The sequence below is a fragment of the Maniola jurtina genome, chromosome 7 (assembly GCF_905333055.1).
Source record: "Maniola jurtina chromosome 7, ilManJurt1.1, whole genome shotgun sequence".
NCBI classification, from domain to species: domain Eukaryota; kingdom Metazoa; phylum Arthropoda; class Insecta; order Lepidoptera; family Nymphalidae; genus Maniola; species Maniola jurtina.
The window spans coordinates 6,097,548-6,158,495 of NC_060035.1; the positions used below are offsets into that span (position 1 = coordinate 6,097,548).

The window sequence follows — 60,948 nt, forward strand, 5'->3', positions numbered from 1 at the left end:
TATAATATTATTCGCACTGTTTTGTTAAATCATGCACGTGGTGAATAAAGGTTGTAGGTTGTTAAGGGTTGGCTTTGTTTCAATTTTTGAAACAACTTTAAAGTTATCTTAAGAGCGTGCATACTAAAAACCGCTAGATAAACTTTGTTATAGGTACATACCTGTTCAAAATGACAGAATTTTTGTGTCGAATCGAAGCGCCCCACCGAGGGTACTGGGAATTAAAATTAACACTTTGTGTCAAATGATGGTCAAATGGTGTTCGTGTGATGACAGTTTTCTCCGCATGGTCGAAGGTTCGTGTTGACAAATGCTTCATCAGTATCATAGTTCCGATGCTCATTTATGCACTGGTATGGTGATATTCAAATGGCTTCAAAAACAGGTCGGCGTATAGGAAGAGTTCAGTGGTTCAACTCATAAGTCATGGAATTATGATACTTGAGACGGGCCGCATAAAGACATTACAATTTAGTTGAACCGTGTCTGTGTCATCTTCAATTTTCAGCTTATTGCTCATATTCATAGAGCCATTCATAATTATTCGTAATCTATGCTTAACAGGGCTCTCTCCGTCACTCGCTTCATACAATCGTAGTTCCAATTTCATTTGAATATTAAGCAACCAAAGTCCATGAAATTTTGCAGACATATTCTAGAAACTAATATCTGTGTATGTGGTGTTTTAGATTTTTCTAAAAATATGTAGTTTTAAAATTACAGGAACTCAAAGATTTGTATGTACATTTTTAAGACCGCGTATCTTTGAAACCGAATATTTTAACAGGAATCTGGAAAACCACAGACATAGATATTAGTTTCTAGAATATGTCTGCAAAATGAGTGGTTTGGTAATAGTTCACTTTCTGTTTTGAATGGGGCTCAGCACACTACGTAACACAACAAAAGAGGGGTAAAAAAAGTAATGCTTCTATTACGAGTGTATGGCGTCTGCAACGCGTCTTAATCGATACAAAATTAATAGTATTGGCGGGGATATAAACTCGGTTATTATTTACTTATTGTTAGTAGACACGGAGGCATGGAGGTTTCCTCATGATGTTTTCCTTTACCTTTAAAGTAAGTCGTACTTAAATTGCTTACAATGCCCCTTCGAACTTCGGACCCCCCGCGTAAGAGCCTGACGTCTTAACCACAAGGCTACTACCGCTTGATTATAGTATACTAGAGGATACCCGCGACTTCGTCCGCGTGGATTTAGATTTTTATTGATCCAGTGGGAACTGTTTGATTTTCCAGGATAAAAAGTTGCCTATTTCGATTACAGGGACGCAAGCTACTTCGGCACCAAACGTACAAATCGGTTAAGTGGATGGGTCTTTAGGAATCCCGCGGGAACTCTTTGATTTTCCGGGATAAAAAGTAGCCTATGTCCGTCCCCGGGATATAAGCAAACCATGTCCCAAACGTCAGAATCGGTTACACTATTATGCCGTGAAAAGGTAGCAGGTAGACAGACAGGCAGACACACTTTCGCATTTATACTATTAGTAAGTATGGATTCACTATAATATACAACATAACTATAGGCCACACCCCATCCCTCATAGCTGGTTGTCTACAGACTTGAGCTAAAGCTGAATACACACATTTAACTTCAAAAGTGCGCAGTGCAACGAATTCGTTTTTCCTTTGGTGCCGACATTAGTCTGCTCGGCAAATATGATACAGATTGCCGCTGTTTACAAACCTTTTAGCGAAAGTTCCTTCTCAATCCGATTAGTGGCTTTTATGAGAGCGAAAAGCTGCAAATAAACAAAACTAACTTTTCTCTTTCGTAATATGGGTTGATAGAGTCTAATCCCCTTCATTAAAAATTTTGTTATGTCGTCTTAGTATTATAAGACTACCTATTAGTAATGCTATTTTTGCTTAGAAGTGCGTTAAGATTTCCAATGTAACTTAATTTATTATTACTTTGTAACTACGATTTTGGTACATGAAAAGTAAAAATAAATAAATAAGACGTGTGGCGTCATACGTTTTGGGTTTCAAAAAGAAAACCTGTTATGTATTCCTTAAAATCCAGATTATAATATGTATTATAAATGTGAAAGTGTGTCTGTCTGTCTGTTACCTTTTCACAACCCATTCGTTTAATCGATTTTGACGTGGTGCACAGATAGGTTGCATCCAGAAGTAGGCCATCAGTTACCATCAGAATATCAGAGAGTTTTCCATGGCATTTAAAAAAAACCTACATCCATGCAAACGACGACGTCGCGGGTAGATATAATTATAATCTACTACTTAGCCATATTATAATATAAATGGAAGTGTTTGTTTGTTTGTTTGTCTTTCAATAATGTCGCAAAGGGGGAACTGATTGACGGGATTTAAGTATTGCATTGCCATATAGACTAACATAGGCTACTCATTATCCCAGACAATCAAAGAACATCAGTTAGTAAATAATATACAACATTGAACGGAACATCTCTTATTTTCTTCTTTGTCAAAACATAACAAGTTATGTACCTACATTAGTATGCATAGCTTGTTACTCCAGTTAGCATAGTTAAGCTTACAAATAAGGGTAAGCTGAAAATCAGCGTGCTGTGCAACATGGCAGCATGGCTAACTTAGTATCTCTAAGCCACTTTTTATGTAAAAAATAGTTATGATTTTGAATTAAGGTTATCGTATAGACAAGTGTAAATTAAAAATTTATAACAGCCCCGAAAAGTGAAAGTTACAGTTACTAGAAAAGTGCTGATAACTTTCAAAGGGCTGAACCGATTTTCTTGGATTATAGCTAAGAACACTCTCGATTAAGCCACCTTTCAAACAAAAAAAAATTAAATTAAAATCGGTTCATTAGCTTAGGAGCTACGATGCCACAGACAGATACACACGTCAAACTTATAACACCCCTCGTTTTGGGTCGGGGGTTAAAAAAGTAGCCTATGTCAGTCTTAAAAAAATCGCGTCCATGCGATTGATGCGCCGTTGTTTCATAGAAGAAGAACAAACCCCACTTTCGCGGATTTTTTCCGTACAAGTTCTATACTTTTGGTACTGGTTCCTGTTGCATTTTGGAATTTTGAATATTTCCATTACTATTCTTACAATTAACAAGTGCCTTTAAAAAATTTCCATGCCTAAAAATAATATTAAAACTGCTTATGTAGCAAAAACATATTTCAGTAGGTACACAAATTAATTCCTGCACGTTCTCAAGCAAACATTAACGTTTCTTTTTTAATTTTTGCAAACCTCGGCTCTGAAAAAGAAAAAGCGCGGCGTGTAACGTAAGGAAATAACCACGAGGTCGGCATTAATTGATTACTTCAATTACCTATGCGTATTCTTTGTTTTTTTTGTATCTACTAATAAAATAATAATATGATGTAAAAGAATAGTAACAGGGTCTTGAACTGTAGTAATAAAATGATGTGGTGTTTTGTATAGCGGTGTATATGGGGCTAGAATTTATTATTAAAGAAAATAATATAGAAAAATAGATTTTTTGCAAATTTTAACATAATTAATTATTATTAACGTCACACTGTACAGAATGCGATCAATGACGTCATAATGCGATAAACGACAATTATTTTTAATTAATAATGAAAACTTAAACACATTTTCATTTTTTTTAAATGATGTAACCATAAATTCGCGGTTTCCAGATTTATTCCTGTACTTGTGCTATAAGACTTACCTACCTGAAAAATTTCATGATTCTAGATCAACGGGAAGTACCCTATAGGTTTCTTGATAGACACGACGGAGGGACGGATGGACGGACGGATGGACAGACAAAGAGACAGACAGATAGACAACAAAGTGATTCTATAAGGGTTCCGTTTTTCCTTTTGAGGTACGGAACCCTAAAAACATAAATAAATCCAAGTAGATGAAGTCGCGAATGTAAGCCAGTTGTAACTTGTAAATAAATGCGTGACACAGAAACACTACTCACAAAAACGAATTCCATGATTAGATATCTTTGAATGTTGAATAAGTAATGTGACGGAAGGACGGATAGACGACGGCGCAAAATGCGGACAGGCGATGTTGATAAAGGATGTTTGCTAAGATAGTAAGCTCTTTGTCTAACAGAGCTTTACTTAAGCCCGGAGTGAAGACTTCGACAACTCTAATCTCATTCTTTGTAAAACTAAGATGGCTGTGATTAAAAGTTGGAAAGTAAATATGCCCAGACCATTACTAATCCCCTTTCTTATAACAAAAACAGTCCTAGTTATTGATCTCAATGCCCTTCGCTCTTTATTTTATTAACCCCCGACCCAAAAAGAGGGGTGTTATAAGTTTGACGTGTGTATCTGTGTATCTGTCTGTGGCATCGTAGCTCCTAAACTAATGAACCTATTTTAATTTAGTTTTTTTTGTAATATTTTATAATATTATAGTAACACTGACCTATTGGGATTTTTTTAATTTACCCTTATTAGAGATTTCTTGTAGCAAAACATATCTGTCTGGACTCATATTTTTTACTTTTTTCATCGTTTGTCCGTCTTTTAAATTGCTAATATCTGAGGTTTTTCAATATCAGTATGCAGAACCAAGTATTTTCACAATATTTAAAAATAAATTGCTTGAAGCTTACATAAATTGTTGTTAAGTGTGTAACCCGCTATTTAACACAAGCAAGGGGGCGATAGCAAGGCTTTGTACATCCTGTTTGCACAACTTCTTTACAAATAGGACACCTACTTTCACCAACTTGGACGTTTACTTTATTAAATAGCTGCTCCATTCCTCACTAAAGTTTCCCCGACCTATTTACAAAATGAGCCCAAGAAATGAATGTCACTTCTATTACTTTGTCCGCAATTTCACTACCTATAACAGGGCTCTCTCCGTCACTCGCTTCATACAATCGTATTTCCAATTTCATTTGAATATTAAGCAACCAAAGTCCATGAAATTTTGCAGACATATTCTAGAAACTAATATCTGTGTCTGTGGTGTTTTAGATTTTTCTAAAAATAAGTATGTAGTTTTAAAATTACAGGGGCTCAAAGATTTGTATGAAATTTTTTAAGACCGCGTAACTTTGAAACCGAATATTTTAACAGAAATCTGGAAAACCACAGGCATAGATATTAGTTTCTAGAATATGTCTGCAAAATTTCGTGGACTTTGGTTGCTTAATATTCAAATGAAATTGGAACTACGTTTGTATGAAGCGAGTGACGGAGAGACTCCTCTTAACAGAGGTTGAGCAAGTTATCAGCGGACATTAAGAGGGTACCGCCGTATCTTTAAAAGTAAAGTTGACGAGTTTATTCAAAAAAAAAAAAAAATGAGAAGTTTTTGGCACAGATAGCGAAGTTCATTATTTTTGTGATACCACAGCAATCGTTTGCTGATTGCTTAGTAACGCAGTTGTTTGCATGTTAATAAACATTTATCCCAGCAAATTCATATGTTTTTAACCCCCGCCCGACCCAAAAAGAGAGGTGTTATAAGTTTGATGCGTGTATCTGTGTACCTGTGTATCTGTCTGTGGCATTGTAGCTCCTAAACTAATGAACCAATTTTACTTTAGTTTTTTTGTTTGAAAGGTGGCTTGATCGAAAGTGTTCTTAGCTATCTAAGAAAATCGGTTCAGCCGTTTGAAAGTTATCAGCTCTTTTCTAGATACTGTAACCTTCACTTATCGGGGGTGTTATAAATTTTTAATTTACACTTGTATCATGCCTTTATAATATTAGTGTGATTATTATGTATTTATTAATATCGCTCTGCTAACGAGATGAGATACCGCGAGTAGTTCTCAAGGACACTCTCTAGAGAAATACCGGCTAATGGGTATTTCTAACTTTATTGGAGGGAGATAAAAACAAATAGCGAACAATATTTTACGATTGGAGAAAAAATATTTAGTTCGTTTTGTTTAATAACTATTGGTTTGCTTGGTTTTATTAATAGTTTGATTGGAAGTCTAATCGTCATCACTGAAATGGACTTATACAAGTGTGTATAAATAATTATAATAATTATAATAATTTTGACGATGTAAATAGAACCATATCGCAGGTTACTCATTGGTTTACTGTTAATAATTTGCTTTTAAATGCAAAGAAAACTAAGTGTGTCGAATTCGCATTGCCCAATACTAAGACGGCAAATGATTTTAATTTAATGGTAAATAATGATATGTTGAAAGTAGAAGAAACTACCGTGTTCCTGGGGATAACTTTAGATGCAAAGCTTCAATGGAACGCCCATATAACAACACTTGCTGGTAAACTCAGCTCTGCTGCTTACGCTGTTAGAAAGATTCGACAGATAACTGATGTGGAAACTGCAAAAATTGTATATTTTGCCTATTTTCACAGTATTATGTCTTACGGAATCTTGCTATGGGGTAAAGCGGCAGATATTGGAAAAATTTTCGTTTTACAAAAAAGGGCAATACGCGCAATCTATAATTTAAAACCGCGCGATTCCCTACGAGAGAAATTTAAGGAAATAGGTATTCTTACAGTAGCTTCTCAATATATTTACGCTAACATAATTTTTGTACGACAAAACATTCATAGTTACAAAAAAATCGGTGATTTCCACGACCGGCAAACTAGAAACCGTGATAGGCTCGCATATCCTACGCTCCGCCTCAGGAAAGTTGGAAAATCGTTTGTGGGAATGAGTGTAATATTTTATAATAAAATTCCACAATCAATTTTAGACTTGCCTTTACACAAGTTTAAAAAATCTATTAAAAGTATGCTCCTGAAAAAAGCTTATTATACAATCGAAGATTATGTAAATGACAAAAAAGCTTGGATTTGATGCGCTCCAGCAATACACGGCGCTGCAATTGCTTGTATACAGTATGGCATATTATTGTAAATTGTACATTTGAAAAGAGCAACCGCCGAGTTTCTTGCTGGTTCTTCTCGGTAGGAACAGCATTCCGAACCAGTGGTAGATTATTTTGACGATTCAAAAGCACTTGTAAAAGTTTAATTGAATAAAAAATAATTTGAGTTTGAGTTTGAGTTTGAGTTTGTACGCTGTATTATACGTATGTGTGCTATTATACAAAATGAAAGTTATTTATGTGCCGATACAAAGCACCTTACTGAGTGTACTTACATTATACATATTTGATCCTCTAAAATAATAACCGTCCATGTTTTAATGAGCACTTTTTAATATAAATGGTTTTTTTTACGATGTAACTAATTAATTATTATTTTTAAAATCTTAGGTTAGGTTAGATTAAAACATTAATATTCATGGGTACTTAGGTTCTATTGGGGAAAAATATATAATAAAAAAATTTCATAATAAGAATCTCAATCATTGAAAAAGATGATCATGAATTATTTAACAAGATGGCCGTTTTGCAATGCCTTTTCTTATTCAGTAAAGATAAAAGACACTTGAACCTATGGTTTGGATCTAAGCCAATATAGAAAAGTCTTAAATATACGAGTCCAAATCAATAAACGAACAAAAATGGTAAAGTTTCAGCAACTCCTCTTAAAAATGTTCTGTATCTAATCTTAAACACTAGGGGTACCTAGTTCACTTGCACCCTGTTGAACGAGTAAATAGAGCCTGATTCCTCTGCGCTGATTCTATTATGGTTTAACACAACAAAGGGAAGAAAGAGATCTTCATGGAACACGATAGTTTTGTAGATTTCAAGAAGGGGCGATTTTATTTCTGCACAATTTTTTTATTTGTAGGTAGATAATTTCTATTGTTTAAGATAGAGATAAACTTTTATGCCACAAAAATTCTTTGTCCATATGTTATTAACATTATTCTTAATGACCAGCGTGGGGCCAATTTAGATAATACTAGCTGATGCCCGCGGCTTCGTCCACGTGCATTTATATTTTTTTTTGATCCCACGGGAACTCCTTGATTTTCCAGGATAAAAAGTAGCTTATGTCATTCTCCAGGTCTTTCTATCTCTATTCCCTCACACTCATAGCCTGATGGGACGGAAATCTTACACGACCGGAGACAGATCAGGCACAGGACTGTTAGCTTTACGCGCTCTCCGAGGCACGGAGGTGACATACAACTAACTTCCTAACTCCGGGCTGGTACTGAGAATTTCCAAATGAAACCCCAATACCTAGTTGTGCTAGGCAATGCTGAGTGGAGTCCATTTTGGTACCACACACCACGCATCTCATTTTATTTATTTTATATTATGTATGTAGATAAATATGTTTGTGGCAACAAATAAACAGTTTCTCTTTTCTTTCTTTCTTTCTTTTTTGGCCCAACTCGGGAATCGAACCCTGAACCTCGTCATCCGCAGTCGAACATGCTAACCACTGGATCAAAGAGGCAGTTACGGCTACGGCTGAAAGGCGACAGAGAAAGTTCAGCCACCCCTATCTTATGCCCCAGTTGAGTCACAATCATTTGATATTATACGCAAGTAGAGCGTACCCTCATTATACTATGGCGTAATAAATAACTTTTGATAAGCACTTGTGAGGACAAGAGGCAAATCAAGACAAATAGATCTCAGTTTTTTTTCATTGAGTTACCCAACGACATCGTTTCTCCTCTTTACGTTGTTCATTTATAACCTTTAACTAGGCATTTATTATTAAAAAACCAGCCAAGTGCGGGTTAGACTCCCGCACCGAGGATTCCGTACCTACTCGGGTATTTTTCCGAAAAGCACGATAAATAAAAACCATTATACATCAAAATAAATAATAATCTGCTTTAAGTATACTTAAATTAGAAACTGGACGCTGGACAAATGCACTCGCATGTATAGAAACACGATGCCATAAGATTTTCTATAGGTACACAACTACACATATACATAATATAGTAGGTATATATGTAGTAGGCACGCGTGATTCTATACGGTAGCATCAGGTGACAACAGAAGCGCCTCTGTGTTTATCCACAATAGGTAAAATATGAAAGCACTTTTGGATCCTTCATAATAAGTACATTATTATAAACCTTTTATACCTATAAAATTCGTTTCTGTAAGGCAGATAGGCGACTGTTTGAATTGTTAATGAGAGGAGCTTTTCAATCTAATCATAGGTACTTACTACAGGCTTCTTACTATTACTCTTTTTGACCAACCCTGGTAACGAGTCGTCATTTTTTTAAAGCACGCTCGTAGGTGCCAAAAGGTACGTACTTACGTTTAAACTCCAGCCCGCGCCAATATCTACGTGCATGTAGCCTGTGCCACTATGCGTATGTACCATGCACAGAAACGTACGAATTTGTCGTTATTTTTCAAAATACAATTGTATGAGCTTTAGGTAAGTGATTTCAAAACAAGGTCTAACTGGATCTGGTTACGAGTCCCGATTAAAGATAAAACAGTGGCAAAAACTTAGAACCCCTTCCACCAATAAGAGGTAAGGATTATCAACAGATTACGACCAGGATCGACGGATTAACGGCTAACATTCTGATCTGTTGGAAAAAAATATTAAGTAAAAGGGATAAGTAATTTACTTGACATTATCATGTCAGTCAGTTTTATACGTAGGTAAGTACCTACCGTCTTCTTCTTCCTGTCCCTATACCACGCTATATGGGGTCGGCACAGCATCTCTTCTTTCACTCGCTTCTGTCATTCGTCAACGCCTTATCCACCCTTTTACACGCAAATCCTCTTTCGCACAAACCATCCATCTTTTCTTTGGTCTTCCTGTCCTCTTTTATCCTACTTATGTAAGTACCTAAGTACTCAGTAAACATACCTGCTCGTACAGTCGTGAGTTAGGTATCTTATTTATAAAATTTTGAAAATTGAAATCAGAGATGAAATAAAGCAAGCTGGCAATATGGCCTACCTGTAGGTACTCATGTGGATTGTGAATCTCTAGTGGATAATATTTTACCTGAAAGAAATACGAAATATTGAGATATTCATGACATCCAAAGATCGTTATCGATATTTATTGCTCGCAATGTCGTGCGACTTTGTTCGCTCAGGACGGCAACGAATATTTTTACTTATCTTTAGTAAGTACTAAGTAGGTATTATCTAAAGCCGGTACTTTTTGCATGAAATATGAATAGATGGGAACCGCTGTAATATAATGATGCCGTGAACCTTTTTTCTTCGTTTAGCGTAGAGTTTTATGATCTAATTGACTTCGACGTCTGGTTTAAGTTTAAATTACACGGTTTGAATATTGATACGCATTACCTAAGTACTTATCAAACTTATCTACGGGTTCCGTACCATCGTACAAAAAACAATACTTACTTTTCAATTTTTTTTATGAAGTGACCATAAATTTACAGTTTTCGGATTTATCCCTTTACTTGTGCTATATAAGACATTGCTACCTGCCTTTCATGACTCTACGTTAATGGGAAGTACCCTAACATAGACCCTATAGGTTTTGATTCCATTGACGGGTCTTGACAGACACGATAGACACGACATATTACGGACAGACAACGAAGTGATCCTTTTTTAAAATTTAAAAAGAAAACAGCATTATTCGTGCATTTGAGTTGCATGATATTTTTGTTCCGTAAAAATACTTCTGCGCCATCCATCTCGTTCCGCGGTGACACTAGAATCGAATAGATATCTCGTTAGAGGAAGTATCCTCTTACAAGCTTTGTCCGCGGTGCGGTACAGCGATGCACCGGCATTGTACGGGGCACCTCGCCCGGAACCTCTCCAGCCTTTAAATAACTATGCCTGCAGGAGCGCCGACAGTCTCTCGACTAACGTACAGGTTGTACTAGTGATGTGCTGTGTGCTGATTTATATTTTGTAAGTTACACGAATGTTTGTTTTTATTTAGTTTGTATTTAGAAAACTTCGCGCAATAGGGTAAATCTTACGAACCCGTGATCCTGTGTCGAATAGGTGTCGCCTATAGTTATTGACATTCGCGCGATGCCATCTACCAGGAATAAGAACAAGTATTTACCTATTTTTATTTAATAGATGACCTAAAAATCCCGTTGGAACTCTTTGACTTTCCGGGATAAAAAGTATTCTATGTCCTCCCCGGGATGTTAGCTATCTTTGTACCAAACGTCAAAATCGGTTAGACGGATGGGCCGTGAAAAGCTAGCAGACAGACAGACACACTTTCGCATTTACAATATTAAGTTACAATGTTATGTTGATCACATTAAGCCAACAAATACGATGGTACCATCTTAACTTCTTCTTACCATGATTTGACATCGTACCTGATTGTATGATCACCTAAATGACGAAGCGGTATAAGATGAAAGCGCGCTAAAAATATCTATGAAAAAGAATAGCTTGTATAGTAATAATTTAATTTGACTTTATACTAGGTATTATAAACTGCATATTTTTTATTCACAAAATAAAAACGCCTTTACCTATCTACCTCGCTGATAAGCATTATGATCAATAACAATCGTAGATGGTTTCATTTAACAAAATATAGCGGCATGAAAACTGTTGTAAAGTAGATTCTTTGAGCATTCATAGATGTAGATTAGATACAAGAACGCGATTCAAGCCATTCTGAACAGATTCCAATAAATGTAGCGAATTGTGATACCGTTTCCAATGTACCGACTAACGTGAATGTTTTCTTGAATGTTTTTTTCTTATTTCTCGCTAGTTAGGTAGCTAAGTCGCTAGTTTTTGTTACTTATAAAAAATTGTTATATCCAAGTAGGAACATGAATATTATTCCGTTTCATATAATATCTCTACTTATTATAAATGCGAAAGTGTCTGTATGTCTGTCGGTCTGCTAGATTTCACGGTCCACCGGTTTAACAGATTTTGCCGAAATTTAGTACAGAGATAGCATGCATCCCGGGGACGGACATAGACTATTTTTTATCCCAGAAAATCAAAGAATATCAATTGGATTTTTTAAAAAGTAATTTTATGTGGATGAAGTCGTGAAGATCTTCTTTGGTACAGACTACAGAGAGACTTGCATTTCCAGTACACTTAGGCTACTTTATTCCTTAAAATGAAATAGTTCCCAAGGGCTTTCTAAATCCATGCGGTCGAAGTCGCAGGCGCTAGTTCCGTATATTCCCCTTTACTCTCCAATTTAGCGTAAAGCCTCCGAATACATAATAGAGCTTGTGATAGATTCGCTACTTCTACGGTAGGGTAGGTAGGTATTAGGGAGTAGATATCACAATAGACGGGTGGTTAACCTACGGCCTTTCTGATTAAATTTTAGACCACATCCTAAACTAAATTCATAATCTATAGTATTGATGTTTCATATTAAGTGGTAGGTACGTATCCTCTCTTGTCTCGCAAGTACTTAGCTATCAATCCCTGCTGTTATCACTTACCTACCCTCGTCTATATTTAAATATAAGTGATCAGGGTCCTCTTAATTCTGTCAGGTAGTACCTACCTACGGCCTACACGTATGTTCAAAGCTGATAAATAAATTAAACCAACGAACTCGGAGTACCTAAACCTTAGCTTATCCTCTTAACAAATCTGTCACCATCTGTCATCTCCATGTAAAAGGAGACTAAGGGCTGATTTCCACAACGTGAAATAAGTCTTATCTGAGAGTAAATTAGATATTTTGGCAGGTTCTCAAAACAAAAACTGTCATTACACACAATTTATTCCTCGGTTAAACGTCACTCGATGTTGGTGAAATCGGCACTAAGAATTATTGTGCTAGTTCACTACCATAACTGTAAAATCCCATAGGAATGATAGGTCATGACGGTATGTCAGGCGCAAATTATACGTGTTTTATATTATGAACACTAGTGTGTCGTAGCGCTCTGGCGCACTGATACTTGAGTGTGAGATTATACAAGTTTAATTTGTAAGTGAAAAATCACTTGAAAAGTCCTTACTTTGAGTAAGTAGCCCGTGAAAAATCTCGGAGCAGAATCTCACAAAGTTTGAAAATTATTACGTTTAATCCTTGTTTTATTGTTAAAATGAACCCGGTACCTCCCACTTATAACACCACTGCTTACTGCGCAGGGGGGGGGGGGGGGGAGCTTCAGCTTCAAAAACACAGAATAGAACCCCGTGTCGGATTTTATCTAAATACCCAGGCCCACGAGGGCATGGACGCGCTTGACCCTTTATCCATCTACGGATTAGTTGCATGGCAGCAATGTGAATGGAGTGTTTAAGGCCGATGACACAACATGTCTACTGGTATTTGTAACATGTCTGTTGGAGGACTTGGACCCTTTAGAAAGAGGCCTTTTTTAAGTTTTTATAATGGAACTCGTGAATAGGTAGGTATATTTAATAAGATACCTAGCGCAACGTCTTTATCTATTATGTAGGTATATAGAAACATTAAAGGATCCTTTTGCACTTAACAATTTCAAAGCCAATTTGATATGTCCCAGCGCGTGGTCCCTTGCAAAGAACGGGTAGGTAGGTACTTCAGGGCCAGTCCTACAAATTGCCCGGGTTTCGTGTTCCCTTAAGTACTTACCTAATAAACTTCGAATAAAGTTGAACATACCACGTAGCTACTGAAACTACTTAGGTACCTAAGACCGTACTGAAAATGCGTGTTACACGAATAGGTATTGGTTGCATTTTGCGCTTTGAAAAATGCTAATGGCGTCGACAGACGTGGCGCTGACATGACCATTCTCTCGCAGTTTTACGCCGCTCAAGATGCTGCTGACGTCACTCGCGTTTATAGTACCTACTGAAAAATACGGCTCTTGCATAGGAATTCTTGCGTGTCCAAGTATAGCAAAAGGCATTTTCGATCGACAGGATGATTTCCATATCACCTGTTCAAATGCTAATTGCTAACATGCGTTTATTGAACATAGCTTCACTCACAAATTTGGTAGGAAGGTGAATAATATTGGTAGCATAATGAATGAAGGTACTCGTAACATGAGGTGCAGTTTAACCGAGCCTGTTAGTATTTCAATAGGACAAAAATTAAATTATAAGTCGGTATCTACGAGTATGTGCATATTAATCGTCATAATCGGTTGATGTATGGCTTCTATAGTTTAATGCTTACCTACTTATACATTGGTATGTAATCTGATTAGCTATAAAATTATAATAATTATGTACGTATATTCATAAATTCTGTCGGTATGAACCCCTAACTGTGCGAAAACTGTGGGTATCAAAGGTCAGAATATTTATACAGATAGAGGATTAGCATACCTAAGTGAAACAAAATCCTAATCCGTATTTGCCTATGTTATTCGCTTATAGGTTAATAATAAAATTATTATTAGTGGATTTCAATGCGGTTTTTATCATTACCAATATTTCACGACAAAAATACAGAATATAGGTAGGATAGGTACATAGTTACACGGTAGATTCATTCGCAAGTTACGGATAGCTGCTAGCACCTTGTGGCTCAGACTTCGGAGTTCGATTCACTTAGTATTAGGTGGCATACTTACGTCTGCTTTACCAGACAGACAATTCACATAATACAATTAAGTATTAGGTAACTTTACAGACACATAAGCCGGCGATAAATAAATACAAGTTAAGGCAGTTCACTCACTTAATAAGCCCTTTTAATTGAGTTATAGGCATAACTCACATAACATGACGTTTAGACATGATCGATTGTAATGGCTGGCGTACATTCATCTCAGCGGGACGCCGCCGCCGCTACGGCGAGCTACGCTGCGTAGTCAGTAGGTCTGTAGCTACGGGCCTACTACGAAAAAGATTTTCACCAACTTTGATAGAATTCGACGACGATACACAATAACATCAGAGTAAATAAAAACTAGGCCAAGTGCAAGTCGGACTCGCACACAAAGAGTTCCGTCGAAAAAAAAAATACACGTTTTGTATCCTACCTCTGTCTGTGTTTTTGTTATTTTTCGTTTTGTGGTACGTACAAATAAAGTGTGTAATAATAATAAATGAATCACACTTTTTTTGTGTGATGTAACTACAAATTCACGGTTTTCGGATTTTTCTCTTTACTTGTAGCACATTATGTCTTTACATTGTAACCTGCCAAATTTCATGATTCTAGGTCAACAGGAAGTACCCTATAGATTTTGGCAGATACACAGACAGACATAGAATTAATCCTATTAGGCTCCCTTTTTTCCTTGTGAGCTACAAAGATTCTTGATTTGAAATTCTTGATCTTGATTGATTGATGATGATTTGATTGACGTAATCGCGACATTATACTAGGTGACCCTGTATATTATAGCAACTTACCTTATTGGTACCTTCGTTCGTGGATGGTTCTACAGTACAGATTTGTGCGAATATGAACGCTTTCGAAATACATGAACTATCAAATTCACCGTATGCATCCCTGTCATAAATGTTCCTCATTCTGCGACCGGCCTTACGAATGTTCGTAACAAAAGCCATATACAGGTGTAATTTTGTTATGCAATGTAAAGGCAATGTACGATTTGGACCACCAGAACGGGCGTGATCGTTAATTGTCCGTCGGTCTGTAGCATTTAACATTACATAAACGGTCGCGACGCGAACGTTTGCCTAGGTTACAGAGGTTACAGAGGTTATCGATACTGAAGGCTGAAACTATATTGAAAAAAACCGGCCAAGTGCAAGTAACTGGCCGGGAAGTACCCTATAGGTTTCTTGACAGACACGACGGACAGACAGACACACAGACAACAAAGTGATCCTATAAGGGTTCCGTTTTTCCTTTTGAGGTACGGAACCTTAACTAAGGAAAATCGCGCACTAGTAGTTCAAGACTACTGTTCGCATTAGACCAGATGTTCTGTGAAACTATTCATTCTATCGCGCACTTGGTCGCGATTAAAAAAATTGTTTTTTTTTGTTTCCCTTTAGGTAGAAATAGGGTTCAGTAGATGCCCTGAAATTAAAATTTAAATAGGTGTGTATCAAAATTAGTTCATTTTGTTTCTGTTTACTTGTAATAATATAATTTATTTTACTTTAATTAAAATTTTACTTTTTTGTTGTAAAAATGAAGATTACCCATGTTAATCATGACTAATATTCTCCTTTCCCCTCCAGCTAAGGGTAAAACTTGTGCTAGAAGTTCAACAATTATAGTGCAACGGGTGGGATTTGAACTGTTCAGTCTAAAATAATAATCAATTAAGTACTTACATAATATGTACATTGTGATATTTGATAGAGGGTTTCATTTAAATAGATAGGTACTACTTATAAAGAAACCCTTATTTGTAGAGATATCCAACATCATTTAGGTACGAACATGAATATTTATCATTGCTACACAATGTGAAACAATCACCGATGAATTTGCGTGTATGGACTGTACCTACAAATATACATATATCTAAATCACGACCTGTTTGTTTGTGTAGTGTAGTCACCACGCCTTTGAGTGATGCGAATTGTGAAGGTCGTCTGTAGTTCGTGCGGTAAACGCATTAGATCCAGTGTAGTACCTAGAGGATAATCTATCATACAACACGAATGTCATTTTGCACTGTCTTTGAGCTAATTACGGATCTTAGATTGCAGAGTATTAGACGTAGGTACCTATAAGTTATAACTATATATTATTGTATGAAGAAGAGTTTCGACCTAGTTAGCGCAGAGCACATCAAACGATTGTTTGGCTAACTACTAACTTTAGCTAAAGTCTGATAAGTCTAGCTACCTACCTAGGCTAACTTACTACTGTGTAGTACCTGTGTCGTACAATTATTAGGTAGGTATTACAATTTTAATTGAAAAGTATTGGGTTAGCTAATTAGGTACGTAGATAAGTAGGTAGGTAGGAGATATAATAAGCGATTTCGTCCATCTTTTTTGCAAAATTTGGTGTTTACTACGAATAAACTAGTACCTACTACTAATTTACCTACTACGTATTATTTTTATCTCGGAAAATTAATGTTTTCGCGGGATTTTTAAAAACCTAAATCAACGCGGATGAAGTCGCGGGCATCAGCTAGTTTATAATAATATTTTCGTATCAAAGCAACACGTTATTATTATACTTATTCCATAAGGCAACAAGTGTAATTTAAAAATTTATAACACCCCCGACAAGTCAAAGTTACAGTAACTAGAAAAGAGCTGATAACTTTCAAACGGCTGAACCGATTTTCTTGAATTATAGCGAAGAACACTCTCGATCAAGCCACTTTTCAAACAAAAAAAACTAAATTAAAATCGGTTCATTAGTTTGGGAGCTACGATGCCACAGACAGATACACACGTCAAACTTATAACACCCCTCTTTTTGGGTCGGGGGTTAAAACATCGTTTCGTATTCACAAGTTATTAAACGTGTAAGGGTTGAATAGGAAATGTGTTCTCACTTATAGTCGACTAGAACTCGGAGAGGAAATCGACGACACAGGATCGTATTTACCTGACGTTGAATGGATATTGGCTTCAGCCTCAGGTCGACGAGCCCTAGTAAATACACCCATTACTTGTGTAATATTTTATCTACCACTGCCTATAATATAAATGCCAAAGTGTGTTGGTTTGTTGGTCTGTCCTTCCATCACGTCGCAACGGAGCAACGGATTGACATGATTTCATCAGATGATTGACACAATTTCATGATCAGAATTCGTTAATAGATACACTCATTTAAAAACTAATGTTAGTAGGTATACTTAGTACTTAGTTATTACTATATTTGTGCCAAAAAGAATTTTATTTATTTTTTACATTATTATGTACAACAACTAGCCACAATCGGAAAACATAGACAAAACATCTATTCTACAAGTAACTGAACAATTAAGTATTGTTAATCTATTTTTATTTAACCTTTAAAGGTACATCTATTCTTGTAAAAAATCTTTAAATAGAATTGGTGATAGAACACGCTCATTGTATACTGCTAACTGTAGATATAGTCGCTGGAAAGCTTAATTTGTTGTATTATTTAGCTGAACCGCTCGCTAGGGGAGGCGCGAGCCGATCGATACGTGGACAGGTTATATGACTCTCAGCGTAAATAATAAAAGCGCTACTAGTTCTCCTGCCGCCTTAATCTTTATATAGCATTAAAGTTGTGATAATCACATTAGCGCAATAGTTTCCATTCCATCAGCCTGTATGCGTTCACTGCTGGACATAGGCATTTTCAAGAGCGCGCCACCAAACACGGTCCTCCAAACACGGTCCTCCGCCTTCCTCATCCACCCGCTCCCCGCCACCTTCTACAGGTCATCTGTCCAGAGGGCTGGATTTTCCCTATACTGCGCTTACCGGTACGCGGTCTCCACTCCAGAACACGTCAGCCCCATCGCCCGGCGGTTCTACGATAGACATGACCTGCCCATTGCCATGTCAGCTTGCTAATAATTTGAGTTATGTCGGTCACTTTTTTTCTTCTGCGAATTTCCTCGTAACGTAATTTACCGCAATAGTAAAGCGGTCAAAATATGGTGGCAAGCCGTCTGATATCCGTAATTCCGTATCATGACTCTCACTGGTTTCCTTCCGCCCTAAGTGACCACAATGGTCGCTTGGGTTACTTTTCTCCGGCGTATCTCCTGGTGGTATTTTAGGGTCCCTCCGACCTAAGGTCATCTTTAGGCCGAATTTTCTCTGGTGTAGGTATCGCCTGGCATTGTGGTCGCTTGGACTGCGAATGATCGCTTTCAACCTCGTATTCCTCACGTTGAAGGGCGCCACCCCTTTCCAATAATCTCATAACGGTAGATAATAATTGCATGTGATAAGAGTAAGGTTTGTGATGTCCTTTGACCGACCTCCCAAAAAAAACAATTCCTCCTGTTTTTCCTTGATATTGTGGCATGTACCAAATGCATTAAATTCACTTGAAATAAAACCTGTATTCCAAAGCTTCCCATTCAACACTTCACTGTCCGAAATATGAACTAGACCGCACATCCCTCTTTGTTATGAAGCCAAATATCCTTCTGATTTATTCCATGTAAGGAAAAAATATTACGTAAGCAATAAAAATGCGTTACGTAAGTCTTTGAGCAAAGGCGGATCAACCCGATGGAAGGCGACATCGCAAAATACACGTGCAAGTAATAGTAATTTCTGCTACGAGATCCCGAGGGGCAGGCGCGGCAGCGCGGCGTACCTATCGGAAAAATAGGTAGATATAGTTCACTATACAATGCATCATCAGCACGGGTCTCCTCTCAGAAATGAGAATGGTATAAGCCATAGTCTGCCACGCCGTGCTGGCCCAGTGCGGATTGGCAGACTGCACACACCTTTGAGAAATGGGAAATTTTCTCACGATATTTTTCTTCGCCGTTACAGTAAGTGATATTTTATTGCTTGAAACGCACATAACTCTGAAAAGTTCACGTGCGTGCCCGGGTTCGAAACCCCGACCTTCCGAATAGGCCGACTTCTTTAACTACTAGGCTTACATAATATGAGCGGTGATAGCCTACAATACATATTTAAAGGTATAATAACATATCAACAACATATTTTTAGAGGGTTTGCGAGAGGCTGATGTGGGGATTTGGCCAGCGACCCTACAAAGATCATAGCTGTGCGTACATGCAAGATGCATGAAGCCAGGGGAGTACATACTCCAAGATACTGGATGGATGATGGCCACTGAGGGAGGAAGAAAAAGATAGGGTGTCTTATGATATCAACCCGTCCCCGTCAACATAAAAATACATTTTTTATTCATCAGTCTGTTTCAACACATATCTACACATGTGCTCTGCGGGTGAAAATGGCCGATTGACCGATCCCAGCCTGATAGCACACTCGTGTGCTGATAAGCTCGTCGATCTACGCGTAAAGTCGACCTAGTTGCGCAACGGTCAGAGTAGGTCTGTGACTAAAGGGTGTTGGTGCACTAGGACTATAAAATACAATAGAGAGGATCTATCCTTTTTTACTGTTAGGTTTAACTAACTAGTAACTGTTCTTTCTATTTCTAGTTTTCTTTATATTATAATAAAAAGTACGTAAATGTAAGTAATTTACGTTACATTTATAAAAGTACCTTCTCTAGTTCCCCTTTGAGACGTAAGTATTGATTGTAATATTATTGTATTCTTGTAATATAATACATTATTTTTGTTTTATTGACTACCTTCAATTATTTTTTTATAGCTCAACCGGTAAAGGAGCGGACTGAAAACCGAAAAGGTCGACGGTTCAAACCCCGCCCGTTGCACTATTGTCGTACCTACTCCTAGCACAAGCCTGACGCTTAGTTGGAGAGGAAAGGGGAATATTAGTCATTTAACATGGCTAATATTCTTTTATAAAAAATTAAAAAAAAAAAAAATTATCAATCTACTTACCTGTTGCCATACATGTGTTAGCAAAATAAGTAGGGTACCGTAGTTACCTGTTAGATAGGTCCTACCAAAACGTATGATAAAAATTACTTTTAGAAATTAGATACCTCCTACAATACCTCCTACCTGTCTACAATTGCGGCACAGAGTAGTTAAGGTTGCGGGCAAAACTTACAAGTGTAATCCGAATTAGAAACTATGTCGAAATGTGTACGAACAGATTCACGAAGAACGAAATGAGATAGCTTCACGTAACTAAACTTACATAAGATTTTACTAATGAGGCGTATTAATTCAGCTATTTTGCGCAGAGTTCAAGTGATGAGCGATTCATTCAATTAACTTCTACTTAGGTACTTGTTAGATAGGTACGTAAACTGTAAAGTAGGACAAAAAATATGTGTAATAAGTAGTCGTACCTAAGTCAAATAGTATCTACAAATAATATATTATTTTTGTGTGTGGTTATAGAACATCTTATTTGATAAAATATACAGGTAGGTATTTTAAATAACATTATTTCCTATAACCACACATGTATACTACACCTACTATAATTTAGGCATTGCATTGATGCCTAGGCTAGGCTATCATATTATGAAATCATAATATGATAGATACTTACCTAATACATTGACGTACCTACTTATGAATTATTGAAATTATTGTCCTAGTTTACATAATATTACTATAATAGGCTCTGATTAGAAATAAAAAATTAAATATGTTTTGTTTCTAATTATTTTTTTCATATGTATTTTTGATATTATGTACTTATTTAAAAATTCCCTTGACATGAAGCTAAAACACTATCATAAAAATGACAAACATTTTATTTGTTCCAGATTCTTGAACATCAGAGGCTGCTTGGCGATTTAATACATTAAAAATTTATTAAAATTGCTTTAACTCCATGTTATATAATTTTGTAGTGAAAATTGTTGTTGTTTCGTTTCAGTAGTTTCTATAGTCTATGTCAACGTCAAGTCTACGTAATACCTAGCTACTTAGTAGGTACCTACTTAATAATTCTATGATCGAATGTATTCCTTGATAAATTACTTAACAAAGCTGTTATTCAACAAAAAAGTTTATTATTATTTTTTAAAACTATATTATTATTTTTGACAAGTGACGTATAGTCTTCTGAATACACATTCTGTGAAAATTTCAACTCTCTGCTTATCACGGTTCACGAGATAACAGACAGATCCCGTTGACAGACGGACGGACGGACGGACAGCGGAGGCTCATAATAGAGTACCGTTGGCAACCTTCGGTTTTAGAACCCTATAAAGCTAAATCCAAGCGGGCAAAAGCTACTTAGTTTAAAATTTTATAACCGGATGTAAGGATTAACATGCTTTTTAGCCTGAAGAGGAAGCCATACTGAAGAAACGTGAAATCACCGAAGATTGCAGTACCACAAGCCATAATTTGACACTGCATTCGAGTGTGTGGTAGAGTGATCATTTATCTAGCACCATTCGAATTCAGTGCTCGAATGTGGACGTTCAACGGAATCGCGATCAAAAGAAGATTGGCCGTATTGATCTTTTCAATTGCAGCCGTTTATTTTTACATTCAATTGTAAATCGATGAAATTGTTGTTCAATGGGAATAAATTGTAGAAATGTAGCATAATTCTGCTATCGAGGCTGCTTACAAATTGAAGCGAACTACCTAGGTACGCGTACGACGACGCGCATCATTTTGTAGTCATACGCAGTACGCACGACGAACGCGCGTGTGGAGGAATACCTATTCTACGCGCTTCAATTTGAAGACAGTGTGTATTTTGTTCTTATTTTTAACCCTCGACCCAAAAAGAAGGGTGTTATAAGTTTAACGTGTGTATCTATGTATCTGTGTGTCTGTGTATCTGTCTGTGGCATCGTAGCTCCTAGTTTTTTTTTTGTTTGAAAGGTGGCTTGATCGAGAGTGTTCTTAGCTATAATTGAAGAAAATCGGTTCAGCCGTTTGAAAGTTATCAGCTCTTTTCTAGTTTTCTTAGAGGTTTTTCTGTCGGGGGTTTTTAAATTTTGAGTTATGCACTATGCCTATTATTAAGTGTGTGTTTTATTGTTTGTGATTTATATTGTAAAATATTGTAGGTATTAGGAAAGTATATTATAATATACTTTCCTAATACCTACAATATTTTACATATTCTTATATATGAGAATATGTGATTAAATAATATTGCTTGTCTTGTAGTACCTAAGTATGTATTAAATAAAGCAGCAAGCAGTAGCAAAACAAATATAAAATGTACCTACCTTCCTATTTTATAATTAACAGGTAGGTAGGTACCTAGTACCTACTTAAATAAATTTGTGGTATTGTGTGGCAATAAAAAATTATCTATCTATTTACTTACCTGTAAGAAATAAACATACTTACGATTACTACACATAATAAATTAGTCTATCGATCATCGTAATAGCTTTGTCATAAAATCTTGCCCCTCTCTCCTCTAAGTACGTATAATATCTATTTTTTTAACTTACTAATAAAAACCAAAAAGCTGTAGGTAAATACCTTGTTTACCTAATAGGTAACCTTTACCTAAAAGTTGGTGTATTTCTGGAAACAGCCAGTCTAATAATTTTGCTATTGTAAACAGAAACTCGGCTTTCAGTTACCTACCGGCTACCTAGAGCAACACCGCCATTTGACCTCTATAATTTATCAAGGGCGGGCCGGTAACAATTAGCTTCGCTTGATTGGGCAATCAATAAGCTGAGGTGTTTCATTTATCAAATTTAGGCTTCGATAAAGATTAATGACTCCTCTGACTGACCTCAAAGTTCAGCAGGTTCAAACTGTAAAAAATCGGATGCGTTACACCGCTTTCCCATTGCGGTTTATCGAAACAGTTTCAGATGTCAAAGTAGAATTATTGTTCACTAGCTGGCCCGCGACTTTGTTCCCGTGGATATAGGTTTTAAAAATCCCGTGGGAACTCATTGATTTTCCAGGATAAAAAGTAGCTTATGTGTTAATCCAGGATATCTAACTCCATTCCAAATTTCAGCCAAATCCGTCCACCGGTTTTTGTTGAAAGAGTAACAAACATCCATACTTACAAACTTTCGCGTTTATAATTATATTAGTAGGATTTTTATATGTAGATTGTAGGTACCTACATATGTGACTATTTAAAGATAGTCAGATTGTAATTAGTAGGGAACACAAATCGCGAAAGATTATTCGCATTCCTTCACGCGTATGAGGAGTGTTGAGGCAAATCATTTCGTGCGTGTAGGTACTTAGATGGAATGTCGACGACAAGGAATGAAACTCGATTCATAAAGTAATTTGTAAGATGTGACCAAAACATGTATGTACGGAACCCTAAAAGAGTGAAGCCCGACTCGCACTTGGGACGGTTTTCTCATAGAAGTTACTGTAGTAGATCGACATTCGACATGCCAGTATTTTGAAGGTGTGCAGAATCTTCATGCATTTTGCATTTTTTTGACGTGACAACGTCTTATAATTCGATAGAGCCGGCTGCACGCACGAAAAAACATGACTCATGCGGCGTTACCTCGCTCTGAGGCGTTCCATGTAAGGCTTGTGGTGCAAGCGAGAGCGCGGAACGAGCGACAAAGAAGCTCAATCGGCCTTTGTTGTCACGTTCAACTATCGTCAGTAAACCGACTTTACAGACAACCAATTTTTTTTCGAAACCATGTTCTTATTACTTAAGTATGTACCTACTACCTACTAAGTTTTTGAAAATTCTACATTTTAATAGTTCTTAATACAGTTTATGGTTGTTTGGTTGTAAATAATAAAATAAATAAAACTAAATACGTTTTTAATCCGTGTATTTATTTCTTTGAAGTTTCATCCCTAATTAAGTGCATAAATAGGAAAAACGTTATTTACAAATACAGACTTACAACCTAACTTATATCTAAAGTAGTGGGAACGATAGCCAGCTGCGGCCTTTCTGGCCAAAAATTATAAAGCACGGTTTATAAAAAAGTGGAGATGGCAACGTTCCCCGAGCGTACATGTAAAGGTACTGACACAGACAAAGCGCGACGCGACGAATGCGTGTCCACCGTTTTCTTATAAGTTGTCAGTTATTTAAAAAAAAAGATTCCGACGAATTGATAACCTCCTCCTTTTTTCAAAGTCGGTTAAAAAAGGCATTGACATTGTGAAATGTGCGTATCTAGGAGCAGCAAGCATTTGCATGTGCTTCATTTTCTTGTATTTATTACAAATTATACATGCGTATAATTTGTAATGTGTGCAGTACCTATTAAGTCCTGCATTGTAGTTGCCGTTGCGTATCGTTGCGATCGCGACGAATGTGAGCAGTTTCCCAAGCACGCTCCATACCAACGTAGTTTGGTACTCATATGAATATTAACCAATCTAACTCAAAGAAATTTTGTACACACGTTAACCAACTTTTTCATTTATTTTTTATTCAGATACAAGTAAGCCCTTGACTGCAATCTCACCTGTTGGTAAGTGGTGATGCAGTGTAAGATGGAAGCGGGCTAGAGATTTACAAATTATAAAATTATAAACCCTTGCCGGGAATCGAATCCGCGACCTCTATGTATAACGTAGTCTCATAATTTTATAAGTTTGCCGGATTTTCGTAAAAATATCAGATTTGCATATAAATCTTTGAACTTATGTAACTTATGCAGAACGCATCTATAAAATTTCATTGAGTTTGATTGATTAGTATTGAAAAACGAGTCAAAGACATTTGTTTGGAGTACTCTAAGGTTGAAGCTACAGAGCGCAATTTGATTTTGCTCAGACTTAAGAGGGCTCTCTCCGTCACTCGTTTCATACAATCGTAGTTCCAATTTCATTTGAATATTAAGCAACCAAAGTCCGTGAAATTTTGCAGACATACTCTAGAAACTAATATCTATGTCTGTGGTTTTCCAGATTTCTGTTAAAATATTCGGTTTCAAAGTTACGCGGTCTTAAAAATTTTCATACAAATCTTTGAGCTCCTGTAATTTTAAAACTACATATTTTTAGAAAAATCTAAAACACCACAGACACAGATAATAGTTTCTAGAATATGTCTGCAAAATTTCATAGACTTTGGTTGCTTAATATTCAAATGAAATTGGAACTACGATTGTATAAAACGAGTGACGGAGAGAGCCCTGTTAAGTTTCAGCTAAAAGGAGACAGATTTATGCCAGTGGTATAACGCATAACGCTGTCTCGTTTTAACAGTGTCTCAAGTCTGAACAAAGTCAAAGTGCGCTCTATAGATCTCAGCCTAAGAGGAAGTGCGATTGGAATATCATAATTGAGGAGCTGACGAACAAAACGGTGTAGTTACACTTCTGATCAAAAATTTTTTTTTCTTTAATTCGGACTTTTTGTCCCACTGAATCTAAATTTGAATTAATTTCTAAGCAAAACAGCCTTACGGCTCACACTGTACTGAAAATAAGTCCAAAGTTCATGGTTTCGTTCACTGAGTACAAACTCGATCTCATTTCCAAGCTAAACGGCCTAAAACTGTGCTAAAATTGAGTTCATAGTTCGTGATTTTGATCAAAACGGTACCTATACAGCAAAGTTTCAAGTTTGAACAGTTTACATTAAGTTCTTTTACGACGCTGAAAAAAAATTATTCCTATAGACTGAACATTGTTTTCCATGCCCATATTAAATTATTTTAAAAATAGAGGAACATTTCGAAATGGAGAAATCAGCAAATTCTTAAATCTAATTTCGATATAATCTACAAAAATATTACTAACATTATTCGAATTATTTGCCATAACAATTAATATTTACAAGTTTTAAGACATATTTTAAGTGTTTCGTTGAAAGGGGGGTGAGAAATTTTTATATAATAAATAATAAGAAGAGAGCGCATAAGAGGGCAAATATAATATACCTACTTATTTTTTTTTTGTAAATCACAAAAGAAAAGATTTCTAACAATGAAATATGCTTATTTGAATATTAAACTAAATTGTTGTTGATCTACTCGTAATAGTAGGTTCATAATATCTTTATCTAATAATAAAACAATAATAAAACATCGTGATAAGGAGAAAACTTTTTTATGATTCCAGTACACAATGGCTCAGGATAATATGATACACAACCATTTTTTTTTGGCAAAGCTACTAAAAAGAAGATGTATCTTTCCCCCTAATACCCAAATAATGCAAATACCCTTTCTTCAAAACACTGACAGACAGTACATTAATTTATCCTATATAGTGAATTGTGCAAAAGCGCATTAAATTGAGGTAATAACTTAGCGTGTAATGGTGACTAATAATTGACTACATTGAAGAGAAACGATCTCGTATATCCAAAAGTTTAAGGTAACAGATTTGCGGGTAGTTGACAAAATGTGCAGGAAGAAAAAGCAATAACATTTAACCGAAAAAAATAACATTAGGCATTAATTTATGTCACAACTCACATGCCCATGGGACATAGAACAGACCCCCTAAATCAAAATTCTAGTCAATCATGTGTCTATGTCTGTAAAAACCGCACCTTAGACAGGAGAAATAAGATTATGACGTTACTTATATTTAGTTACTGGTACCTATAAAGTAGAGGCGGGTGGCTATAAAACTAAAGCATTTTTTTTGTAAATTCATAATAATTAATTATACAAAAACTGGATGGATAAGTATTATTAGGTGACAAGTCAACTACCCCAATGTCATGGATAACAATCGAAAAACGGCGATAAATTCATACCACAATAAAAAACCGACGGTGATATTTAGGTTAAACAAGTGGTTATTTATTGGTACTCCAGTTAGAAGTGCGATGCCTCGTAAAATACGGGGCCATAAACTGAACCGCCCAGAGTGGATTGCCGTCATTATATAACGACACCACTCATTGTGATAATTTTGGTGGTCTGGTCCTTTGACTTGTTGTCTTCGATGTTGAGTTTGGAGGACTGGATTTTCTTCCACGTATCGCCTAGTGCTTTGCTGAAGTGGTCATCGACACCACCTTTCGTTGTTTGATTTTCGTTGTCTTTTAATCTCGAGGTTTGTATTTGCTTCCATGTGTCTCCGAGCGCTTTGGCGAAATGATCATCTACGGAAAGGCTTGCGTCGTCAACTTCCATTGCGATGATTTTAGCTGGTTTGGGTTGTTCTTCAGGCTTGAATTGTATGGGACTGCTGGCTCTGTCTTTCATGTTCGGTTTAGGGTTGGGCTGACTGTTTTCTGCGGTTGGGACGGTGTTTTTCTTAAACAGGCTCATGTAATCGTCGCCGAGGGAGCGCCTGAAGTGCTCATCTATCACAGGATCGCACATTGACATTGAACCTGCAGATAAAGGAAAATGAAGCATTTAATGGTGCTCATTGGCATTTGGTAGCCCATATATAAATAGTTGTTACATAATATAAATTGAATAAGTTTAGGAAGATTATGTGATACTAGCTCCTCTTTAACAAAAATCAGTATACATTTTTGGGCTGATTCAAATACATAATAGGTAGATGAGGGTATGAGGATACAAAATCTCTTCCGGGCCCTACTAAACTGCCTAATCAAATTATACTTTTGTTGCAATAATACTATTTTATGTAACCCGAATTAGAACTAGCTTATAACAATTTCGACTAATGGTTAACGTTTTTTTTATCTTTTAGGCAAAAACTACGGCTATCAAATCAGCGGTGTCAGTCTTTTCAGATGGGATATAAAACTCATAATATTCCGTTATTCTTGTACATAATAGTAAGATATATTTTAGCCAATAGTGAGAGAGTGTAAAGCCAAGGAACTCATGTCTGTGAATCTTCCGGTAGGATATCTTCTGATCGATTCCGAAAAAGCTGCAATCTTTATCTTTGTGATTGGCTGAATTTAGGTGTTTTTACTGCAAAGACTAAAATTTTTACTGTAAAGACAATGTAACAGCCAATAGTGAGATAATGTCGGTGAATCGATTATTAATCATTTAAAACGCACATAGCCCCGAAAAGATAGAGGTGCGGCCCGGCATCGAACCTCAAACCTCCCGAATAGGAGGCGGACGTCTTAACAACTACGCTATCACAACTTAGTACAATGAAATATAACTATAGAACTTACCAGGTGGAGCATCGTTGCTCTTGATGACGGAAGGTCGGTTGTAGGGCGGAGGCGCGGGGCGGGCGCGCAGCCTCATGTCTATGGGAGCCTCGTGCTTTGCGCCGGGGTACTCCGGGGGTGCTACGGATAAAAAAATAATAATAAAGTTAATTATTAATATACTGAGCCGACTTTATAACTAAGTACAACTGAGAGGTAGCAAAGCCAGCAATCGCCCATTTTACGAGACATTTCAGTGCGGCCTCATCTGGTGACAGAAAGGCTGGCTCATTTTTTGCGCAAAGGCCTGGCTGTCCATGATTCTCAATACCACGTAGGTTGTGGTAAGCCGCAAAATTAGAATCAACGCAAATGCTAAAAACACAATTTTGTTTTGTTTGCTGTTTACAAAAGTCTATGTATGAGATTGAGATGTATATTGTATTTTTCTAAAGAGGATGGTGTAAGACATGGTTATGACTTTATAGAACGCTCTATTGAAAAATTGCGGGTTTGGAGGTATATACAACATCTTACGCGGAAGACCCTTGATTTTCGAGTGTATGACCCAGACATTATTAATTAATCTGTTTATTCTTTCTTAACTTACAAATGAGTGGAAAATAAATTAAAATAAGTTGTATTATTTTTATAAAGCAAAATATTAACGAAAATTTTGGTGACAAAAATAAATCTTTTGAGTGTTGATACTTTATCAGTATTTCCATTGCGCAGAATAAATAAGATGCGAAAATAATTCTTCAAAGGCGAAAATTTTGAAAACTTGACTAGTTGCAAAACTTCGCCTGCATGTTTCCCGGACGCCCTCCAAACTAAGACAATCCGCGGAAACCCGGCCTGTATTTCAGTTGTTTGGAAAAAAAATCTTTGTTTTTTTTTATTTATCTTTTTTATTATTATGTATCTTATCTTAGGTATTACCTTTTCCATTGAGCGCTAAGTTAGCGGGCGCGTCGTCTACCTCATCGGAGAGCTCTCCGTCGCTGTGCGGCTGCGCGCGCGCAATGGACGGCGCGGCGCGTCGCTCGTTGAACGACTGTGACCGCAACGCCATTTTGCCATTCTCCCTGTAAACATGTAGGACACAAATAAATACCTACATGATACTGAGATAAATAGGAGTATCTCGAGTCAGCATGTCTGCTTTAAAGTGCGATTTATAAAATGACAAGTTTTCACCTTATCTCTAAGAGAAGCTCACAGGTTGCACATAATATAATTATGTTTATATGTACTGTGGCTGGCAGAATTTGCCTATTCAAAAGTCTCTTCTTCAAGTGTCTGCTAATGTGAAGTGAATTCATCAAGTGTCCGCCAGACTCAAGATGAAGTTCGACTTTTAATTCATCATCATGATCAACCCATTGCCGGCCCACTACTAAGCACAAACCTCCGAGTGCCCCATAATAATGCCAAGGGTCGTTAATCATTTAGCTAAAATTAGGGTATAATTTGTCATGTCATAAATATACCTTGGCCTGTATTCGGGCAAACGCGTGGATCGCCGTTCCCGCCTCCATTTCCCAGTAAGTTCTTTGTGCTGAGCGCGAGGCGTCTCGGGGGACAGCGTCCGGTCTCCTTCCGACTCGCCACTCGACGCTGTGCTCGGGGTCTCTGAAAACGAAAACATTGAGTTACCAAAATTGTCGCTATTTTCCGTAAGAGTTTTCAGATTTTCCATTGCATCACACTAATAATATAAAGGCGAACGTGTGTGTGTGTGTATGTATGTGTGTATGTATGTGTGTACGTATGAATGTGTGTGTGTATGTTTGTTACTCCTTCACGCAAAAACTACTGAACGGATTTGGCTGAAATTTAGAATGGAGATAGATTATATTCGGATTAGCAATAGGCTACTTTTTATCCTGAAAAATCAAAGAGTTCCCACGGGATTTTAAAAAAAACCTGTATCCACGCGAACGAAGTCGCGGGCATCAGCTAGTAGGTACATTACACTTGTTAAACAACAGACCTATAGGTAGGTATATAGCGGGTAATCAGTCGACGAATTTCTTAATGACAAAATTGCATGGCAAATGGAAACATTCGGCTTTGCATCCAGACTGTAGTGTTAATATGTAGTTACATAGCTACTGCATTTTGTTTTTTTTAAAAGCAACTGTTGACTTTCTTGCCAGTTCTTCTCAGTAGACTCTCCTTTCCGAACCGTGTAGAGTTCCGACATCATAAGTGACAAAGGCTGTCCTACATGAAATAAATAAATAAAAAACCAGACTTTCCACTGAACCAGTTCAATTCAATCGGAAAAAAGTGGTGGAAATGAAATACAGGAACTTGTGAAAAAACATAAAATTTAAGCGAACGATCGATCGTGAGTAACTAAACTGCTTCTTTGACATAACGCGAACGGTGGGAACGGCAGTCTAAGATATTTTGATTTCTTGAAAGTCTGCTGAAAACAGTGGTTTTCTACGAAGGGATGTGCTAAGTACTGTAACGTGGTTGGTAGTAACATAACACAATAGAAAATCGTGCTGGGAAGCGGAAATTAACGATTCAACACGATGTCGTGCAAAAAATGATTGCGGGTATGGATTCCTCATAGCTCGCGTTCTTTGTGCGATCCACAAATAACCTACCTAATTATAAATATTATCAATACATTATTATTTTGTACTCAACAAATTGCAATGGATAAATCTTTAATTTGTTTAGAATAGAATACATTTTTATTCCAATAAACTTTTAAATGCGCTTTCCAAAGTAAGTCATCAAAATAATTTATTACGTTCCGTTAACTATCAAGGAGTTCGGAAATGAAGTTAATTAAAATAATATAGGTAGGTACCCACCTGATGTAAAAAACTTAGTACCTATAAAAAAGAATTTTTTTTCGTTTAATTCCATTCTAATATAATTCTAGAGGCAAGTCTAGTGCAGAATAATTTTGTTTTGGATCTCTTTCTTCGCTTTCTTACATGCGCATTGTTTTGAAAGTCTAATCGAGGGACACATTGGAGGTGCCCTACTTAATTCTAAAACTTTTCATTATAAAACTTGCTGCATATTATGAGTAATAGATTTTATAAAAAAATACCTTTCAGCGGTGAACAAATCCATGGTTGCCATAAAGGTACATTAAATTTCGGTGACTGTGGAGGTTCCATTGATAGAAGATCCAGACTACTCAAAGGAGTTCCGGCCAACAGAAGCAAATAGTGCGAAAGTTCCATCATCGCAACACCATTAAAAACTTTAAAACAACACTCAAAACCATTGCATATTTATAAACCCATTATAATAAAATTGGCACTAAAAACCTAATGTTCACTTGCACTAGCAATTCGTTTAGCAGATCGAATTCATAGGGAACATGCATTGGCGTCCCAGCACAGGTAACACTGAAGGTTGACTGAATAAAAAATGAACTGGAAGAGATTACATTGGAATAAATAAATGAGATGAACAAAAAATAAACCAAAAAGGAAAAAGAGCATCATGCTACATCCACGCGGCCGGACGTTGCGGCGCTTCCTTCGAACCTTACAATCATACAGGGTGTCTTTGAAATGTCCTAATATCTTATAAAGTTTAAGCGTGAAACACACACAATGCGTGATGGCAACGGATCAACGCCTCTCCTCGAAATCGTTATACAAGGAACTGTACTAAGGCATTCGTACTGCGAAGCGATAAGAGAGAGGACTCATTTCTACCACTATGCGGAGAAAGCTGGCTTTCTTTGGACATTCTCATTTCCAAGCTTATAGTGACTTGGAAGGAAGAATTGCAGGCAAAAGAGCAACATGTCACCGAAATCACAAATGTTTGGACGATATATCTAAAGGGGTGGACTGGGATTAGTTATCCGAAGTTAAAAGAAGCGGCTGTAATTAGCTAGTGGCTTTTCGTGTGATGACCTCGAAACTTCGTTTCGAAGGAGGCACACCATGATGATGATAATATGCGAAGTGCTTGGAGCAGCGCTTGGGAAGTCGTACGCTGCAGAGTGACGCGCTTCAAACACTTCCTTGTATTACAAAAGGTACATAAGTACGCGCGCATTCATTACGCCATCCTGCTGTGCAGTAGCCGTCGCGCATTATGTTTATTTCACTTCACAGGGACAGATAAACACATTATAATAATGTTTATAACAAAACTACCTACACGAGTTTGAATGCCCATTGTTACAGTTACTCGGAAATATGCTGATAAGTGGTATCGGGGTCATGTTATTTCTGTGACCTCATCTCGATCACAAAGAAAACGGTAACAAAACACATTTTTTGTGTCAAACGGGCAACACCTCTAGTGCCCCGTTTTCTGACATCGGAATTTCAAAACAGGGAATTTATTACTAAACGCTGTAGCATAATTCAATGAATATTGACACCAACTCTTTTGTAAATAGAGCTAAAGCACTAAAAGTAATTGCTATCACAGGCAGACTTGGCGGCTTGGTGGCTTGACTTATCACACTGGCGGCAGCCACGCCCTGGGCTGTATAGTAGGGAAGGTGTAATCAAAGTGGCCATAGCAGGCAAAGCGGTCACTCATAATTTTTCGGTTATTTGAAATAGTAGCACAACGATGCCACTTTTGTCGCGGAAACCCTTTGCCCCTTGCTATTTCATTCATTTGGTATGGTGTGGTGGGAACAATGGCGCGGATACAGTGTCAAAATTATTTTTTTCTAGATGCTCCATCGGCTTTATGGGAAATCTGCCTCAGGTTGCTATCAGTTTCTCAACAGGATAAGAAAAAAGTCTGATCCCTTGCCAATGGCAAACGTTTCATGTCTATACTCAGGTCTATGAATATACATTTGTGACTAGGGAGTAGGGACGACCAAAGTTGGAATATAAATTACCATTATGATTTAAAAACCTTAACTATTTCACTATCGCTGTTTTCACAAACACCCCTTATGTGAATACATCAACCTGTTCGGTCCATTCATGAAAGTGCGTGAGCGCAGGGCGCGGGGATTAATGAACCCCCTTCATTCTTCTCCCTTCCGTCGCCCATAAAACCTTCCCCTTATAAATGCAATTTTGAACTTTGCTACATGGGTTTAAAGAAGAATATTGCATGACATCGATAGAAATTTAACAAATCTGTGTCATTGGAGGAAATTAAGGTTTATAGTTAGTGACGTAAAGTTGTGATTCGTTTGCAAGTTGTCCTAATGATTGAGTTTAAATTACGGTGGTTGTATCCTTGGAAGGTTGTGTTTTATTTTGATGCGGTCGGGCGAGCGGGGGGCTAAGTCGAAGGCTGTGAGAAGTTGCCGCTCTGGAGCACTGTATAGGCATTAGGTTTTTTATTGTCTAATAGAGCGAAGGTAAAGGCCTGCCGACAGGTAGATCGAGGATGGCGCCGCTAGATTAATTATTTTTTATAGTCTTAAACTAGCTTAATAAAGGCTTTGCTGTTTTGTCCATTCCTCTTTTACAAAATCTAGTTAATGTAGCATTTCACACTGTTAAAAAAATATACCTAACCGGGTAGGAAGTATTATTTTTCTAAGTAGAAGGAGCTTCCTGACGCTCTTCCTGTCTAGGGACATACAGCCTGAACTTATAAGTTGTTCAGTAGATTTGATGCATTTAGTTTAATCATTTTATTTATTAAATTAAGTACATACATATTTTCAAATATGATGTTATGTATTACGGACCCTTACGTAGTTTTGCGAGCTACTTGCGAGCACTCTTTATAAAGCTAGTGCAAAGAATATAATAAAGAATAAAGCTATAAAGAATGCCTATTTCTTTCACGAATATTTCCAAAATATTCTAAGTTATCTTACGTAGTCAAAAAATCGTACTTAGTCTAATCACCTACCCATCTATTCCTTTTCGCTAAGAAGATATGATTCTTTTATTAGGTAAGTAGATACGTAGGTATTTGGTGTTTCGACTTACTGACTTTTGGCCGCCAAGATTGTTGGAGTAGCTGTATGTGCGATGTTTTCCGCTTAAAACGCACATAACTCCGAAAAATTAGAGGTGCATGCCTGGGATGGAATTCCCGACCTCCCGAAAAGAAGGCAGACGTCTTAACCACAAGGCTATCACCGCTCTTGAACATCATTCCTCTTAAAGTAAGTAAGTTTAGACTAAGTACTATTTTAAATGTATAATGTAAGTAGCTGTAAGTGAACCTAATTAATAAAAATAAAAAAAAAAACTTTTCCGATAAATAAACAAACTCTGACGATTTTTGCTAGCATAAACTATTTTATTATTTTTATATGGCCTAGTCTAGATTTTCATCAAACATAAATAGGTATACCTACCACGCCTATACTTAATCTAATTTTATATTATGTTTTCTTCGTTTGTATTTGGTTTATCTAACAACTTTTTCAATAAATGAACAAACTTTGACAGTATTTTGCTTACTGAACTAGATAGGATATTTTTATTATGAGTAGGTCTGTAGTACTTATCTAACACAAACAAGGCCTGGCATAAACTAGTGATATCATCGAATCTATATAAAACGAAACTAACTATCTTTCGTTCGAAACTATATATAACAAGATAAAGTTGAAAACTAAAACCCAACTGCGATACCTACATATTATAGTAAAGTTGTTTTTCTGTCGCTTGGTATATTTTAATGTTGTAGTACATTTATATTTATGAAAACTCAGAATTTTCTCCTCTTTCATTTGACATCTGATTCGATACAATAGCAAAAAAAATTTTTGAGACCTCCACTTTTTTGATGTAACATCCGTGAGGTCAATTTTTTTCGTATAAAATATAGCCTATGTCACCCGGACCTTTACAATAAATCAATTGACACCTCATTCATCAAAATCGGCCCAGTAGTTTAGGCACTACGGTGGAACACACGGAATCGGGATACAAACATACATACATAGACTGCTAAAATCGTAACCCTTCCTTACTTTGCCGCAGTCGGGTAAAATTACACCGTCCCACGTAACATTCCGCTGTTTTCTAAGGGCCGGGAGCGAAAGGATGCGAGTAATTCAGTGGCGGGCCTGCGCGGATGCCGACTTGCTTGGGGGGTTGTTTATTTACACGCAGGGTATTATCGATTACTTTTGCTATTGAGCGAGAAGTGTAGGGAATGTAGGGATGTTCTTATTTAGGCTTCAGTATTGATTTTTAATCTAGCAAGTACTTAAATAGCACTAAGTGGTACGAGTAGGTACCTAGGTATGGATTTTCTTAGTTAGGTCCGAACTGGTATTAGATTGCAGTCAAGATCAAGATCAGTTATGTTATAAGTTATAATATAAAAATATTTATGTCTCTGTTATCTGATAGTGAACTTATTGTTTTGATTTTGGAAGACAATAGGTTATCGAAACGTTTGAAGCATATAAATATAAAATTACATTTTATTCAAGACAAGTTATCTCAAAATTTAATTACATGAAACTGCAGAACAAATTACCACATTTCTTGCATTTATCTACTTACGAGTAAGTGCAATCTAAATGAGTAAAATGAACTAACTTTTATTAACTGTTTACTTTAACAGTTATAATAGTAAAATAAGATATTCAAATTAAAACAAAGAAAAGTAGCTAAATATAGTAATAATTGACTTAAACCTCCTCATATCCAATTTAATGATAACAGTTATAACAGCAGTATGATTTATGTTCAAGAAAATTATACATACATACGTAATAAGAACATATTTAATATCCAGTTGGAGTTAATTGTATTCAAATTTGGGCTTGCGTGAAGCCAGTAGCTCGTCCGTGACCGCGAGGCTCGCCGGGCTATAGTTATTCAACATCGAGATAACAGATGGAAGCTGACCGTCCACTGGACCGATAACATTGTGCGCGCTACATATTTTTCCTTGCATTTTTGCGACACGCGTACGATCTTGCAGTTGATAAAGTTAATTAAAATAACTTAAAAGTAAAAAATATTTTTAAAAGAAAATCGCTTTTAATGTATTAAAACCCTAAAAAGATTGAAATTCAAAATTCAAAATATTTTTATTCAATTAGACTTTTACAAGTATGTACCTACTTTTGAATCGTCAAGAGCATCTACCACTGGTTCGGAATGCCTTTCCTACCGAGAAGAACCAGCAAGAAACTCGGCGGTTGCTCTTTTCAAAGATTTGAAAGATTTGACAGGTATCGTCAAGGTTTGCACCCGTACTTAGTACGCAGTCGAAATTCCACGGACACAAAGCGATTTGCCTCCTCGTTTCTAAATCGAACCGCTAGGATATGGTACGCCCTTCCGGCATCAGTTTTCCCCTCCACTTTTAATATGGGTACCTTCAAGTCAACAGTGAAGAGGCATCTTCCAGACAAGCGCGCTTCATCTTAGGCTGCACCATTAGGTACTTACCAGCAAGTCTGATTGCAGCCAAGCGCTAGTCTTTAAGTAAAAAAAATATTTGATGATCTCAGACAGACATTATCGACCAAAGTATTAAACCTAATAAAGAATCACATTTAAGTTAATCACATTCAAAGTCAGCTCAGGTGAAGGAGCGCGTCCGTGGCCTCGAGGCTTGTTGGACGGTAGCTATTAATTTTACGAGCTGACTTTTCACAGGCTAGGTTCAAGCTTCGTTCAAGTTTCAAAGGCGCTTGATAATGACCCTTTGCTAGAAAGTACTCTAAAGCGCCAGGCAAAGCGCGTCAATTAGTTATGCGGTTTTGTGAGAATTTTTCTGCAATTTGTCTGCCTTTCAAGTTTCATGTCAACTAAAGAAAAATTAATTATATTATTTACAAATACTTGCAATGAAAATCATCTTATTTGGAAACTTACAACTTCTGATATAATTAAGACAAAAAAAAAGATCGATGGTAGACAGACTCTGTTCCTATACTTAATTTAGATTATCTAGATGTTGTTCAAGTTTCAGAATTGCATTCATATTAGCGAAAAATTAACCTCACAAATTTTACAATCTGGACAAATTAACTGTGTTACGCGACAGGGCGAGACGGCAATCGGGACGGGGACGCCCCGCATGCCCGCACGTCCCTCCGCCTCATACCCCGATTGCCATTGACATGTCGCGTGTTATACCTACAGTTCATGACATTAGAAATTTTAAAATATTGCTATTAAAGTGACCAATATTTTATCTTGGTCGATAATAAATAATAAGCGGACATGCTTAGATATTCTAACTTGGATATCTACTGCAAGAAAACTATTTTATTTGATCACATTCATCAAAGATCAAAACTTAATCTAAATATTATGCAGATGAAACGTTGCCAAATACCACCCACCGGCTACCACCCTATCACTGCCGCAAAGGAAGTGAATTATTAATCCCAATTTTGGAGAATAGGCCGGTGGACTCACAGCCTTATACTGGTATTTATGTATCAATGCTACCTGTGCACGCACCTTTTAAGAAGGCTGCCATGCAATCTGCTTGGAAGTCCAGTAGCTGATAACAATTTGTTTTCTTTTTATATTCTAAAAGCCGTTTGGGAATGACAAATATTTATTTTATTTTTATGGAAATTGATTTCGGCTCTGTAAAAGGTATCCATAGGACGGATTCAATTTTTCTTAGAATATCGGCCTACAGTCCTATACCTACCTACAGTCGTATTTACATAAATTACTAAGGTAGATATTTCGTCATTAAGGTTTCTTTAGTTAAGGTCTTCAGTAAACTAATTTAAGCTTCATTTATCCGACGCTACGTGCCTAATGTTGGGTGTTATTTATCTGTTTCTCTGATAATATTGTAAATTAAGAGGATTCTAAGATAGTTTCTGTCATACCTCTGAATTTTTGTTACATCTTTCAGATAATCTAGTTACACCTATGTATCTGCATTGCATAGAGTAGGTACCTCTTTACTTATGTACGAGATTATGGTCATTCACAAATTCAATCAATCACGAAGACAATTTTTTGTTAAAGACCAGCTGTGGTGGGTGACATGAGCTAGGTACATTTTATCCCAGATAATAAATATTCAAGAACCTAAATTTGTGAAGTCGTAGGCATGAGCTACTAATCAATAAAATAACTCAAAATTTAAAGAAACCCCCGACACAAAAACCTCTATAAGAAAACTAGAAAAGAGCTGATAACTTTCAAACCGATTTTCTTCGATTATAGCTAAGAACACTCTTGATCAAGCCACCTTTCAAACAATAAAAAAACTAAATTAAAATCGGTTCATTCGTTTAGGTGCTACGATGCCACAGACAGATACACAGATACATACGTCAAACTTATAACACCCCTCTTTTTGCGTCGGGGGTTAAAAAGACAGCCACTCAGTTCATCATAGGTGGTCCTTTGATATATTTTTTAGGGTTTAATGAAGTCACATCTGTTGATTGCTCACAGTGTCCTGTTGAAATGTTGATCATCGCCGGGGTGTCTGTTTAGTCTGCACACAGTGTAACATCAATACAGCTGTAGGCATTGAGTTTAGACCATAGAGCAACAGACCTCATACATTAAGGTGCAAGCACACCCAGTGTTGTCGGTTCCAATGCGTCTCTCTCTCTTAGCTCTAGTGTGTCATTATCACTAATCATTACAAAACAGGGAGCGAATTACCCGTATTTTTTGTACCTAGGGAATGTACCGTTATTTTAACGCAAAAACGTAACGATAATCATTCATCCATTAACGTTATCTAAATACTTTCATACCAGTAAAGTAACAACACTTATATCGGTAATTAAACACAAATATCTCCATCTAACGATACTGTGCGAAAAGTAGCATCTTCAGAGATCATCATCTTCTCAGATCATCTTCTAAGACACTGATCGCCTTCTATCGCTTCACATCAACCTACGACTCTTTATTGTGCTTTGTGACTGTTGCCTCATACGTCGAAGCAGCACTTCTAGTCCTCCCCCTAATCAATTTAAAGACTGATCAAACACCAGGTAATTTTATGAAGATAAACATATTTTTATATCTACATAATATATCCTAGATTATTTTTGCGATATTGTTATCAGATGGTGTAACTACGCCTGCGTCAATAAACAACAGATCAAGATAAAAAGTACTATTCCATTTTGCCGCAGATTTCTGCTCTATCAGTATTCACTGTTGAGATCTCTATGGTTGTGGTAGTACCACATTGCGCGGAAGGCGGATGCTTGAAGCGAAAGTGAGGGAAGCGAAAACATTCCGCATTCCGTATTTTATTGTTTCAACTTCCAAGTGATAATATTTATTGATGCAAGGAATATTTGTATTTGCGTAGTAGGTAGGTATATGTTTTTTTTATTATTTAAATTTATAGAGCGCTTGGCTCCAATCTGCTGGCAAATGATGATGCAGCCTAAGATGAAGCGCGCTTGCCTAAAAGATGCTTATTAACTCATGACTTCAAGCTATTAAAAGTGGAGGGGAAAACTCATGCCGGAAGGGCGTACCATATCCTAGCCTAGCGTTCGAATTAGAAACGAGGAGGCAAATCGCTTTGTGAGTGTCCGTGAAATCAACTACATACGGGTGCAGAATGCAAACCTTGACGATACCTTGCGGTAAGTACTTAGTACTTGCGTAGTGGGCAGGTTAATAGATTTTTACTTTCTTGACCATAAATTAAGGGCTAAATAGGTTTTGATATCTTTAAGAAGTAGATACCTACCATATTCAATGTTGAAGCATGACGTGGAATTTATTTACTTGTCTAAGTAGATAGATAGTTAAAAGAAATAAAAATTTTGCTATTTTACATAAATGATACCAATTATTTTGATTTCCAGAGATAAGGCAACGTTAAGAACATAAATTTTTAAATTACTTAATTAAAACGAGCGAGAATAACATTTTGAGCCTTTACAATATAATATGTATTTTATTAGATTTCAATAAATAATAAAAAAATATTTTCAAAGATAAGGCGACGTTAAAGCTAAGCATTTATTTCTCAATTAAGTAAGTATGTAATTAAAACGAGTAAGAAAAAAGCCTTTACAATTTATTATTATGTAAGTATATTAATAAGTTGCGTATACCCATATAGTTAGTATGTATACCCATATAATATATCATGTATAAATAATATTTTGAGCTTTTAACGAAGGAGTATGAATTTTTAAAATAAGCGAAGAACTTTTTTAGAAATGCATTTGTGGAATTTATTTTATTTGTGGAACCACTAGAGTCATCTGTCAGGATGTTTGAAATTCAAACTCATGATACAGCGCCATCTGACAATCACCAGCCCCACAGCAGTTACAAAATGCCACCCATAGATGGAAGCACAATCAAAGTTTAAGAGGAAAATAATATCAAATTGAAAAGATATGATGAAAACGTGATTTAATTTTAAACATTTTTAATGTATTTAACTGAAGATAACAAAAATTTGGATATAGTTAATACACATTAATGGCAACCAAACACAGCTAAATAACAGGAAAACATTAATTTCAATATCAAAATAATGTTGTTGTGATGTTAAAGTATAAAACCAACATTATAATAACTAAGCTAATGTGGCTGCATACCTATCTAAAATAAACAATAGAAAATATCCTGCTGGATCTCCCAGGCCAGTAAAATTAAACAGCATGACAATAATAAATAACAAAAACCAAACTTGCCTAACTATCAAATCAATATATTGAATTTGGAAATAAATTATCTTTTTTAGGGATTCGTACCCAAAGGGTAAAAACAGACCCCTATTAATGTCACTCTGCTGTCTGTCTGTCTGTCCGCGTGCCTCAGGTCTCTAGCTCATAGACGAAATGAGTTACAAACCTGACATTATGGTATTCGGTGTAGAACGTTGACCCAAAACCAATTATTGAATTAGAAATTCAATTAAATTATTTTTCAGAGGGGAGATACATGAAACAGGGCCGAAAAAAATTTTTTTTCTTACCCTAGCATGTGACCAAAATTGGCTAAATGCGAGTCAGGTGAAATGATACCCATTTTATCTGACTCGCATTTGGCCAGTTTAAAAAAATATCTAAACCTAGCTCGTAAGTAGCTTAAAGTATAATAAGCGACCTTATCGCTTAAACGGCGATTTCTTCCTTCAGCAACCTTCAGGTAGAGGACAAAATAATAATGATTGTTAGGTGGACAGGGATGTGCCAAAAAACAAGTGGGTATAATATTGACTAAATCCCTGACAAGTGCAATGTTCTACCTTTCATCCAATTAATATTAACCACTATGTCAAATATTTGTAGGGGATAACCTATTTTTAATAAAGCTGAGTTTATGTACCCACCTACGTGTCCCATCATGACGCTTTGGTCCTTATCTGTAAGCCAATTACCCATAGAAACCAAATCAATGAAGCCAATACGATACATTTCTTATTTTATCAATCTAAATCAAAGACGAAGTGCGGACGGACGTGTAGCGTAAACGACAATACATAGTTTCTGCTGAATAATGTGGATGATTCAATACAAAACAATTTTCATAAAATATAACCTAAGTCCACGCCCGGTTATGTGTGCGGCCTTCTTGCATAACAAAATAGCACCATATACCGTGTGTCCGTACGTGGTAGCCCTGACATGGTTCGATCGCTATTCAACTAAGGAGTAGCCCTATGTGGATGTGTTTGTGTATGAATTTTTATCATTTATGGCACCTTGGCTCGTAGAAGCGTTATCGATGTTGCAAATGTCATACACATTATAAATCCCTATCTGGATGAATTATTTTGGTGATGCTAAATTCGATCTTCTATTTCGCTGTGCCTGGATGGTTACTCAAAATAAGGTAAGCTAAGGTCACGTAACTGACGTAACCAGCGGCCAAATATTACTCCTGATTTACGTGCAAATTCAACATTGAGATTTGAGGAATACGTTGCGAGTCTTTGTGGTGACGTTGTAAATCCTAATAATAATACCTATCTTGGAATTCGGAAAAGAGCACTTAAACACTAACTTTCCTAGCCGCAACATTCCTGACTCAGCGACATAACATAACGTTGCATCACTGGACATGACTGTGTACGGTTTATTGATAAATAATTTTACTATCTGCAAATCTGAAATCAGTTCTGAAACATTTGAGTGCCTTTGTTTGATGTTGGAGTCCGATTTCTATTCATAATGTGGATGATGGGTAAAACTTTCACGCACACTTGGGGGTCATCATTCCTCATACGCATCTTCTTTATCCTGGGTTTCTTTTTCGCACTTAGACGTAGCCGTCCGCTGTAGGTAGGTACAGTCAAAGGCCATAAGTCGTTTAGCACCTTAATGATCATATTCGAGTGGCATGGTTATGCACATGCATTAGGTGTGTGTGGCTTGTTTATAGGAAAAGGTCATAAGTATGACAGGTTTTTGATGCAATTTTTAGTTTACTTTCCTAAAAATTTGAACCACTCAATATTCTAAAACAATTTAGAATTCAATTTAACATTTTATTTGATAAGCAGATAAACAGAAAAGTACTTAAAATCAAACATAACTGTCTAGGATGCGAAAATAAGATGACAACAAAAGAATCCGAACTCACAGCGCTTTTATTCCGTCAGGATCCAAATGAGTCCTGGTGTCGGTCACTAGATATTAATTAAAAGGAAAGTAGTATTCCTACTAGTATCTAGTACTTACCTAATAATTACAAGCAAACACTACCAAAAACAAGCGATCAAGTCAGCCTTGTACTAAAACGCACATTCCTTATCCTCACCTTGATGAATAAAAGAAAATCTAAAAACGCCAATTACAATTACACAGCAATGTGAAGAATTTGTAAACTCATTAGTAATACCGATACATGGATACGTATACAATTATAATTAGTCGAAGTGTGTTAGATCATTGAGACAATACCAGACGGCCCGAATAGCCCGGATAGTTCGAATACTTGCACTCACGCTTGGCTGCCAATGAAATGGAATCATGCATTAGAAATTCAACTCTTCATGATGACTTCATTGATCTTGGGATTCCTGCACATGCGATACAGCACGAACGTGCATTTTTGACATTGCGTAGAGCTACGCATTTTTAGGACAGAAACTTTCTACCGCACCACTATATTTCTTCATTTAGTGCAAAAAAACAGTGGTAAGCGATTTTATAGATAAGTAGTTTATTTTATTTTATTTAGTTTAGTGAAAAGGTAGGTATTTTAACATTTCAGATGTTATGCCATTTTTGTTTCATAACTACTAATTTTCCCATATCTTCTTTTGTTTATGTATCACAATTCAAGAACTTTTTTTACCGGTATAGAAAAGTATCTCGTTCTTCAACACTTCGAACTGAATTTGGGTTTTGAGGATTTTGGTTTATGTAACTAAATTAACGTCTGCTGTAGCCCTAAGTTCCACGGGGAAATAAAAGGTCTTCATCATCACCAAATTATTATTAAGTAGTGTAGAATTAGAGAGCAGTGGAGAGTATCTTCCAATACAACGTATTTCTACCATTAAACTTGCGATATAGAAGCAAGCAGCACATACTTCGTGCAAATATTTACATAGCCCAACAGAGATACCGAAAATGTAATTTGTTATGACAACAATAGTGATCAGTAATTGCATTCCTAAGAATGTTAGTAACTGTAGTCAGTAACGCAACCTACATTCTGCATTCTTTTCAAAACCGTAACACGCCGCCTCAGCGTTCCGGATCCAAATGTACACGCTACATTCACCTCTACATCTCTTACAATAAAACCTCATTCCACATGAAACATTCGATAATATAATACCAGGTATTGAATTTATAGAGAGCTGTAAAACGTCTACGTACACAAAGTAGCTTATGATGATTGATATGAGATGTTGATAACCAAGACGAGATTTCGAATGCCGGTGCTAGCCTCGTTTGGTTGTGAATTGTGATGGGTGCTTATTGTTAGTGTGGAGTGTTGTAACACGGCGAAAATGTTGCGAATTCCATCCAGTTTGTAGATGGTAGGAGGCAAAGGTACTGTGGACTCGGCTTCCAAGTCCGAGGCCGGCCGAATTCCTGAGCGCTTTCTCTGAGTCTGATAGTTCGTCGCACGCGCACGCACGCCGAGCAATGAAAGTAAATGTTCATGCGCCCCGCCTCTGTCATCACATTGCATAATTATTTGCTATTGAACAATTGTTTGTAAACAACCAGCAACTAGAATCCATCAGTGGACGTTGCGTGATCGTATTTTGATTAGATGTAATTATATGCATTCCTCTAACGAACTCTATCTTGATCATCGGCATTGTTGTGGCGAAATTTATTTTATCAGGCTTTTGAAATTCTTTTAAGATAAACTCAATTTAATACATTTATTCCAATGGAAAGTGCGTCTTGTGGTCGAAGGTGGAATGCATCTAAAAAAAATTGTTCAATCATGATTCATAATTCAAAGATTTATGTACTATATTTACCCAGACTGTTTTTTCCTTCGCCTATAATTGTCATTTCGTTATTTATTAATATACTTAATATATTATACGCTCTTATTTTTATTAGCTTTAATTACTGTTATATTCACATTTTTAAAATCATTTTTAATCAAATTCTTTATTCACCAATGAGCGGCTTTCTTGTAATTGTTAATCCTGAGTATTCATTAAAATTCCTATTAATCTGTATCCAATACTTTATTAAAGATACAGACAGACAACAGTGGAAAAACTGCTGTTTTGAGCTCTACATATATCGCTATCATCGCTTGAGACTTCTGCAATGAAATAGTATGATAACCGAAGCGGTCTGTGCGGGTAGTTGGAGTTTCAATAACGCAGAGGTAAAGAACTCACCCGTATTTCATATCTAGTTAATTTTTAGAGGAATGTACAGCGCCCAGACAAGTCGCCAAGACTTCAGGGCGCTAAGAATACAATGTAAATAGTTGTAAGAATTATGTAAATACAATAAAAAAAAAAAAACTAAAGACCCTCGAGGTATCTTGGGGTTCGATGGTATAATAATGACGGGGGACGAAGTAATCAGTGGTAGTTAAATTTGTGTAGGTAGGCGTAAATATTTAGTTTCGAAAGCTAAAACTAAGAAAATGTTATTGCCGACGTTATGTTTACAAATACATTCGCAATAGAAACGTAACGCTGGTATGCGGAAATTTCTGGCAAGCGGTAAAGAAATAAGCAAGGCGATGGTGGAAACATTATGAAGTGGAAATCGTATAATTCCTATGATCCATAAATATGTCGGAATACAATATCAATCAATAGCAAATATACTCATACCTACTACGAAATTGAATTACTGAATTATATAAGCAAGATAATGAACACTACTTTGCATATTGTAATGCTTGAGTTCGCCTGAGACATCATTTGATTAAAAAAAAATATTGGGTAGACGCAGGATTAAAAGATCGTAAGCATACCTACCTAAGTGGACACTGGACAATGATGACTTCTACTAAATCTTAATTTATTACTACAATAATAGGCAATAGGTGTTTTAAGTAAACGTATACTTTCATAGCCAGATAAGTAAATAGATACTCTTTATTGCACACACAGAGAAACAACATATAAGATTGAAAGAGAACGGTGCAAAGGCGGTTTTAATGCTAAAGCAATCTCTAAAAAAAGTAGAAATCTTAGTAAAATCTAAAGAAATCTAGTTACAGTCTATCACAAATGCGACGATTGCAGAATTTACTTAGATATCCAATAGATATCGAACTAACACAATAGATGTAGTCTGACCCGCGTTACCCGGACGTGTCGCTTGAATGAATGTGCGAGTAAACCGGTCAAGTGCGAGTCGGGATCGCACACAAGGGGTTCCGTACCATCGTACAAGAAATGTCAAACCAGTGTAAAAAAAATGTATCGCTCCAACAGCTATACTAACACTGCAAGTTAATGACGGACAGTCCCATCTATGACGTGATTTAATGAACATATTTTTGGTCGTGAACACAATTTTGTTTCAAATTCACGGTTTTCGAGTTTTTTTGTTTACTCTGGCTATAAGCCTGCCAAATTTTGTGCTTCTAAGTCAACATGAAGTACCCTATTTTGATTCCCTTGAATTGACAGACACGACAGACATCAAAGTGATCCTATAAGGGTTCCTTTTTCGTTTTGAGATACGGACCCTAAAAATAAGAAGAAATTGGAAATGGAAACAAAATAGGAGAGGAATAAAAATTTGAAACAAAGTTTTTCATTCAAATACACTTTTAAATCGCTACTGAATTTACTACAGTTAAATTAAGTAAACCGATCAAAGTGGCAAGAAATTACTATCTTGAAGGTGAAGGGAACTTTTTCAGTTGATTAATTGAGTTGCTTGCTGCGTACAAGGATAACTGAATGCAAAACACAAATCGTGACTTAAAAATGGTATAAAGACGTAAAATCACTGCCTTGACAATGGAGGCAATTGTTCTTCAAGTCTAGGGATTTTTTGTGCTGCGGAGTGAATGAGGTCTTCTTGTTCAAATATGCATACCTATTACAATAGAGGCAAGTCATGGTTTGAATGACGACAGCATTAATTTGAAAGCGTACAAAGATAAACTGTGACATTCTTGTGATCCAAGCTCCATGCACACATTGGTGGAAGAAAAAACATTACTGAACGAAAAAATAAACTTGTGGTATCGGGTAGCTGGACCGTGGCTTGAACAGACATTCTACATCCCGTTGGCTGTGAAACAAATTGGCGGAGAGGAAACCCTAGAAAACTAGTCAAATCACAATGACTGCCGTCAAACCAGTCCGAGGACATAATGGAAACGAGTCCGAGATCACAATGGAAACCAGTAACTATTAATTGTAAAGTTGACAGTTTGTTTACTGGCTTAGATGAAGTTCATAAGCATAGGTACGTACGCGACTTCGTTCGCGTGCTATTGATTCCCGTGGGAACTTATTAGTGGGATTAGCGTAGTTACATTGATAGTGCTTGTGCTATTGAATAATCGTCTTATGAGTACCGCAAAAAATACAAGTCATAGTCGGAATGTTGAAGTTTAACAAATTCTCTGTTGTGGACTGTAGTGGTTTGAGATATAAGGCTATAGTTACAAAACTTCTTTAAGACAAAATGTTTCCTTTGAAATCTTTTAGATACGTGAAAAAAAGGATAAAAACGAGGCGAATTGTTTCGATAAACCCATCGATTTTTGAGCACCAAAACATGATTATTATGGAACAATTTTTCACCTAACTATCTAGCAACTAAAAATTAAAATATTCCATGATAATAATATTATGCACTCTCTAGTCTCTTCTATAACAATAAAATTAACAATACAGATTACAGACCATACACAGCGCGTACAAAAAATTCTTACAATCAAATGATTATGTATATGAATACGTCTTATGATCTACATCACGCTATTGAAAACTAGATTCTTACGATTATAATAATCTATCAAACTGGAAGAATATTTAATAATTTAATATTTATTTATATTAACGGGCTCTCTCCGTCACTTACTCCATACAATCGTAGTCCCAATTTCATTTGAATATTAAGCAACCAAAGTCCATGAAATTTTGCCTCATCAATCTGTGACTGTGGTGTTTTAGATTTTTCTAAAAATATGTAGTTTTAAAATTACAGTGGCTCAAATATTTGTAGGTATGTGAATTTTTAAGACCGCGTAACTTTGAAACCAAATATTTTAACGGAAATCTGGAAAACCACAGGCATAAATATTAGTTCCCGGAACGTTTCTACAAAATTCCATTGAGTAGGTATGATTGGTTAGTATTCCAATAAGAGACGAATTACGTTTGTATGGAGCGAGTGACGGAGAGACCCCTCTTAACGACTGCATGTGGACTGCGGAGCTCATAGGAGTACCTACAGGATAATATGACGTCACACAACAGATATCAAGCAAGACGAACCAGGCAAAAACAAAAACAGACAAAAAAAGAGAAAACGATTGATGTATCCGCGCCCTAACAGATGACGATTAACAATGTCAGCTGGAATCTGGAATGTGACCCGCCTACAAGGCCGCGCGTCGAGTATTGATAGCTTGTTAGATACAGCTTTAGAACCAACTACCAAAATAAATACATTTATGGTCGATTTAAGTTATAGTTCATATCACCGTCCATTATTAGTGTTAAAATGTAAATAAAAATTAGATTAGGATTTATTCTAATTTTTATTTTTATAGGATACGTTGATTGTAATAAACGAAAGATTTTATTTATTTATTTGATTACAGATGAAATTTGATAACAGAGTTTTAGTCATAATCTTTAGTTTAACGCAGCAATGAAAAAACCAGAATACAATAATTCAATGATTACATTCAATTTATTCAATTTGGGATGAGGATTCACGTGGCGCAATACCGTGACGTGTTATAGTCCCTACAAGCGACCTATGCCCAGCATTGGGCATCTATCGGAAATTGTTGGACGGGGGCTTTTTTTCTAAAAAGCGGTATGACCATGAAAATTTTTTTGAAATGAAAATTTTCAAAAACGCATTAAAAATCTGCACCATCCGGAGGAACCGGTAATGCATTCGAGATTTTAAACAAAATTTGTCTATCTGCCTTATGAACAATTCAAACATTACTAGGAACACCGTCTTAGGGAGCTAGTACTTTTGCGTTTTAAAAACATAATAATATAGAACATTATGTAGTTAACTATATGTATTTTTTTTCCGAGGGTCCGACGACCTCAATTAGATGTAGCTAGATGAGGAAGACCGTGTGGTGTGTAGTACCTAGCCCGTTCTCATAAAGACCTTTGTCCTGCAATGGAATGTAGGCTGAAGTGGATGAATTTCTTTCACTCACCGAAGCTTTCGGAATCACTGGCGGGATACGCAGGGCAAGGTTGCACCATGGTTGCAGCGCGCGATAACACGTCCAAAGCAGATTCTACTTTCTCCATGTTGATGTGCCTGAAAAAACATTACATAACATTTAAACATTAATTTCACATAATTATATCACCCAATAAGTACTTTCTATTAAAAATGTTTTTATTTTTTTGGTTTGTCATTCAATCACGTCCCAACGTAACAACGAATCGACACGATTTTTTGTATTTAAAAACCTGGAGCGATGTACGCAATTTTTTATCCAACCTAAGGAAAATCAATAAGTTCCCATGAGATTGTTAAAAAACTAAAAATACGCGAATAAGTCACGGGCATCAGTAATTTAGCTATAGACTAACGGCTGAAATTAATAATAATCAATCTATCTTTAATCTGTCGATAAGTAACTTAGCAACTTTGTTATTAGTCAACAAGTGTAAATTAAAAATTTTCAACACCCCCGACAAATCATTTTCAAATAAATAATTATGTATATCTAGGCAACGTCCATCTTGACAGCTTGACATTTGTCAATTGACATAATATTATGAACCTAACGGTTATGTAACCTTCTTTTCTACAAGAAAACTAGAAAAGAGCTGATAACTCTTAAACGGCTGAACCAATTTTTTTGGATTATAGCTAAGAACACTCTCGATCAAGCCACCTTTCAAACAAAAAAAACTAAATTAAAATCGGTTCATTCGTTTAGGCGCTACGATGCCACAGACAGATACACAGATACACAGATACACAGATACACAGATACACAGACACACAGATACACAGATACACAGATACACACGTCAAACTTATAACACCCCTCTTTTTGGGTCGGGGGTTAAAAAAGATCATATTATAATCCTTGACAAATAACAACGTTGCTAAGAAACTTATTAACAGATTACAGATAGATAAGTTATTAATTTCTGCCGTAGACAGATTACAGATAGATTGATTTATTTTTAATTTCGTTTATAAATCAATGGATATTGAAATATTGCAATTCTTTCATCCATCAACGATGAGAATCACACTAGTTAAAAGAATTGAGAAGGATGTTTTGGCTTGTGAGTTGTGACGTCGAATTAAATCGCGAGTTTTCAAAAGCGGAAACAATTCGCGTCTGAGCACGTAAAAATATTTGGCTCGGCGAATGAATGTCGGCGTCGGTTATACATAAAATGGCATGCAAATACCGCAGCGAAAATTCCACGGTATGTAAGCGGCTAGACGGTGGACAGACGACCGTGGTGAGCGGGAATCGAGTAAATAAGAGATGGGGACAAAAGAGTTCCGCATGTGGTTGGGGGGTCATGCATGTTGTGGATCAATTGATTAACGACGGTGTTGTTTATTATTGCTCTGTTTAACTAATAGAGGTGGGTACTTAATATAAAACAATACAAGTGTAAATTAAAAATGTATAACACCCCCGACACGTGAAGGTTACAGTAACTAGAAAAGAGCTGATAACTTTCAAACGGCTGAACCGATTTTTTTGGATTATAGCTAAGAACACTCTCGATCAAGCCACCTTTCAAACAAAACAAAATTAAAATCGATTCATTCGTTTAGGTGCTACAATGCCACAGACAGATAAACAGATACACACGTCAAACTTATAACACCCCTCTTTTTGGGTCGGGGGTTAAAAATAACATAGAACACGGCACCTGGCTAGACGGGGAACAGATGGCGAAATCGAAAAAATACCTAATCGAATAAAAGTTTTGGATATATGTATATGAGTAGAATTACTAGGTTGTTATGGGCCAAGTGATTATACGAGGGAATTGTTTCTATTGCCCTGCTTACAAATAAGAGCGGGTAGGTAATCAATAAGTAGTGAAATAATTTAAGTATTATATTATATAACAGCGATTCTAGTATATTACTCTTAAAAATTTAGAAAATTAGAAAACATGCAAACTGTGGAATCAACTCCCATCGGCGCGGTGGTTCCACTAGATTACAACATGGGGTTATTCAAGAGGCGGATCAAACAATTCCTGAAAGACCGGCAACGCATTGGCGGTTCCTCTGGTGCTGCAAATGTTCATGAGCGACGGTTATCTCTTAACATCAGGTGATCCGCCTGCTCGTCTCCTCGCTATTTAAAAAAAACTTTTACTTTGAACTTTGTCTTTATGAAATCTGAGGATTTCAAAATTTTTCAAAGCTTAACTTTTAAAATAATATTATTGTAATTTGAACAAAATACAGATTTTAAGTTACGCCGAATGGTTGCACGACATAAAGTTATAGTAACATTAAGGTTGCCTTTAAACTTTGACCACCAATAAAAAGTAAAGTGCGGTTGCACAAGTAAGCATCTATTCATCTTATCCAACCCTTCGTTCAAAGTTTACTTTAACTACTTGCCAGGCAACTAGACCTTTAGTAAAGTTGAAACATGACTATATAGTAACTAGATGATGCCCGCGACTTCACCGTGATTTCATGTTATTCTAAATCCCGTGGGAACTCTTTATTTTTCCGGGATAAAAAGTAGCCTATGCCCGCCTCCAAAATGCAAGCTATCTCTATGCCAAATAGATAATGACCACGACTTTGTCTACGAGGATTTAGGATTTTAAGAATCCCGTGGAAACTTTTTGACTTTTCGGGACAAAAAGTTGTGCATGTGTCCAATGGGATTGGGATGCAAGATATCTCTGTAAGTACCAGATTTAATCAAAAACGGTTAAACTGATGCCGTGAAAAACTAGCTGATTTGCTTTTTCTTTTATAATATGGGTAGTGAAGTAAGGATTTTAAGCGTTTTTCAAAGTATGGAAATTTTGTATAATGTCTTGTTTTGTAGGAGAACTTGGTCCACAGCATGCATACCGATTAGAGCGTTCGGGAACACGGCCAATGAAGCACTATCGCAGATCGGCTGCTCGCTGCCAGTTCAAAATGTGACATTATGATTTGATTATACTGACACAAATAGTTCAGTTGACAAACATATGCTGCGATTTAGTGCCTAATGGAATTAAATAAATAGGTACAGGTACCTATTATCTATACATGTTTCATTTTTAAAGTTGCCTAAAGGAAAAACGGGCCCTTATAGGATCACTTTGTTGTATCTGTCTGTCTGTCTGTCTGTCCGTCTGTCTGTCTGTCTGTCTGTTTGTCTGTCCGTTTGTCGAGTCGTACTTTTCATTGACCTAGCATCATGAAATAATTAATGATCCTGGGAGAATTGACCATTTAATCAGACAGTGATTTACACTTCATACTTGCATAAAAGCAATGTCTATCCTAAACGTTGTTCATAGCGCATTGACGAACCATCTGCCTGCCCGGTACCAACTGGCAACCCTGCGCACAACCCTGTTTTACTCAAAAACAAGTTACAAAAAATATGTTTCTTATAATTTCTTTAGTTCTTTATAAAGAGTAAAGTAAAAAAACGGCCAAGTGCGAGTCGGACCCGCACATGAAGGTTTCCGTACCATACAAAAAATAACAATTTTTTTTTTGTAATGTAAGCACAAATTCCCGGTTTCGGATTTTTCCCTTCACGTGCTATATAGATCTATCTGCTTGCCTTTCATGATTCTAGATCAACGGGAAGGACCCTATAGGTTTCTTGATAGACATGACAGACAGACAGACAACAAAGTGATCCTATAAGGGTTCCTTTTTCCTTTTGAGGTACGGAACCCAAAAAATAAAGTAGGCAGGTACAATATAGAGTTAGAGAGTTCTATTCAAAAGTCTACGAAGCACGATGCAGCTGCGATGCGTGAAGGGGGGTTAGGAAGTTAGGGGCCAGTGGCATGCATACTGCATAGGGTTTTATGCCGAGGTATGCGCCACTACTCAATTCGAATTAAAAATATGAAAAAGTACCTCTCTAATCCAAAAGGTGCTGAATGAAGAGGTAATACAGAGTGTTTTTAACCCCCGACCCAAAAAGAGAGGTGTTATAAGTTTGACGTGTGTATCTGTGTATCTGTCTGTGGCATCGTAGCTCCTAAACTAATGAACCGATTTTGATTTAGTTTTTTTTGTTTGAAAGGTGGCTTGATCGTGAGTGTTTTTAGTATTAATCCATGTAAATCGGTTCAGCCGTTTGAAAGTTATCAGCTCTTTTATAGTCACTGTAACCTTCACTTGTCGGGGGTGTTATAAATTTTTAAAGTCCGTGCGAAGTCGGGTTTTTAATAAGCAGCCAATGGATTGATCATAATCACACTAATATTATAAAGGCGAAAGTTTGTATATGTGTGTGTGTGTGTGTGTGTATGTTTGTTACTCCTTCACGCAAAAACTACTGGACGGATTCGGCTGAAATTTAGAATGGAGATAGATAATATCCTGGATTAGCACATAGGCTACTTTTAATCCCGGAAAATCAAAGAGTTCCCACGGGATTTCAAAAAATCTAAATCCACGCGGGCGAAGTCGCGGGCATCGGCTAGTATTGAATAAGATTTTACCATCGATGTATTTTACGAATTCAGAGCCGTCTGCAGAAAGTGAAGAAAATAATAGTTAACTAGACAAGAGCATGCTTTGTAATCCGTAGATTAATAAGTTTTGTTCTAACCTTGTTTTTCTATAGACGCAGTAAGCTAATGATTCGTACACTTTTATCAAACAAACATTAAGCATCGTGAGCGATTAGGGACATTCCACGCATATCCGACATAATTTCATATAAATAAAGCGCCGATGAATCCTATGAGTGTAATAAATGACGTGAAATTCCCGGAATGTGGCCATAATATGTATGACATTATTACTTTCAAAAGCCGACGACTGTACGGTCTACTTGCGCAGTGGTACTATGGCTTGTAAGCGACAGACTCTGGGTTCAATACCCAAGTTAGGTCAATCACATATGTTCAAATTGACTTCAGACTGGTCTGGTACTTTGACTGTGGCTAGTTCCGAAAGAAAGTTTACCTGACTGCTAAGGTTAGCAGCCTGATAGATATATGGTCGGAAGGCGTTAAGCAGGTACCTACATCTGCTGATATCTTCTTCATTTCTTCAGGGTGCCTGATGCGACCTACTTGTGCTGCTGAGTTCTGAACAAAAAATCATCATCATTCGCATAATGGTACGGCTTCATTATCGGGATTTGGCAAATGATTCGTGATATCGCAAATTGTATGCCAGGCGACAATCTTCTTCACCTATCCTTGTCGTATTTAGGTCTTAGATAGATACCTACCTATTCTTCTTCCTCTATAACCTCTCCAATTGCCATTTGCCAAATAGGTATACAAATCATTTTAATATTTAATTAGGTATCTAGGTAGGTACAAAGTAACAAGAACAAGAGCGTGTTCTGTGGATATCCTTGCAAGAGCACCTTTGTCCAGCAATCCACTGCTGGACCGTTGTTGAATAAATTAGGTAAAAAAGCTGAATAAAGTTCACTGTCCGCGGATAAAATAACTAAGACAAAGTAACTACATATATAACGAGGTAGGTAGTTTAGATAGTACGGCGGCTGGCGTTAATGATGAAGAATTTGGTACATTAACCACAATAGAATTTTTCCCGGAGGCGGAGTCGAGAGTACCTATATGTACCTATGTATCTAACCGGTATGCCGACCGCGACCGAATAGTACAGCGAACCCACTATATGCAGTTAAATGTTAAAACAAAAGTGACATAAATATTGAATCTTATAAAATCTTAAGATTAACAAGATAAAGTTGAAAACTAAAATCTGGGTACAAACATACATACATACATAAACTGGTAAAATCATAACCCTTCCTTTTGGCTTTGCCGCAGTCGGGTAATAAAATACTACTGTCACAACTGGTCACACCCAAGGAGAAGAATGTGTGTATCATAGAGCCGTAGGACCCTGCTGAACGGGGTTCAATCGAATTTAACATACCTAATTCGATTCGTACATTTAACATAATTATACAATTTAACATAATTAAGGTACTTAGGGTAGGTACTTAACTTGTTTGGTAGGTCACTACTCGAGGCTTGTATATCAAATCTTTGAAAAGAGCAACCGCGGAGTTTCTTGCTGGTTCTTCTCGGTAGGAAAGGCATTCCGAACCAGTGGTAGATGCTCTTGACGATTCAAAAGTACTTGTAAAGGTCTAATTGAATAAAAATATTTTGAATTTGAATTTGTAAAGGTAGGTAGGTATGTCGGTTTAATCCTTGTATAATCTTTCAGAACGAGGTATATACGGCTTATCGAATGTCCAGCAATATTATCACGTACATAATATTATGTACGGATTCTAGGTACATCGATGGGTAAAGCACCCAGTAAAAAAACTTAATGTTTACTTAGTAAAAACTAAACAGGTTTTTTTCACATTGTTACATCACGTGACTAGAGGTTTCCTGAATTACTTGTAGTATGAATATTTATTTTATTATTTATGAAAATGGAAAATATATGTTTTTTTTAATTCGCTTGTGTGTGTGCGTTTGCTCGTGTGTGTGTGTGTGTGTGTGTGTGTGTTTAATAATTAAATAAGTATTATGTCTACAAAACGAGGCAGGACCTTCGCTGAGCTATATCGTAATGATCGTAGACGTAAATAGAGCAAGCAGCTAAAGAAAAGAAAGTGGTAACATTCGAATAATTTTTAAAACAAAAACTGGCGTTCATACATTTTTTACGTGTAAATAACACGAAAAAGGCGTTACCGCGTTTTGCATTAGAAGCGTTGATAGATATATTATTATTAATATAAATACTTCACTAACTATGCCCGCGACTTCGTTCACGTGAAACATTGAATTATTATTTACCTTGGTAGCTGTACTAGACAGGCACCTACCTACCTAATGAAAAAAAAAAGTTTCAGGTATGTAACCTGAAACTTTTTTTTAAATCCCGTGGGAACTTATGATGTCCTTGGATAAATTTATTTTATGTCCAACTCCAGGATGCTAGGCTATCTATCTAATTGACTGCTAACTGTCTGTTGCTTTTTCACGGCGCATCGGTTTCACCGATTTTGGCGTTGGATAGGAACAAAGATAGCTTGCATTGCAGACATATACTATCCGGATAATTTAAGAGTTCCCACGGGATTTTAAAAAGCTAAGTCCACGCGGACCAAGACATCATTAAAAGTGGAGGTGTTTTTGGTGCCTTTTGTAGTTCTAAGATCTTCATCTCTATGGTCTATAACTCTATGCTATCGGTGTTTGGTCACGAAGCCATTCAACGGAACAGGAACTAGTTATTATGTATCGCATAAGGTTCTATTAGGAACTTACTTATGGATATGACGTTAGCGTTTGAACATCTTAACTAACTACAAAGTAGTAGATACCACAGCCTAAATACTTTCGGCAAGATTTTCTTCTTAGTCTTAGTACCTACATAGGTACTTTCGTACCCGAACTACTGATTTACTACTTATTTACTACACAAAACTCTCTGCAAAGCAGATTCCGTCTAAACAAATAATAATTGTATCAGTTGACTAACTGTATCAAGTACCTATCTCTAGGCTGTGGGAGTACCTAACTGGCTAATGCTTGTGAGTTGTGACCAGCCTTTCGCTTAGGTACTAGAAATTAGTTAAATATTATGATAAGTATAGATAAGTGTAGAACTACGACTACATTGCAGTTTAAAAAACATTTTTAGGTTCAATCCGATGAGTAACGAAGAAAGAATATTTATAATTGCCAAGTTATCGACTCGGTAACTACCTATTGGAGTGTTCCAGTTTAAAAGTCAAAAGTTGAATAAAAGTAGAAAGTTTTTTCAATAAGTAATTAAAGCTATTGGAAGACTGGTTGTGAATTATGATATTGAATATTATAAAAAAGATCATAGTTAAATAAAAAATAAAAAAAATTTGCAAGTCTAGTTTTTTTTTTGACCACAAAGTTCCGTTTTCGTTCACTGTCTTAAAACTAAATATGTATGTATGCTAGTTTCCAAGCATTTAGTATCTTTAAGGATTTTAAAGGAAAGGCAATGAAACATAATTAGATAATATCGATTAATATAATAACGCTTTTAGCTACGATTCATTCTATGCATAAATCTCGTACTTACCTAGTCTTAATTAGATTCAAGGCTCTAAGTGCGTCTGAGAAAAATCCTAAAGTTGAGAGAAAAGATTCATCTTAATTCAAATTATAGAGTTGGTTTAGACTTTAGATATAGGAGATACATTTCGTGATTTCACGCTTTGACATAACAATACATAAAAATATAATATGCAATATGCATCCTATGCATCCTGAAGTTTTTTTTGGAAAAATATTAAAATCGTCCACATTTTTATATGCTAGGTTATCTACAATCTAACCTTGCTACAAATATCTGATGCAGTAGGTATGTAATCGATTGATGAATATTATGATTTTTTATTGGTTTGACAATTTGAAATATCATTGTATCATTTTACATTCAACGGAGATCGATTTATGCGAAGATATTGACGTGTCTATTAGTAGAAGAAAATTATGGGACTCTTTTGGGTAATTTAAGTGAAACGGAACCATAAAAAATACTTCGAATAGGCTCTTTGCGTCGCAATTCTTGCTTTTCCAATAACAGACTCGTTACATCTTCCGTTAATAGAAAAGGTTTTCTTGAAAAATTAATGCAATTCTTCCGCTTCAAATTATTTTATGGAGAATTTCATTTTTTTATATTAAATTTTGAGGATCTACTTATAAATTTCAGTTGATTGATATCTCCAACTCTAAATAAACGGGCTAAATAAATATGCCGATCACGGTTAATTCTGGATTGGTACCTATATTAGAATATTATGCCCTGAGAGTCACTTGGCAGAATTTAACTACAGCAATTAATTTATCTTCTTTTTTGGGACTTTCTGTGGACAAGACAAACAACAACATTTCTGTGGAAATTAATTAAACGATAAGACAATCTAAGACATTACTACCACAAGGTCAATGACCACTTAATTTAAGTAATTAAAATGGATACTTATTTTTTTGACTGGCATCTCAAAGCTCTGCAAACCCCATATTTTATAGAGACGGCTTAGAGACGGTTGCTTTTTGTCGGTCAGCTAAAAAGAATTCCCTACGTTCCGGTATGATGCCGTGTAGGAACCCATGGGTTTAATAAAAACTACCATACATCCAGGTTAGCACTTAGCCCGCTTCCATCTTAAACTGCATCATCACTTACCACCAGGTGAGATTGCAACCAAGGGCTAAGAACTTGTATCTGAATAATAATAAAAAACATTCACACCAAAGAAATCTCCGGCGGAGATCGTTTGATTGGTATGTTTGAATCATTTTATTAAGGCTAATTAGAAAATGTGCTGCAAAATAGCTGCGACTATAATTGGCTAAATTCCATTGTTGTTCTCTGGAAACATGCATTTTTATTGCCTACATTTTATTTCATAAAAAGACCATGTGAACAAATAGATGGAGAAAATCTTTGACTTTTAACTACAAACAGCATGATCAAACAGCATATAAAATTCGCCTGTTTTTTAGTTTTAACAGAAGTACTTTATTAATTTCTTTGCAGTGTAAAAAAACAGGCATTTAAACCAGTGTCACCTGAAAGTTCCAAAAGGAGTCACATGGTGATCGAACCTTGACATTCCGTGTGGTAAAAATAATAATCTATTTTAACACGAACCACCGTAACACAAGCTAATTTAAGCTTTTTCGTTTGATAATAAAGTCTAAATTAAGTTACACCGGGTCTATAGGAATGCCCGCATTTGGGGTATGGTGCTTGTCTTTTACGACGTTTGCCACCCCTGCTGCGCTTGCGCACGTGTCTTTGAAGGGTCGGGGACTGGCAGATGTTCAACAGTTTTAAGGTTGCCCAAGACCATTCGTAAAGTGACGGTTATCTTCAATCTACTTAATTTTTTTAAAAACATCTACCTATGGATTTAGATGTATTAATAATATGTAAGTAGTATGTATTACGAAAGTGTGTTTTTGAAAAGTTTTGTATTTTAGTTTCTTCGAATTCCTTCCAAGTTCAAATTTTTTGTAGATATTTTGAGTAACAAATATGAATCTATACTAATAAATAAAATTGGAGTGTCTGTCTGTTTGAACGGGCTAATTTTCGGAATGGCTGAATCGATTTTGACAGGACTTTCACAGACAAGTAGAGGATTAACCAAGGAGTAGCATAGGCTACTTTTTTAACCGACCTTAAAAAATGGAGGAGTTGTGTTTTTCTACTTATGTACTGACATCTCCGAGATTTCTGAACCGATTTGCGTATTTTTTTAATCGATAGAGGAACTTTGTGACATTGTTTCATTAAAAATTTGGATTCCAGCTCCTCAATCCTGATGCGGCAGGGGGTCTGACCAATCCACGCGGGCGAAGCTGCGGGCATCATCTAGTCACCATAATAACAATATTATAGACCGTATTCAGTTGAAAACAGATTTCGTCACGGATTTGAAGTTACATTCGTAGTCTATAGGTACCCAGAGTTTGAAGTGATGTGCACAGTGCAGCCTACGGGTCACATTGAGTAATCGGGCGGAGTATTATCGGGCTCTTATCATTGGGGCCGCGAGTGTCACGAATATCTACCTATTTAGTGTATGATTACACTTGCCAAGAAAATAAAATTACTGTATTTCGTGTTTTTTAGAATTTTCGTCGTGAAATGAGCAGTGGATGTAACTTTTTTTTGTATCGTGTAGCACATCTACCCTATAACTAAGTAGTTAGGTACCCTTCAAAAGTATTTCTCTGATCTCTCTGTCTTTTCCTCGCAACAAGTTATAGTGTAAACAGGATAACGACAAAACAAATGATAAAGCAAAGTCTGTAGTGTGACTTTATGTCTAAAGGCGCATATCAGCCGCATTCCACGCTATTATGTTCGCGAGATTCCTTGCCATGCTCACCGTATGCCCCCGCTCCGACTAGCGGCAGATTTTTTGCGTGGCGCGTTCGTAAATCAAACCGGTAGGTACCTACTTAGGTACTTACTCGTACTTATTTTGATAGCTGCTTATTTGATGCTCACGATTCTTGTCTGTATAAATAATTGCGTTGTATGATTCTTTATTTAAAATTATAAAAACAGAATCCCCCTCTTACTTGTAACGAAGTAGGAGGTACCAGCTCCACTCTGTGCTATCTTATAAAGACATGGAATGTAATGTTTGCTATAGCAAACAATTTAAATGTAAATTTATTGCTAGGGAACCTGAAACAATGCAAAGAAGAATAGTGTGACTGTTCAAGAATGTAACACTTTATAATTTAATACTTACGTCGTTTCCCACGTTAGGTACAACACAATGCAGGACCGAAAGTTATTTTTGCGTATAACACTTTATAATAACTAACTTATTTCTACACAAAACTGAGTTTACTTATTTATTCTAAAATAGTTTATCAAAATATATTTATCTCTAAAACAACGTTACAAAACCGGCGAAGAATAAAAATCAATATGAAACTGTTCGCTAAAACTACGCGACTAAACATTCGCCGGAATAGCACGATTTGTAACAATAAGTTCGCGACGTGGAGCAATGCACTGAGTTTTACCACTTTATATCCATTTTCCTTTATGAAAACTATTGCAGTATTTGTTGTTATTTTATAAAATCCAACTACCGCGCCACGACTCTGTTGACGAAATAGTAGCGTTTGACATTTGAGCCGAGCCCACTGCGATTGGAATGCGAGGAATGTCAAATATTTTCAGTGCTGCCATCTATTTGAAGGAATTTAAACGGTCAAAGGCGGCGTACTGAGTGCTTATCGAATACGTTATTTAGATTAGGACATAAATCGAGTTCGAAGTGTATTCCACAAACACTTTTATTAAGTACCTTCGATTACGTGTTATTTATAAGGAATTTTGATGAATTAACAAAATAACTTATATTTTTCGAGTTCAAAGTAAAAGAAAGTGTGGCAGCATGCTCACAACTGTTGGAATGCGGCCAGGTTAGTGCCGCCGTTTAGAGACTTCGCTGGCGCAGGCGTGATGGCAGGCCGCGTCTA

The 60,948-nt window shown here is 36.4% G+C and overlaps 1 protein-coding gene across 2 annotated transcripts; it reads right to left on the reverse strand.

Annotated features, from left to right (window-relative positions):
* Positions 1-26,242: 26,242 nt before the first annotated feature.
* LOC123867062 (transcription cofactor vestigial-like protein 4) lies at positions 26,243-60,607 on the reverse strand. 2 transcript variants are annotated; one of them, XM_045908907.1, is made up of 6 exons: positions 60,207-60,607; positions 48,951-49,064; positions 29,748-29,889; positions 29,197-29,342; positions 28,276-28,395; positions 26,243-27,501 (listed from the first exon to the last, which is right to left on the reverse strand). In XM_045908907.1, the coding sequence occupies exons 2-6, from the start codon at positions 49,045-49,047 to the stop codon at positions 27,044-27,046; spliced, it is 963 nt and encodes a 320-aa protein (XP_045764863.1). In that variant the 5' UTR covers positions 49,048-49,064; positions 60,207-60,607; the 3' UTR covers positions 26,243-27,043. The 2 variants fall into 2 exon arrangements, with proteins under 2 accessions (XP_045764863.1, XP_045764861.1); XM_045908905.1 differs by having other exon boundaries at positions 48,951-49,057; positions 60,207-60,606.
* Positions 60,608-60,948: the final 341 nt, after the last annotated feature.

Excerpts from the sequence above, each read along its gene's own strand:
- LOC123867062 (XM_045908907.1), bottom strand. The coding sequence starts at position 49,047 with ATGGAGAAAGTAGAATCTGCTTTGGACGTGTTATCGCGCGCTGCAACC. Across the intron at positions 29,890-48,950 it reads CAGTGATTCCGAAAGCTTCG|AGACCCCGAGCACAGCGTCG; the intron begins GTGAGTGAAAGA and ends TTTCGTTTTCAG. Across the intron at positions 27,502-28,275 it reads GAGCAACGATGCTCCACCTG|GTTCAATGTCAATGTGCGAT; the intron begins GTAAGTTCTATA and ends CTTTATCTGCAG.